Source organism: Nesoenas mayeri (assembly GCF_963082525.1).
Source record: "Nesoenas mayeri genome assembly, chromosome: 9".
NCBI classification, from domain to species: Eukaryota; Metazoa; Chordata; class Aves; order Columbiformes; family Columbidae; genus Nesoenas; species Nesoenas mayeri.
This window is the reverse complement of record NC_137557.1, coordinates 614,180-664,661: the sequence shown is the minus strand read 5'-3', so window position 1 is coordinate 664,661 and position 50,482 is coordinate 614,180. Positions and strand designations below refer to the sequence as shown.

Here is a 50,482-nt window from a genome sequence, read left to right as displayed (position 1 = left end):
GGACGATAATTAACCCAGCTGAGTAAAACACTCAGAATGTTGACACGACGGAAAACGCTGCTGTGATCTGACCAGGGACTGGCCAAGAACTACAGAGAAATAGTCTCAGAATGTGAATGGTGTCAAAGACTAATGACCCACAACCCTTACTTTTCAAATAATCGCAGTGGTTAGAAACCAGCTCGTGGCAGGCTGGCGTCCTTGGCCAAGCTCCTCGTGACACCGGCATTAAGCCGTGACACGTTGTGACCACCAAACGCTGCATCCTGGCGCTCCCGGGGTGCGCAGGGGCTGCACCCGCACAGCCGGGGCTGCTCCAGAGGGGCACGAGCACAAGAGCCCCCCCCCCGAAAGGTGCTGGGTGGCCTGGGGCTCCATCCGGCTTCCACGGGACGTGTCCCCGGGGTGACCCACGGGCCTGTGACACCGCTCACACATTGCAAGCAACACACAACTGCCGGGGATTTAATATAGAGTGATTCTGAACGGCACAGATAATACACCTAATTTAGAAATAAAAATATTTGTCTGCTGTTCTGCTGACTCTAATAAAATGCAATTTTACAAAAAAAGGTATTTTTTAGAATTCTAAACTGCATTATGGAAGACTTGGCTGCTACAAAAGCAAACAGAAAGATCAGCTCCAGAAGGAGCCTTCCTCCAAGCCACAAAGAGGTAAACATGAAATTACCAGTCTGTATTTCAGTGGAAACTCTGAATTTCTGCGAAACTCCATCCCTTCTGTAACCCCGGCACGAACAGGAACCCTCACTGCCATCCCTGCTGCAACCCTGCCACGAACAGGAACCCTCACTGCCATCCCTGCTGTAACCCTGCCACGAACAGGAACCCTCACTGCCATCCCTGCTGTAACCCCGGCACGAACAGGAACCCTCACTGCCATCCCTGCTGCAACCCCGGCACGAACAGGAACCCTCACTGCCATCCCTGCTGTAACCCCGGCACGAACAGGAACCCTCACTGCCATCCCTGCTGCAACCCTGCCATGAACAGGAACCCTCACTGCCATCCCTGCTGTAACCCTGCCACGAACAGGAACCCTCACTGCCATCCCTGCTGTAACCCCGACATGAACAGGAACCCTCACTGCCATCCCTGCTGTAACCCCGACACGAACAGGAACCCTCACTGCCATCCCTGCTGTAACCCCGGCACGAACAGGAACCCTCACTGCCATCCCTGCTGTAACCCTGCCACGAACAGGAACCCTCACTGCCATCCCTGCTGTAACCCCGACACGAACAGGAACCCTCACTGCCATCCCTGCTGTAACCCTGCCATGAACAGGAACCCTCACTGCCATCCCTGCTGTAACCCTGCCACGAACAGGAACCCTCACTGCCATCCCTGCTGCAACCCTGCCATGAACAGGAACCCTCACTGCCATCCCTGCTGTAACCCTGCCACGAACAGGAACCCTCACTGCCATCCCTGCTGCAACCCTGCCACGAACAGGAACCCTCACTGCCATCCCTGCTGTAACCCTGCCACGAACAGGAACCCTCACTGCCATCCCTGCTGCAACCCTGCCATGAACAGGAACCCTCACTGCCATCCCTGCTGTAACCCCGGCACGAACAGGAACCCTCACTGCCATCCCTGCTGTAACCCCGGCACGAACAGGAACCCTCACTGCCATCCCTGCTGCAACCCCGGCACGAACAGGAACCCTCACTGCCATCCCTGCTGTAACCCTGCCACGAACAGGAACCCTCACTGCCATCCCTGCTGTAACCCTGCCACGAACAGGAACCCTCACTGCCATCCCTGCTGTAACCCCGACACGAACAGGAACCCTCACTGCCATCCCTGCTGTAACCCCGACACGAACAGGAACCCTCACTGCCATCCCTGCTGCAACCCCGGCACGAACAGGAACCCTCACTGCCATCCCTGCTGTAACCCTGCCACAACCAGAACCTTCTGCTGGTTCTCCATAGACTGGATTCTTTCTGGCTGGAAACCAATCCTGGCTTCAGCTCCCTGAGCACGTTCATCCTAGAGGCGATCGCGAGCCCAGCGAGCAGCACCGAGCTGGCTGGTGACAGAACACGGCTCCGTGGCCACCAGGCTGGGGACCGACCTGCCACAGCCCTTTGCGGGCCCGCGGGACACAGCGCTTCAGCAAGATCAGCGCTCGCTTTTGCTGCATTTTCAGAAGAAATGAGAACGAGACCCCAGTCAACCATCAATGCCAATAAAACAACCGTTCTGGGAACAAGCTGGTATGTTAGGCGTGACACTCAGACTGCCTGCCTTGCTCTTCTAATAGAAGTTTTTTAAATAACTATATGCTGCTATTGTAAGGAAATATCAACAATTTTCTGAGTTTTAACCCCTATTTTTAGCTACTGGAAAGTTGCTGATGATCAAAGGACCAGTAATACTTTTCACATGAAATCACTCCCAGGCTTATCTGTCAATGACTTCAAACACTTGTGGCAATTCTCCGTCACCGGGACCCCCGTGCTGGCTGCTGGTTCCTGGCCCTGAGGCTCGTGCGGACCCATTGCCGGTGGATTGGTCCCCTGGAGCTCCTGCTGGGGCAGCGCTGCCCGGGGTAGGCCCTTCGAGGGCAGCAGCTGTTGCAGATGTTTGCTCTTTAGCCCTTATAAACTTTCTGTCCTTCAGGGATCCCCGGCAGCTCCTTCAGGGGCTCCATAGGAAGAGCACTAAGCCAGAGCTTGGTAAAATGCCAACGCTCCCCCCACCCTTGATTAACGTTAAGAGAAAACGCCAGCCATGTTTACGGCCAAAGTAAACATTTCTGTGTGCTGTTGCGACATCTAGCATCTGAAGAGCCCCTGCATGAACACAAACATGCAATGCTGAAAAACAGGAGGCCAGACAGATGCTTCGTAAGCCATGCTGCTAACCAGCTTTTAAAATGTTGATAGAACTCCATGACCCAACTTTAAAGGATTCCTTCTACCCCTTCCCAATAATCCAAAGCACCTCCCCAGAAGCGAGCAGTGCGGACTGGGAAGGGCTCACAGACAAATACAAGCTAAAGGACCCCCCCAGCCCACCCACCTTGTGCTGCTGCACACCACGGTGCTGCACCAAGGGGCACACCAGCTTCTGAACACAAAAATATAGAGATACATATACATCCTACCTGCTAAAATTGAGCCAAAGTGCCGGGAACTTTGAACTCTGGTTCAGGCAGGACACAATTCCCATGAACGCTCAGGCTTCTCACTATCTTCAAGTGATTAGTTCCTCAAAATCATCCATGGCAATTACTTCAGACATGGCAGATGTCCTTAAATACCAAGGCGATGGGATTCTCTGCGTGGGCAACGGCAGATGCTGCAAAACACCTGGAATGGTTTAAAACAGCCATTAAAAAGGCTTGAAAAGGCTTTCAAGTGCTACAAAGGTCTGTGCTGGCTGTGGGGCAATCACGGGGAAAGGCTGGGAAGGGGGCACGGACCCCGCGGAGCTGTGGGGAACCGGGCAAGTCCTCCCGCTGCCTCAGCGCCCCGCTCTGCCCTCGTGCCAGCACCATCCGGCACACCCAGAGACAAACGGCTTTTCAAGCATGTAACATTTGTCACATTAAACCATTTTCCAATGAAAACAAGTACTTTTTAGCAATGCTACAACTCAGAGGTCCGAGTGCTGCATTGCTGATAGTAACCTCGAGCACAAGAAACACAACACAGCTGTTTCCAACCGAGTGCCAACCAAGCAGGCAAAGGGTTCCTTAAGCCTAGACACACAGAGCAAGAAGCACGATAAGAAATACAGTTGATAACTATCTATTTTGCTTTGCCTGAGCCCGCTGGCCACGGCTGCTGCATCCGAGGCAGTGACCACAGAACTACAGTAAAACACATGAAACTACAGGAAAACCAGCACAGAATTGTGTTCAGTGCCCAGGAAAGCAGAGGGAGGAAGAGAGGAGTCTTAAGCTTCTCAGTGCAACGGCTTAACAAGTAAGTTACACTCAGCATTCCCGAATTCCCTGCTGACTCGCTTCTGTGCAGTGTTTCGGTTTTAACACAGAACTACAGCTCATGGCACTGGTGAATACTGAGGAACAGTGTGTACATCCAGAGACAGTGGAAATTTCCACATCCCCTTGTCAAGCCAGTTCGGAAAGGAAATGAAGCTAAAACGTTCCCTCCGCACAGGCATCCCACAGGCCTCCCAGCGCCACCGAACACACACGATTTGAAGGAACGTATGTACAAAATCTTCATCCTTACACATCCCATTCAGGACACTGTTCTCGCGGTTGCACACGAAATCGGACATTTGCACAAACAGTTCCTTGCCAACTGTTCTCAGACTCCTCAGCTCCACATGTCACCCGTGTGGCTCCTACTCGAGCAACACGAAGTGTAAGGGAACGAGGTTTTGAAAGAAAGCTGAATCCCATTCTCCCCGATGAACTGATTTGTTGAGCAGGGCTGGAGGAAGCCAGCAGCTCTGCTGAGCGGGTTGAACGTGTCCCCACCTCTCTGCACCGCACAGAACACTGAGAACTCAAGCTGCAGGAAGGCTGAGCTTAACTGGAACTCAGCCCATGACATTTGCATGGCAAATCTGCATCCATCCTGCAGAGCAGGGATTCTTAAGCAGAAAAAACACGTAATCCTCAAAGGAAGCTCAAAACAGTCCTGAAGCCAGATCCTTTTTAAATGCTGAATTCCTAACTCTAATAAAACTTATTTCACCTATTTATAACTCTGTTGATAATAACAGCAATGTGATTTTAAATCGTGACCCGGTGGGTTGTTCACAACCCCACGTGTGCTCCAATGGCAGTTCCTCGCGTGTCGCCCCACGCACACCCGGTGCCGGGTCCTTCCCAGCGCCGCTCGCTCTGGACTCAGCCACAGACCCGCACACTCAGTGCCGGGTCCTTCCCAGTGCCGCTCACTCTGGACTCAGCCACAGACCCGCACACCCAGTGCCGGGTCCTTCCCAGCGCCGCTCACTCTGGACTCAGCCACAGACCCGCACACCCAGTGCCGGGTCCTTCCCAGTGCCGCTCACTCTGGACTCAGCCACAGACCCGCACACCCGGTGCCGGGTCCGTCCCAGCGCCGCTCGCTCTGGACTCAGCCACAGACCCGCACACCCGGTGCCGGATCCGTCCCAGCGCCGCTCGCTCTGGACTCAGCCACAGACCCGCACACCCGGTGCCGGATCCGTCCCAGCGCCGCTCGCTCTGGACTCAGCCACAGATCCGCACAGCCGGTGCCGGGTCCGTCCCAGCACCGCTCGCTCTGGACTCAGCCACAGACCCGCACACCCGGTGCCGGGTCCGTCCCAGCGCCGCTCACTCTGGGCTACCCAGCCAGAGACCTGGCCCATGTGGGCTTGTTCAGCTGAGCAGATAAATCCCCCCCGCGCCAGCCCCCGCCGCGCTCCTGTCTGCACTGATTTATTACAGTGAAGCCGCTTTACGTGTGTTTTTCAGGAAGGTCTCTCTCTTTTTTGATTAGTCTGAAGGTTTTGAAGCAAACACTTGAAAGAGTCATTGTCTTGCTCATATTTTCCTTTGTCTAATTTCTAGGGCCACTAAATTGACAGGTTTTGTGACATGCCCTGCGAAATCAACGCCAGCATTCTGCAAGCACACAATTTACATCTGGCATGGCAATGACACACACTGAGCCACAGCAGCTCCCCGGGACCAAACACCACAGGCTTCTCGGCACCTAATAAGCAAAACCATCATGTGTTTATGTTTTTCCGCCCCGTGTCACCCCGTACTCAGGCTGTTGAGAGCAAGTTTTCCTGAAGCTGCTGTTCCTCTTAGAACCGTGAGGATGTATTTTACCGGCTTTTGAATCCATGGACTAGAACTGTAAAGGTTGTTGCACACACACTGCTTATCTCAATATGCGGCCAAATAACACTAGAAATGGGGGTACGGGAGCTTTATGAGGCTCCTCCAGCCGACTGGAGTCGATGGTGTTTGCTAGATACATTTAATTTCACTTAGACCCTCAAATACATCCAGATACTTCCAGTGTCTCAAGGCAGAGAAAACCCACATAAACATCTAAACCAGAAAAAGAAACGGAGTGCTGGCCAAAAATGAGCCAAACGTGTTCATCAGAGACACCTGGATTTGCAAAATCAAGTCCTCTACGGCCAATTCTGAATCCTCGGAAACCAGTGGGAGTTCACCTATGTCATCACTGGATCAGAATTTGGTCCTTCATCCTTACTATGACCTAGAAATTAAATCCAGCTCCTACACAGCCAAGCAGCTATTTTCAATGCACACTCACAGGAGAAAAGTCTCCGGGAAGAGCAGGGGAAGCAGCATGGCACACTGGTTTAGAATACTTCACCCACAACTGTGAGGGGAAAGGGAAAATCCAGCAACAGACCATCCATAAAGGTGCCCGGTGGCGCAGTCTCAGTGCAAGGGGAAGTGTCCTGTGTGTCAGCAAAGAAAACATAAGCTCCATGTTTTTACACCACTTTCCAAAGCATCTGCATTTAAAAGATTTGATCTGCTTGGCCTCTCTGCCAGATGGTTCTTATTGTCCTCACAGCAGAGATGGTGAGAACGAGCAGAGCGCGTCCCTCGGGTCAGGCGGCCGGCGGAGCAGCGACCGGGTCCCCCCTGCTCCCCTCGGAGCAGCGACCGGGTCTCCCTGCTCCCCTCGGAGCAGCGACCGGGTCCCTCCTGCTCCCCTCGGAGCAGCGACCGGGTCCCTCCTGCTCCCCTCGGAGGAGTGACCGGGTCCCCCTGCTCCCCTCGGAGCAGCGACCGGGTTCCCCCTGCTCCCCTCGGAGGAGTGACCGGGTCCCCCTGCGCCCCTCGGAGGAGTGACCGGGTCCCCCTGCTCCCCTCGGAGGAGTGACCGGGTCCCCCTGCTCCCCTCAGAGGAGTGACCGGGTCCCCCTTACCCCCCAGGGGAGCGAACGGGTCCCCCCCTGCCCCTCGGAGGAGCAACCAGGTCCCCCTGCGCCCCTCGGAGGCCACCGCAGCCCCACAGGGCTCGGCACAAACGCTGTCAGCCGTGGATTATTGCACTTCTCCTCGAGTGTCAATACGTGAGAGTACAAGAAGTTTTGGGTTGGGCTGAGCAAACAATTGCGTTCAACTCCGAGTGCTTTGTTTTAAACCAAGTAAATTTCTAACCGTTTTTCAGTGAAGCCATTAAAAGCTTATATGAATTTGAGAACAGTTTCTGTCAAATAATCCAACTAATCCACAAAAGAAAAGTTTTGATAAAAATGGTGCCACTCTGATGCGTTGGCAGCAGAGTCTTCGTGCCAAAACCAGGTGAGCACTCTGCCTGCTGCGGAGTCAGATCCCATGAGAGGTGTCACCAAACCAGCCCGCGGCGACCAGGACGCGCACCTGGGCAGGCGAGTGTCCCCCACCGGGAACCACAGCAGCCCTGCTCTTGGCATTTTGGGAACACGCTCCTGCCCATGAAAGCCTTGCTCCCTCCAGAACTGTTCATTAACTTGGGGTTCATGCATCTGGAAGGTAACTAGCAACATTTTGCTTGTGAGCGAGATGTTGCGGTGCAGCAATGAAACCCTTTAGAAGTCAACGCAGCTTCAGGAACACCAAAGCAAGCCGAGCTCAGAGCTGTGACAGCCGGGAAGCACTGATGTGCACAGAGACACCGTAACACTTTCCGCCTCCTCCTCCACAAGCATTTAACCCCCTCTCCCAGCTGACACTTCCACGCGTTGAACTTGCTTTTCAAGCTGTCTGAATGTTCTCTTCAGTTTCCGTTTAAAAAGAAAGGCGGCTGCTGCCTTTCCGGGCTTAGAACTTCCCTCTCCTCACCCCACCTAAACAAAAACCCACTGGAAAAAGGAAAAAAGGGGAGAAGAAGGGAGGAGGAGGAAGAGAGGGAGGAGGAGGAGGAAGAGAGGGAGGAGGAGGAGGAAGAGAGGGAGGAGGAGGAGGAAGAGAGGGAGGAGGAGGAGGAAGAGAGTGAAAACCCCACCAACTGTCCTCCCAGAGCGGGCCCAGGGAACGGCTGAGCGGTGGCGCAGGGACAGCCCACGGCTCCTTCCTCCTGGGACCCAGTGTGACGCGCGATAGCGCAGCCCCAGCAGATCACCCCACACAGGCTCAGTTCCGCTCTGGGATCAGCGCAACAACCAGATCACAATGAAATGTTCTTTTCATTACGCTCCATGCCATCACGGGATGAATGGGCACAGAAGGCTCTGGTGCTGCCCAACGTGCACCATTTGGCTCTCACAACTGCCTAATATCCCTCTAGTGAAGTCACCTCGGACTTCACGCTCTAAACAAAACCACAAGAAAGCCAGAGGTTATCTGCTGGACACCGGCACACGAAACCCGCTGGAAGCCAAGAGCATGCGAACTCACAGCTAAGTACTTCCAGACAGTGACTCTGCTCTTGGCTAACCTCAAGTCACAAAACGCTTTTCCAGGATGGGGTACATATATAATTTCTTTTGGAAGGATTCAGAAATGAACTGTCTTTTTTTTTTTCTCCTCTTTTTCATTCTTTCCTTTCAATGAAAAGAAGATTTCTGAAAGCACTTTCAACACTGGTCCAAACAGTGCAGATGGATGTCAATGGCCAGGGGCAGCCCTGGGCTGCTCCACCGACCCCGAGCTCAGCGCTGCAGGGGTAACTCACCTCCCCGCCGCTCCTCTCCCACAAAACAAAGGAAAAACACGTGCAAAACATTCACAAATTAAGAGGAAAATCTCCCGTGACTAAGTGTAATATTTACTCTTAGTAAGTCTGGTATTGACAGGTGTGTATTTTAAAGTCCTTTGATCCCAAACAAGGCTTTACAAATGTGCAGGGAGACGTTTAAGCTCCGGCCAGAGACGGGTGCTGTGTGTCCGGCCAGAGACGGGTGCTGTGTGTGTCCGGCCAGAGACGGGTGCTGTGTGTGGGGAGCCAGCGCTGGCTTCGGGCGGGCACAGGAGAGCTCAGCGTGACATCCGGGCCTTCGGATGAACAGCAGCTCATTGCAACAGGTTTCCAGCTCATAACTGCAATACAAGCCCGTGTGATATCACGTTACAGAGAGCTAAGCTTGCTTTGCAAATCATTTGTTCATGTATATTACATTATCCGAGTACCAACGGCACTAAGACAGCACTGAGAAAAAAAAACATCTTCAAACCAAGAAAAATACTGGAAAGCAGGAAAATGAGAGAAATGAGAGGCGAATGTTGTTGCAGAAGTAAGGAAAACAGTGCTCGGGTTTCCAGACAGAGCTGTTGAGCATGTGGATTTGGAACTGCTGAAAAAATTAAGGGCACATTCCTTTCAGCTTGATTCAACAATTTTCTCCGTGCAAAAGTGACAGTGTTAAGCTCGCTGTTGTGGAAACAGAACACACCGGCACCCCGGTGCCTTCGGAGCAGACCCCGCACGTACGACCCACACCGCGTGTGCACGGCAACTGATCTTACCGCCTTTGCTGCTCATGGCTGAGAATCATGCACCGCTACCCAGGGCAGAGGGGAACAGAATCCTTAGAAAGTGAGTAGGTTTTTAAACCTGGATCCTTGCAAACGGCATTTTAAAGCCTTCGCAAGCGGCTGCAATGCGAAAGCGGACGTCTGCTGGAGTTAAACCCGCATCACAAAGGCACAACAGGGTGTGTTTGCTGGTGGCAGAACCAAAAACGGTGAGCGGCCCTGGTCCTGTCCACCCTCCCCGGGACACGGGACCTGGGACACCGGCTCCCCAGGACACACAGAATAGACATGGAACAGGGAAACAAACTACCCAGTATCTGCTCAGCAACCCTATAGGCTGCACTCAAATTAACACAAGCCTTTTAAAACCGCCAAACACATCATCTGGAATTTGTCTGTGTCAGGTTAGTAAATACAATTTAGCTACTGGCTGAATGACAGGCTTTTAAATTCTTTTCAGTAAAAAAAAAGTAAACGCACATAGACTTAGGCTGTTCTGATCCATATACAGTGTTAAATATACCCAGCCTCTCTAATCATTCTTTTTTCTAGTGCAACAAAGAAAAGGAAGTTGTGTTTTTGTTTTTGAACTCTATTCAATTAAAGACTTAGTAAGACAAAGTTTTGGATTCTTAATGCATCACAATTTAATTTCTGAATGCAAGCCAAGGAATAAACAGAAAAGAACATTTCTTTAGTGGCTGTCCAGTTGCTTCCAAACGCTCTCTCTGTTCCACAGCCCTAACGGACAACGAGTAAATAAAGGCAGATCATGCTGGGCCCAACACGAGGGATCCCAGAGCCTGACTCCTCACCACAGGACCCCGCGGCACCTCCTGCCCTGGAAACGCCCCACGCTGCGGTGTCCCCAGGCTGGGCAGGGGCACAGCACAGCTGCGCTGCCACCGCTGCCCCTGCAGCCACGGGGATGGGGGCTCGAAACCAGGAGACAAGAAATGGGGGTGAGCATAGGGTGAATAAATTCAGGTTTAGTGCATTTTCCTCTCTATGAAAGCATCAGATTTCTTGTCTTTTAGCACAGCGGTCTGATGTTCTATACGGTTTTTGTGGAAGAAATCTGCGCTTTGGGATAGTTTGCAACATCCATCCTTGGAGAGCATCACATTCAGCCGAGGAAAGGTCACTCAAGCCACCGGCGGCGCTGACACCAGCACTCCCGGCACCCTCACCGTCACTTTGCTGTTAGAGCTGTAGCAGAAAACCCTTCTAACGCAGGTTAAACGGACACAGGACAGCACACTCTGTGCCGCCCACCATGGCGAGCTCAGCAAGTGGAAGAACGTGTATTAGCTAAAAGCGTGATTGCTGCCCACACCGTGAACAAGCACGTTCCAGCTGAGCGCTGGGGCTTTCTTACCTGCAGGAACCTTCTCTTCCCTCCTCCCCATAGCGCAGCTCAGAAAACCTCTAACTCTCCAGGATCAGCCTTGACTTTGGAGGAGCCCCCAGCCCTGTAAGAGCTCTCCCATCCCGCTGCACTTCAATCATGAGCCCCAAAACTGCTCTCCTGCCCAGCACAGCACCAGGACCTGCCAAACAGGAGCTTAGTACCTGCACCTGCCTTAAATAGTCCCTGCAGGATCGGGTGCACAGCAGCACAGCACCTCACCCTTCCGACAGCTGAAGCTCATGCAGTTCTCTGGGTAATTAACCACGCTGACGAACTGGCAGCAGAGCCTGGGCTGTGCGGGGGATGGGCGCAGCTGTGGCCTGGAAGCCGGCGTACATGGCTTTAAAGCGTTCCGCTTCTAAAATGTTCATCGAATTCTAACTGGGAAATAAATCATAATCTAATTCAGAAGCAGATTCTCATCTGCAGCTTGGAAATAAGCAACCAGGCCTTGTTTCCCTTACCCACACTGCCCTTCGGGCTCATTTGGGTTTATGTAAGACGCTGGCTAATTTGAACTAGCCATTGTCGAATGGTTGAAGACGGTATCAGCTGTTAAACAAACACGCTACTCCAATTCTCGCTGATACGTCACCTCATTAAAGATCATCTATGTAGTCATATATATTTTTTCACGCTATTTTTGCATCAGCAGAACTGTGACCACCTGATCTTACAAGGTGATGGAGTGCAGCTTTACCCAGAGCTTTATGACAGATAAAACAAAGACAGACTCGTGTTTTCAGAGCCGGTTTGAAGGCTCCCGGCTGCGCTGGCTGGGCCCGCGCTGAGCCTGGGACTAACAGCGCCAGCCCAAGTACGCAAGTGCACCCCAAAGTGCGCAGAGGACGACACAGACACCCCAGCAAACTGTTTGCAAACACGTGTTTTAAACCAGAGGTCCCACTCGGCAGGAAACAAACCAAAACTAAGTCCGTGTGTTGGGGAAAACAGGCGGAGCTCCCCAAATTAAACTCAAAGCTCAGCTGTGCTTTCTGCAAACTACACAAACCGTTCTGCACCTCGCACGCTAATCAAAGCTATCGGCTCGTGCAAAGGCGCACGCTGGGTACGGGGAGATACAATTAGGGTTGTTGTTTAATATATGAACTGCTCATATCAAAGCAAGGGCAGTTAACTCCCTTATTTAAAGGCACCTGATTGTAATTTCATGGAGATGCACGAACAGAAAAGTTTTGCATATTCTTAGCGTAACTTTTAAAAAACAAAACAAAAAACAAACCAACCAGCCAACACTCCAAACCCTGCACATGCAGGGCTCCTCTGATACATTTCTCTGCCGCAGATTAAATAATACCATGGGAGAAATCACGAGCCACTTTGATCAATCAAAGCTGGTTCTAAGAGTTTCTGACCCATGTGGTTATTTTATAAGCACAGTAGTAAGAGTGGCATTTGGGATTAATCAGGTTGGCTCAGATCCCGAGGACTTAGCACATCTTCAGTTTCAAGGTCAGTTTTTACAGCTAAGGGGGGAGGAAACGGAATATTTACAAGGCCTCAGGACTTCAAAAACGCCAGAGAACCAGAGCTGGTAGTTCAGCCTGTGGTACATTCCCTGAATCTGGGTAAAACCTTCCCACGTCACCACTGCGTCCTCCCCGTGCACAGCGAGGGCCCGGGCTTCAATCTTGCGTTCATCCTGGTAGCTCGTCACACTGCAAGCTGCTAAAATATCCTTTCCAGAGCAAGTAAACAAGATATTACAGCTGCTTCTTCAAGTTTAAATTAAATTAAAACAGTTCAATCATCCTCATGCCTTTAATAACACAAGTAACCAGAAAACTTGCTGCTATGTGTGTAAATTCATAATGCACAATGGCCATCGAGAACAACATGCTGGATGAAGTATCCTCACAATGTACCTAGAGAGCCACACAGAGACCCTCCAAATGTGATTTCAGGACTGCTTCTGAAAGGAAGCCGTCAAACGCAGCTCTGGTCGGTGCGCGGGGTGAGCGCTGGGCACGGGCTGCGGGGGCTGCGGGGGCTGCGGGGGCTGCACCGCGGGGCGGCCGAGCAGAGATCACAGCTCCCAGCGCACCGCAGAGCGACCCCGGGACCCGCCACATCAAACCTGCAGCCACCGCTCTGGGGAGATGCTCCGGTAACGAGCAGAGCAGATTCTGCCCCGGCACACAGGCGTTTAAACGAGCTTTTCCTCTAAACCCCCGAGCCAGATGATCCCCCTCACATGCCCACCTCTAATCAGAGAAAGGTGCTGCGGCTTCCCGCCAGGCGAGACGAGACCCTTCCGCAGCTCCGCGGGTCATCACCCGCCCGCCCGCGCCAGGCGCGCCCAGCGGGAGCTTTTGATGTGGCTGCCAATGCTGCGGGTGATTGATCGGCCCCGTGTCACGGAGATCCGGGGCGGCAGAGCCCCCGGCTGCCCCCAGCCCGGCTGCCCCCAGCCCCCTGCCCTGTGTCACCTCCAGCCGCACTGCGGGGACGTGGGACAAACGGCCCTGCCGAGCATCGGCTGGAGAAAGGAACCGCCAGGGCAACGCTTTACAGTCATTGTAGTTTCATGTTAATTTTCTAGCCATGACCTTTGGAGCAGCACTGTGAGGTAAAGCACCTGAGTCCGGTAGCATCAGCTACACAATTTGAATTTCACTGCTATATTAAAAGCACCATCCCGCCGCCCTTCCCCAGGGCACAAAGCTCTTCTCCCGCAGCCGGGGGAGCGGTTCTCTGGGGCCCAGGAGCCGGTGTCGGCGCACGGGGGCTGGACAGGCTTTTGGGGAACACTGTACTTCATTCCCAGCCGGGCGGCTCACGTGTCTGTCTGCTCCCGCGCCCGTCTGTCCTGCTGCCAACCAGAACAGCAGCCGTGCCCCATCGACGGGGCGGCCGCTGGAGCTGCACACACGCTGCTTGAAAAAGAAGACTATTCTCGTTTTCCATGAAAAAGAGGTGAGGAATCATTCCTTCCATACCTCGTTTGCTCTCCGTGACTTCGTTCCCTAAAGTCTGAGTCACTGTGCGCTGACTTACTCATGTTGAGGAAGAGGAAAACAAAAATGCTCGTTAAAAAAGTAGGTAAAAAACTTGAAAAGCAAAATAAGAGCAGCAAACGCTGAGCTGTAATACGGGGAGGATTAGAGCGTGTACTTGAAAAGCCTGTGCGTATTTGGCTTCACAGGCCTGGCTTTCTTCACGGATGCAGAGCTGTAAGTGATGTTGAAATACGTTATAAACGAAGCGGAGCTCAGTCCCAGAGCGCAGACCTCTGCTTGGTTTGAGTGGCGTTTTCCCCGAATGAAGATCTCGATAGCAGAGGCTGGAATGATGAGTTTTACACCAACACGCTGAACTAAGGCTCAGCTTGGCGGTTTTGATCCCTCGCGCTACCGCAGATACTTCTGCACTTTGTGCCGTCACCCGCTGCTCACCCAGCACGTGTCCTTGTCCCCCTTGACCCTCTGCTCCCTGGTGTGACAGCCATCCCCACGCCATGAGACGTGGCCCTGGGACACACCCTGCTCTGGTACCCCATTCCCATACCCCATTCCCATTCCCACTCCAGTACCCCATTCCTGTCCCCCATTCCTGTCCCTGCTCCCATACCCCATTCCCATATCCTGCTCCCATTCCCGCTCCAGTACCCCATTCCTGTACCCCATTCCCGGCCCTGCTCCCATACCCCATTCCCATACCCTGCTCCCAGCCCCACTCCAGTATCCCACTCCTGTACCCCATTCCCATCCCTGCTCCCATACCCCATTCCTGTACCCACTCTGGTACCCCATTCCCATACCCCACTCCTGTCCCTGCTCCAGCACCCCACTCCAGTACTCCATTCCCATACCCCACTCCCGTACCTGGTGCCAGCAGACGCAAGCCCGGCGCTGAGCGCGTGACCTGCCTGCAGGAGCTGCGCTCCACAACGCGCAGAGGATGGGGCGGCTGCAAAGCAACGGCACCACTACTCGCTGCCTGCCCAGGTCACAGCACACAATGTACACTGGGAACTGAATGGCTAAAGGAAACCAAAACCCTGCTCCATTCCTGGTGTGTATAAATCGCTGTGAAGACCCAGTTTGAAAGTGCTTTCTTCATTCAGCTTTCCTCGGAAAAACCACCGAGCTTACCCTCAACCGCATGTTCTTTCCCAAATACAGTTTCACTCAGCAGAAAGCTCCCTCCATTGCCCCCATGGCGACTTCCATCCAAAGCAACGTCTTTTCATATCAGACACGGACCAGAATCTGCCAGCGCCCCAGAGAGACCAGCACGGATTGGTGCGGCCATTGTATTTTCCATGAGCCGGCCCCATTAAGCCACAACCGCATTAGAATGTAAAATATTCCACATGTTCTTCAGGAACCTTCTGGATGGGGAACTTTGTATTTTCTGTAATTTAATACTCTGTTTCTCAGAAGCGCAGTAAGAGCCGGGTTTTAATGACAACACACAGTGTGTCCCTGGATGAATATCCTTTTCTTAAATCTTTGACAAGGCACATTGTACATTTAAACTATTTCTTTATTTTCCTGCAGATTTTCAAGTATGTGTTTTTGGGAAACGCTGCCAGCAGAAACTTCAGCCCCTTTTCCACCACAAGCTGTGGACACTGGTACAAATCATTAAAAATGCCTTTTACCTATGTTTACAGGCACCAAGAACCCAACGACACACCGGAATGTGTCGCTCCACAAGCCCCGACCTCAGTAATCTGTGGAAAAACATCGTTACTTATGAAAGCAATTAATCCTTTGCCCTTCAGACTGCAATTAGGCTTTGGAAAGCAGCTCTGCTGGGTTGAGATCACCTCCCTGTTTGATTTCAAATTCATCTGAACAATTTTAGAGCCATTACGGCTCCAATTCTATGTTCACTATTTACAAAAGCACTGCATTATTTGTGTCATCAAATCAGTCCAAGAAATAATACACAGATTTACTCATCAGTCACCTATTGCAGTAATATACCCGTGTCTGAAAAGAAAAACATCAAGTAATTTTGAGTTCATCTAAGAGAATTCACTACATTTGTCACGTTTTGCTTCTCATCACGTCTTTCCTTTTTAATCCTAAGAAAAGCTGCCAGTGACCCCAACCAGCCCAAAGAACCCCGCGGTGCCCGCCCCACCTGCCATGCCCGGCTCCCACAGCCACCTCTGCTCCACTGTGCCGAGGTTCAGTCAACGCTGACAAATATTGGAAAGTGCAAAATCTCGGGAAAAAAACCCATTTGCAATGGTCACTTCCTCCTGGACGACCTTACGCACTCAAAGCAGGAGCCAGCGTCCCTTATGGAACGTGGGCGCAGCGGCGTCCCCTCCTTCGCTCGGTGCCTGCACGCCGCGCTGCTGCTCCTCTCCAACACGGACAGCAGACAACGCGCAAAACAGCACCAAGAAACTACCAGCAGTTCCCTAGGGAGATTTATTTATGACTGACGCAGTGGCTTGAACATTTACCCATAAATAAGCAGCAACAGGTTACCATCTGTCCAAACCCACCGGCTTCTCTCTGTATTTGGCACAGCTGGTTTTTATATACGTTTTTGGTGGAAAACGTTTAGCAACTATATCGGATCTGATCATCAATGATTCCTGAGGCATCATGTCTGAGATAAATAGGAGTATTTCTGCAAAAGAACGTGGGGTTTATGTGACACTGCTAAGGAGCTTGTTTCCTGAAACAATACTAACTGGGAGCACAGAGGTGGAGTCACAAACAGGTAAGACAAGCAGAACCACCCTAAACCAAGTGACAGCAGAATAATCCGCGTGTCCCACCCGACGTGTCTCAACTCAGCGGCTCTTTGCTGTGCACAGATAGAAAGAACTTTGTGGCTGGACCACAAACAGCCACATGAACACAACTATTACTGTGCTGCGTGTTCAACCACCTCATCGCCAAGGAACATAAACCTGAAGAGAATCAGAGACGAGGACTGCCAAACGTGCTTGGGCCTCAGTGGGGAAAACTCAGCTGCTGCACAAAAACCTGCAATGTTGCTACACGTGGTGCTTTTGGTGGATAATAATATCGAAGAAGGGGCAGAAAGGGGAGTAAGAAGCTACGGGGCTTCTTTGGGAGATGGATTTAGAACCACAGAATCACAGCTGGTTTGGGCTGAAGGTACCTCCCCAGTGCCCCCCCTGCCATGACAGGGACATCTTCACCAGCTCAGGGTGCTCGGAGCCCCGTCCAGCCTGGCCTGGGATGTCTCCAGGGTTTCCTCAAAGTTCCTGAAGTTTAACTTTGTGCAAGCACCAATGTACTAGAAATTTCCTGTGGCTTCGAGGGTTCATGTTTAACTTCTAATCCTCAGTGCATAAAGACATAACAATTTGGCATTAATTAAAGCATCTATTAAAATACAACTGTAAAGTTCAGCAGCTCAAGAGCTATCAGAAAGCTGCATTGAAGTATTTACTAACCTTTTCTAACGGACTTTCAGCAGAAACATCCCATCAGCCAAGTTCATCAATGTTACAAACACCATTTAGCAAAACATGAGGAGCTGAAGTATTGGTGGACTTGATCTAAAAAGATAAAACGCTCCCCACAAACCAAACCTGGCAGTAAAGTGCCATCAGCCGATTTTGGGGAGGGATCAGCAGAACTGCCCCCGGTGGGAGCTGCTCGCTGCTCGCTTCCTCCCCGCCAAGGACCGGCTGCTCTGCAATTCGCTCTCGCTGCGGCACCGCAGACCCCGGGGGGGTCGGGGCCGGGGGGCCGGGGGGGGCGGGCGGCGGGGCCGGGGCCGCAGCCGCAGCCGCAGTTTCTCCGAGTGCGGCTCCGTCTGCCCCGGGGGCTCCGCCGCGCCCCCGAGCCCAGCCGAGCCGAGCCGAGCCGAGCCGAGCCGTGCCCAACCGAGCCCAGCCCCACCGAGCCGAGCCGAGCCCCGGCGGCTGCAGGGCTCACGGCCGGGCAGCACATCGGGCGGTCCCTCCCGCGCCCCCACCAGCGCGGCGCAGCTCCCGGGAGGAGGAGCCGGCGGCAGCGGGACCCTCCGGGCCGGCCGGCGTTCCCCGAGGGAGCGGCCCCGCCGGGGACAGCGGCCGCCAGCGCGGCCCGGCGGGAGCTGCCCGGGGTGCGCAGGTACCGCAGGTACCGCAGGTACCGCAGGTACCGCAGGTTGGGGCGGGCGGGCGAGGCCGCTGCCCCGGGCACCCCCGGCCAGGTGCCGGCGCGGCCGCGGCCCCGCTCCGGGTGCGGGTGGGGACGGGCGGGCGGCAGCCGGTGCCGCCCGGGGCCGGGGAAGCGCTGCGGGGGGTCCGGGGAGCGCACGGGGGTGCAGCGGGACCCGGGGAGCGCTGCGGGGAGCCCGGGGAAGCGCTCGGGGGCCCGGGGAAGCGCTGCGGGTCCCGGCGCCGCTCCCGCCGCACGGCGGCTCAGCGCGGCCTTTGAAATTAGTTAATTTTGCTTGGAATAATTACTGGCAAGAAAGGAGCTGACGTGTTCCTTCCCGAGGATAAATTACAAGCAGATTTATACACGCTCTGCATAACTGGAGTCGTGATGTAACGATAGCTAAATGCTGCATTTTTCCCCTTCGCGTCCTGCAAAATTAAAACTTTACCTGTAAGCAAGAATTCACGGGGCACATTGCACTAAGAGGAAGAAATTGTGAAGCTGTTTCTTTAAAACGAGAAACATTTTAGATCATTGCACAGCTCTAAAAACTGGGAAGAAAAACAAGAGGTTTGGGTCTGTTTTCTGGGTCGTTTTTTTTTCCCAAGTTAAAAATTCTTCTTGTGCTTGTAGCCTAAAACTGAGCAACTTGACAGGGATGCCACTCTCAACGCCTGTGTTGTGTTCTACCCGCAGGACCTGCTGCCCGTTGCCGCGCGGATGGCAGCGTAGCCGTCCCTGCAGGATGACGGGGACACGCTGGGGCCCAGCGTGCTGCCTGGGGACCCTGCTGGCCCTCTGCCTGGCTGCCCCCCCCGCTGCCACCGCCTGTCCCCGGCTCTGCGCCTGCTACGTCCCCACCGAGGTGCACTGCACGTTCCGGTACTTCACCGCCGTCCCGCCGCACATCCCTCCAGACGTGGAGCGCATCAATCTGGGGTATGTTCAGCAGCGAGATTTTAAACCTTCTGACCAGTTACCTTTCAACACTTTACAAAGCCATAATTAAGAGTTTCCAGATTTAGGGCTAAAAATTAACCCAAGCAATAAATAAATCTTAAGAGCTTAATGTTCTGCAGTATTCAGAAGTGGATGCAATCACAGCTAGCAAAGCCTTAGGCTGCCAGCACCAAGGGGAGATTTTGGGGATGTATCACAGGGCATGTAAGAAGTTCAAGAAGTTCTGAACTTCAATGAATTCTTGTATATTACCCAAACATTTTGCATCTGTAACATGAAACTCAGCAGGAGTCTGAAATAGAATTCTTTTTGGGAAAAGATAGTTCAGAGTTCAGACAGTGTGCTGGAAAACTAGTGTGTGTATTAGAATCCTCAGAGACTTGGCTGTGACTTTAAAAGGTCACACAATGCCAGTATCTGTGCTTTTATCTGTCGCGTTTATGGGAGTGCACGTAAAATTCAAGATGCACAGCTGGACAGGGCAGACATGGAGCAGAGCAAGACACTGCAGAACCCACCTGCACCGCAGCCACGGGCAGCCATCGTCCCCAGGTCCTGCGGAGATGTCACAGCCAGTGCCGGTCACCAGCTCCTGGAGGGATGTCACAGCCAGTGCGGGTCACCAGGTCCTGGGGGAAGGTCACAACTGGTGCCAGTCATCAGGTCCTGGGGGAACGTCAGAGCCAGTGCCGGTCACCAGGTCCTAGCGGAACGCCACAGCCAGTGCTGGTCACCAGCTCCTGGGGGGATGTCACAGCCAGTGCTGGTCACCAGGTCCTGGGGGAAGGTCACAACTGGTGCCAGTCACCAGGTCCTGGGGGAACGTCAGAGCCAGTGCCAGTCACCAGGTCCTGGCGGAACGCCACAGCCAGTGCTGGTCACCAGGTCCTGGGGGAAGGTCACAACTGGTGCCAGTCACCAGGTCCTGGGGGAAGGTCACCGCCGGTGCCCATGGGTCTCAGCAGAGCAGGGCAGCTCTGGTGTGGGCCGTGCCGGGAGCCCTCGCTGCGGGGAGCCACTCGTACCGCCGGCTGCTGCCGTCGCAAGCTCCTGCTCTTTGCGCTGAGCCCCAAACCAGCATTCCTGTCCGCACGTTTGCCGTTATTTTCCATGTCCACCCGGAACAGTCTTCAGAAAACTGCCCTGCAAAAGTAACCAGATGCGCTGACATGAAGGAGTGACTTAAAATGTCACGGTAGCAGCCAGCAGTGCTGCCTCCCTTTCCGCACCCCCGAGCTGCTCTTTCGCTGTGGTGTACCGGCAGTTTCGGGCGCGGTGCAGCCTGACCAGCGCGGCGGGTGTGCGTGTCTGCTCCAGGTACAACCGACTGCTGCAGCTCACGGAAACCGATTTTTCTGGCCTGGAGAAACTGGAGCTACTGATGCTGCACAGCAACGAGATAAATGCAATCCCCGATAGAGTGTTCAGTGGTTTATATTCCTTACAGGTAAGAATTAAATGACTTAATTTTTGTTATGACTTTAAACAATCTGCAGTAATACTGAAAGTGGAAGCAGACCAGTGGTCTGCAGCACTTTGTTTTCCTGTTCCTTATTGTATCCATATGAAAGACCAGGGTTACCACTGTTTATGGTCAGGTTCTGCTTACCGTTTCCTGAGTGTGGTTTATTTGGGATTTGTTGAATGAGATCTAAGCATTGCTTTATTTTTTTGACCGCTGCATCACGTAAATGCGACTGCAGAAGTGTCACCCCGAGGACTGCTGGAACCAGAAAGCATCCTGGTGGTCCTGCGGCTAACGTTACACTTAGAGAAAATTCCTCCCACTAAGGATTTTCCCCATCAGTCACAGTACTGGTCTGTTGAAGCACCTTCACGTCACAGGGTAACCATCAGTCAAAATCTGTGAGGAGCCTTAGAAAAATGTAACACAGGTTAATATTATGCACTTCTTACTTTCTCATCAACAGGTGTTAAAAATGAGTTATAACAAGGTCAGAGTACTTCAGCAGGATGTTTTTTATGGTCTGAAGAACTTGGTACGGTTGCATATGGACCACAATAAAATAGAATTTGTAAATCCCAACGTTTTCTATGGACTCACATCACTGAGGCTGGTCCACCTGGAAGGAAATCTACTCAAGCAGCTTCATCCAGATACTTTTGTCACCTTGCGCTACAGCCAGATATTTAAAATATCCCTCATGAAGCACATCTATTTGTCTGACAACGTGCTGACCTCCCTGCCACACGAGATGTTTTCCTACCTGCCGGAGCTGGAGAGCATTTACCTGCACGGGAACCCCTGGTCCTGCGACTGCCGCCTCCAGCGCTTCGCGCAATGGGCCCAACAGAGAGCAGGTCAGCTGAAGGTTTGCATTGTGCTTTTCAGTCCCGTTACAGCACCTTGTTCTTTCTGGTAAAGGTAATTGCCCATTCTTTCTTCTCCCAGGAACGACTGGAAGACAGGATTTTTGTAGGTGCATGCAATCAGGATAAACAGATCAGTATCATTCAGTTTCCCAGATTAAACGAGTCTCCTGGTCTTAACCCATTCCCAAGCGCAGCTTTCCTTAACGGAGCTTTTTCCTTGGCCAGCACAAAGCTCCTGTGCACCAGGAGAACCCAGAGGGGATATGACACTGATTCTTATGTAACTGGCAAGAGCAAAGGCCACGTTGTCCTCAGTTCTTCCAAAAATAAATTAGCAGGACCCACGGAGTTTCCGTGTCGCGCCCTGGGCAGAGGTCGCAGACCGTGGGCGGTGGCGCCGCGGCTGTGACAGCGTGTCCCCGGGTGGGAGAGCCCTGCGAGTCCCCGGGACAGCAGGACACGGCGCCGCAGAGGCGGCTTCAGCGGGGAAATCTCACAGCTTGTCTTAGGTTAATTCAGGATAAACTTTGTTAATGTTCAAGAGAGTAACTTGCTGGTAGCTGTATATCTTTATTAACACTAAAAACTCTATCACAAAAGTTTACTGCATTTTTCTTCCCTTCAGATGTTATAAAGTGCAAAAAAGACAGAAGTTCTGGTGCTCAGCAGTGCCCAGTTTGTGCCAGTCCCAAAAATCAGAAGGGGAGGAGCTTGGCGGCCGTTCCTGCGGCGAGCCTGGCCTGCGGGAAGCCAGCCATACACGGCTCCCTCAAATCCGGGAACCTCACCCTGCCTGCCGACGGGGACGCCAGTTCCGTATCCCCCGAGGACTTTGTGGCCCCACTGGGATCCGTGGTTTTGAACGTGACCGACCAAGCAGGAAGCCGAGGCAACTTGGTTTGCGACATCCGAAGACCTAAAGAACTGTCTCCCATCTCACTGGACAGAGATGGCAACAGCACCGTGCTCAGAACATCGTTCTCAGCGTCTCTTGTGTGCGGCATCGATTACGAACAGATCCAGCAGCTCTGGGGCATCCTGGCGCTGTACAGTAGTTCTCCCTTAAAGCTGGAAAGGAATGTCCTGGCACAAAACATGCCTTCTTACAAATACAAACAAATCCACTCCGAAAAAGACGAACTTTTTACCAATATAGAGGCTGAACTGAGAGCCGAACCATCTTGGTTAATGCAGAGCCAAGTGGCATTACAGCTGGACAGGACAGCAACCACGCTCAGCGCTTTGCACATCCAGTACTTCACGGACGCTCAGATTATTTTGCCCAGTGCCGACAAAAAACAGGCAAGAAATAACTGGACCATCATCTCCAGGGACAACCAAACACAAACGGAGCACACGGTTTTAGTCGGGGGGACTGTCCAGCTGGAGTGCCGAGCGACTGGAGACCCAGCTCCTGCCGTCGAGTGGATATTGGCTGATGGAAGCAAAGTCAGAGCTCCTCACATCAGCGAGGATGGAAGAATCATGGTAGTTGAGACTGGAACGCTCACGTTACGGATGGCTGACACTTTTGACACGGGGCTTTATCACTGCATAGGCACAAACGGCAATGACGCAGATGCTCTCACCTTCAGAATTACTGTGGTTGATCCTGACGTGGAACACAACCGCGTCAATGGAGCCCACGTTTCTGTGTCTGTTGGCAGCACGCTCGACCTTCCCTGCACATCCACCGCTGTTCCTGACGCGGCCGTTAGCTGGGTTTTACCTGAGCATGAGATTCTCCATCATTCTGTAAGAAACAAACATGTTTTTGACAACGGTACCCTGAGAATTGAAGGGGTGACAGAGCGAGATAGCGGCTACTACACATGTGTGGCAGCCAACCAGTACGGTGTCGATCTCCTGGTTCTGCAGGTGATGGTTCGAGAGGATGAAACCGCTCTGCAGACAAAGCACGTGGCTGCGGGAGAACGGGACGAGGGCGACGGCTCCGGTGACACGGTGCCGGCCCCTGCTGTGACACAGAACCACCCTGCGGCTGCTCCGGAGGCCTCGGCAGCTCGCGAATCTGCTGCCGCATCCAGGGGCCGGGTGGCACCGAGCGCGCAGCAAAGGAACGGCTACGGGAGAGCGGCTTACCGGCTCTACCGAGACAGAAGCGGCCGGCGGTTCAGAGGCCACAGAAGACAGTTTGGTTCCTCAGCCAGGAGAGTCGATCCGCAGCGCTGGGCAGCCTTTCTGGAAAAAACAAAGAGGAACTCGACTTTGGTAGAAAAACGAGGAGAAGTTGCAACAAAGTCACCTGTTGAAGTCCATAAGCTCTCAAAAGCACCTGGGGATGAGGAGGAAGCATCTGGTGATGTCCTGTCTCCAGAAGAAGAATTCATGATCCCGGTATCAGCGAGAGCCACCACACCTGCCGCGGGGGGGGCGACGGGACGCGTGGCAGCGGGGCTGAGCACGGGCAGCGCCCCTGCCACGAAAACCTCCCCGCTGGGGACAGGGACGGCGACTCCCCTGCCCTCGCCTTCCCCACCGCCCGAGGCAGCTGACAGCAGAGGGCCCCAAACACACCTCCACCCCACGCTTACAAACCCATGGGAAAGGTCTGATTTAAGTCCAATATCAGCAAATGGTATAGAACAATCCACTGTACCAAATGGAGCAAGCACAACGTCTACACTCCTCCCTGCTGCACAAAGCTTGGTGTATTCTGAGGAAAGTAACAACCGGCACTTAAAATCTGTATCTACGGCACCTGAGACAGACATCACGGACACCAGCAAGTCTGCGTTTTCCCAGAGCACAGTGGACGAGCTCCGTGGTTTTACTGAGTCTGTTGGTAAGATTTCCACTAAACCAGATCAGAAATCTGGAGTGAGTGTCAGTGACCCAAGTCTGGGATTTGGTCGCAGTTACGTCCACAGTGCTCAGAAAGGAGTAACTCCTGAGCCACCCTTGGCCTCAACTGTCATTACTCATCAGCAACGTCAGAATACGCAGGATGTCACAACTCGTACACCCCAGACCCACCAGCAACACGGAAAACGAAGGAAAATGTCTGGTAGGAGACGACTTGTTAGACCAGGACGTATCCCAGGTATGAAAGAGCACAAATACAGTTTTGGGAGGCCAGGACCTGTGAGAGGAAATACAGCTGTGGCAGTGGATGTTCAACTGAATATGAGATATGTATCAAGTTTCCCAACCTTAGATAATGTAAGCAGCTCCGTCCACCAGTTTGGCCCAGAGGCACCTCTGCCCTCCCCCTCTGCCCTGGACGTGCCCTTGGAGCAGCCGCCAGGTGCTCGTCACCACACGGCATCGCCCGGGGGAGAGGAACAGGAACCCGGGGCGAGGCGAACAGCCCCCGCGCCCGTCGTGCCTCTGGTGACAGGGGACACCCAAGGACACCCTCAGTGGAAGTCAGAGCCTAGCGCTCCATTTCAGACAAATACTGGTAGAGTCCCACCTTTCAGCATCAGCCTGCCAACGACGGCAATCCACACAGCTCGTGTTGCTACCGAAATGCCCCAGACCATAGGTACTACAGCATCTTCTGCCCCTCAATCAGTCTCACCCAGCATTAAACCTAGAACCACACAAAAAAATTCCCCAAGAGGAAAAATGACTTGGGAGCATCGCTTTGGAAATGGTGCACAAGAAAAGGTTACGAAGAAGCTACCAAAACCATGGACAGATGTGTTTCCATCAACAGAGGTTCCGACCGTGCTTCCCGAAACTATGGCAGTGTCTTCTATGTCCAAAACATCTCCTTTGCACTTGGTGCCTGTTTCGACAGGTGTGAACCACAGCAGTGCGCATTATGGCAATGGTAAGTCAGATCTTCCCACTGCAAAGCCACAGTCTTACTCTAGTCCTGCAGCTACTGCAGCCAAAGACATGGCTGTAATGAATGTGAAGCCAGCAGTTGCACCTATAATTGCTCCTCAAACTGACACCAAAATCACCAAAAGTAAAGTGTTCCGAGTGGGAAGAAAAAGAGGTCAGAGGAGGAAGAGGCCCCCAAAAACACCTGCTCTGCCAAGCGTGCCCGGCGGCCAGAGCGCTGACGTGGTACCCGCTGTGCCCGCAGCCACGGCTGTCACCCCAGCAACTGCACCACGGACTGTGCCCATAGCCACAGTCACCACAGCAACTGCACCACGGACTGTGCCTACAGCCATGGCTGTCACCACAGCAACTGCACCACAGACTGTGCCTACAGCCATGGCTGTCACCACAGCAACTGCACCACGGACTGTGCCCATAGCCACAGTCACCACAGCAACTGCACCACGGACTGTGCCTACAGCCATGGCTGTCACCACAGCAACTGCACCACGGACTGTGCCCGCAGCCACGGCTGTCACCACAGCAACTGCACCACGGACTGTGCCTACAGCCATGGCTGTCACCACAGCAACTGCACCACGGACTGTGCCTACAGCCATGGCTGTCACCACAGCAACTGCACCACGGACTGTGCCTACAGCCATGGCTGTCACCACAGCAACTGCACCACGGACTGTGCCTACAGCCATGGCTGTCACCACAGCAACTGCACCACAGACTGTGCCTACAGCCATGGCTGTCACCACAGCAACTGCACCATGGACTGTGCCCGCAGCCACGGCTGTCACCACAGCAACTGCACCACGGACTGTGCCCGCAGCCACGGTCACCACAGCAGCTGCACCACGGACTGTGGCCACAGCCACGGTCACCACAGCAGCCGTACCACGGACTGTCGCTACAGCCATGGTCACCACAGCAGCTGTACCACGGACTGTGGCTACAGCCACAGTCACCACAGTAGCTGTACCATGGACTGTGGCCACCAGCCCCGTGGCTGCACAACCTCCCCCCGGGAGCATAACCACCACCTCGGGGACAGCAACACCAGCACCAAGGGTCCCCAACACCCCTGCGTCTCCTGAGCCCCTGCCCACAGCAGCCATGAGGACATCGGCCACCCTGGTCACACGGAGGGACACCCACGTTACCACCCAACGCTCAGCCGCGTCACCGCCTGACAGCCATGTCACTCAGAGCCGCCCCGGCACAACCCAAACCCCCCTGCTGCGCTCAGAGCCTCCGGGGACCATGAGCACAGCGCCCACCCTGCTCTGGGCGGTGTCTGGGTCAGACCCTGCTTGGCTCAGCACAGCCACCGCAGCCACAGGTGACACGTCACACCGGAAAACGGCACAGAGGGTTTTCCAAGACCACCACACCAGAGAGCCCACGTTCCCAGCAGGAGCCCAGTCGGGTACCAGAGCTCCTGTGGCATCCAGGGACATCCTCCCTCCCCACGGCCAGCGCCTCCCCCCGCTGCCAGCCCTGGTGGCACCGGGGCCACCTGCACCTGCTGCCACAGCCACCTTGCCCCTGGGGGGCGAAACCCCATTCTGGCAGGAGCCCTCCGCCAAAGTCACAGGGAGGGGTGACACGCCAGCTGTCACACCAACCGCGCTGAAGCCACCACAGATCACAACCCCGCATGCTGCGTGGGGAAGGGACAGGGACAGCGACGGTTCTGTCAAGGGCTGGGCTGGAAAGAGACGAGATCAAGGAGCGACCACCAGCAACCCCGCGGGCTGGGACTCCTCCAGCAGGAGTCGTTCTGCAAAGCCCAGGATCGCTGGAGGACGCTTAGCCGCTTTCACCGTGCTCGCTGATTCCGACGCTTTTCTTCCCTGTGAAGCTACCGGTAACCCCCGGCCAACAATCCAGTGGACCAAGATACCGTCAGGTAAGCTCAATCAACCTCTCTGGAATTTACCTTCTGTTCTAGTCTGGGAATTTGGCAGATGGTTTTTGTGCCAAGCTCAAGTGTTGCTCCATTTAAGAGTGCCAAGAAGTATGAGAATTAATCAGAAAATATGAACTTTGAAACAGTGAAAAAGGAAGATATCCCAGCACATCTGCTGGAGTGTCTTACTACTAATTATGAAACAATTCTTTAGGGAAAAAATAAAAAATAAATACATCTATACATGTGTATTTAACTATCATTCTGTGCTTTCCGTGAGAAGATTTCAATGTTTATTGTATGTTACCTGCTACTTCAGAACAGTAAAGCACAAAGAAAATCGTCTGTGTTTACAGACCATCAAATCTAGTTAAAGCTACACCAAAATATTTTTGAATATGCAAAGCTCCATCTGCTTTACCCAAACTTGGTCGCTACTGAGGACCAAGTTTTGGTTTTATTTTAAAACTTTGTCACTGTATATGCAAACACTGTTCTGTTTGTAATCGCTGGTGTCCTGGTAAGCGGGGGAGGTAGCGCGGGACAGGGCGGGAGCTTCGGGGCGAGCGGAGGCCGGTTCTGACGTGCTGCGCTGTGCCCGCAGGGACGGACGCTGCGGGGAGCCGCGGCGGGGGCCGCTGGACCGTGTTTGCCAACGGCACGCTGGCCATCGCCCGGGCCGGCCTGGGCGACCGCGGGCAGTACCTGTGCACGGCGGGCAGCCCGCTGGGCACGGCGCGGCTGCTGGCCACGCTGGCCGTGCTGGCCTACCCGCCACGCATCGCCGGCGCTCCGCGGCTCCTCACTGCGCGGCCCGGCCAGCGCCTGGCCCTGCGCTGCCCGGCGGAGGGCAGGCCCCCCCCCAGCATCTCCTGGCTGCTGGCAAATCAAACCCAGCTCTCCGGCTCCTCCCCGGGAGACAGCAAAGTGCACATGGAACCAGACGGCACGTTGGTTATCGAGGAGGTCACTGTTTACGACAGGGGCCTCTACACGTGCACGGCGAAGAACCCGGCGGGCACCGACACGCTGGCTGTGAAGCTGCAGGTCGTTGCGGCACCTCCCGCTATTCTGGAAGAGAAGAGACAGCGAGTTGAAGGGGCAATGGGGGAAAACCTGAAACTCCCCTGCAGCGTGCAAGGGACCCCACAGCCCACGGTGCACTGGGCGCTCTCTGACGGCACGGTGGTGAAGCCCCTGCAGTTAGTGAAGGCCAGGCTGTTCCTGTTCGCCAACGGGACCCTCCACATCAGCAACGTGGGCCCGGCCGACAGCGGGAATTACGAGTGCATCGCCACCAGCTCCACCGGCTCGGAGAGGAGGGTGGTGAACCTCGTGGTGGAACACAGGGACACGCTGCCGAAAATAGCCAGTGCCTCGCGGCAAGTGACCCAGCTGAACTTTGGGGATAAGCTGCTCCTGAACTGCACGGCAACCGGGGAGCCCAGGCCCAGGATCATCTGGCGGCTGCCCTCCAGGGCCCTGGTGGACCAGTTCCACAGGTACCGGTCTTTTTGTATCCCCACCTCCTTGAAACTTCAGACGCTGTTTTCTCTGGGGCTCATATACGCCTGTTACATCACTGAAACAATACGTTGTGAACTACATTCACTTTTAAATGTTTAACAGTGGTGAAACATCTGTGGTGACAGCTCGTTATTATACGTCTAATGACAGACCACATCAGTTGCCATAAGCGGGTGAGGTCTTTCCAAAATAGATAAGTCTTATCTGAATTAGGGAAATTGATGTTGATCATACCTTGGCTTAATTTTGGTCATTTTATAGGAGGAAAAGCTATTTACAAGAGATTTGTGAAGCAAGACATGGGAGGAAGAGGCTTCTGTGGCCTCCGCCGAGCTGCAGTAACAGGTCACCTTCGCGCGGGGAGCGTCAGCCCCGCTCGGCTGCTCCCCGCAGGCTGGTGACAGCACCCGGCGGGGCTGGGGGACACGCAGGGCCCTGCCTGGTGCCGCCTGGTGCCGGTGGCCTTGGGGATGGCCTGGGCAGCCACCTGCCGGGGCAACGGCACGGGTGCCTGCCAGAGAAGCACGGGCAGAGCAGCGGAGGGACGAGGGACGCGAGGTTCGACAGGCTCGGGTGTTCACAGACCAGCTTTCGGGTGGCAGAGGCGGCACCGTGCAGCTTCGGCACCCCCATGCAGCCAGGGAGCACCTGCGCACCCGCGCAGCAGCAAAACCAGCCACCGCGCTGGGTTATAACCCGCTGGGCTGGCGGGTGATGCGGACACGGCGCCTTTGGGGAGAAAAAGACGCTTTCTGTGTCGTGCCGTGAATCCTGTCAGTCACCTGCAGTGCTCAGCACTCACCTCCAGCATTTTCTTCCCTAATTCTCTTCCTCTTTCTCCCACAACAGAATGGGAAGTCGAATCCGTGTCTACCCCAATGGGTCTTTGGTTATCGAGGCGGTCACTGAAAAGGATGCAGGGGACTATTTGTGTGTCGCAAGAAACAAAATTGGAGATGATCTGATACTGATGAAGGTCAGCATCACCATGAAGCCAGCCAAGATTGACCAGAAACAGTATTTCAGGAAACTGGTGCCATACGGAAAAGATTTCCAAGTGGACTGCAAGGCCTCCGGGTCGCCCGCACCAGAGATATCCTGGAGCCTGCCGGACGGGACGGTGATCAACAACGCGATGCTGGCAGACGACAGCGGACACAGGTCTCGCAGATACATCCTCTTTGACAATGGAACTCTGTATCTCAACAAAGCTGGAGTAGCGGAAGGAGGAGATTACACCTGCTACGCTCAAAACACTCTGGGAAGAGATGAAATGAAGGTACACATCACCGTCATCATGGCAGCCCCCCGGATAAAGCACAATTACAAGACGTACGTTAAAGCGAAAGCTGGAGATACGGCACTGCTGGACTGTGAGGCTGTTGGAGAACCCAAGCCAAAAATATTCTGGTTGCTGCCTTCCAGTGACATGATCTCCTCGTCAACAGCCAGACACATCCTGCACGGCAACGGTTCTCTGTCAGTCGGCCGCGTCACGCCGCTGGATGCCGGGGAGTACATGTGCGTCGCTCGAAATCCTGGAGGGGATGATACAAAATTGTATAAACTGGACGTTGTTGCTAAACCACCTGTCATAAACGGTTTACACATGAACAAAACGATCATGAAGGTGACGGCAGTGAGACATGCAAAGAAACACATTGACTGCAGGGCAGAAGGGACACCCCCCCCTCAGATTACGTGGATCATGCCCGATAATATTTTCCTGACAGCTCCATATTACGGGAGCAGGATTGCAGTGCACAAAAACGGGACGCTGGAGATTCGGAACATCAGGCCCTCCGACACAGCAGAGTTTATCTGCGTGGCACGTAATGATGCGGGAGAGAGTGTGCTGGTGGTGCAGCTGGAGGTATTAGAAATGCTAAGGCGACCGATGTTTAAAAATCCATTCAACGAAAAAATAATAGCAACACCCGGGAAACCCACCACATTGAATTGTTCTGTGGATGGAAACCCCCCGCCCGACATCAGCTGGATGTTGCCTAATGGGACGTGGTTTGCCAGGGGCATCAGGACCCCCCAGTTCCTGACTGGCAGCACTGGTACCCTCACCATCTCCAGCCCCGACCGAGACATGGCTGGGAGGTATCGCTGCGCTGCCAGGAACAAGGTTGGTTACATCGAGAAGCTGATCGTCCTGGAGCTTGGCCAGAAGCCCACTATTGCCGCTGGCCCAGAGGGGCCGGTGACGGGCGTTAGCGGGCAGACGCTGTCCCTTCACTGCCTGTCCGACGGGCGTCCCAAGCCCAGCACCGCGTGGACTCTGCCGGGGGGACGCGTGCTGGATCGGCCGCAGATCAGCGGCAGGTACACGCTGCTGGAGAACGGCACCTTGCTCGTACGAGAAGCCACCGTGCACGACAGAGGGAATTACGTGTGCGAGGCCCACAACAGCGCCGGGGTGGACTCCGTGACCGTTCCCGTGGTGGTCGCGGCCTCTCCCCCGCGCATCACGCGCCGGCCCCCGCGCACGGTGCGCACGCTGCCGGGGGCCGCGGTTCAGCTCCGCTGCGCGGCGCTGGGCACCCCCACCCCACACATCTCCTGGGAGCTGCCCGACCACTCCGTGCTCTCCACAGGGCACCCGGGCACGGCCCCGGGGCACACTCTGCTGCCCCCGGGGACACTGCTCATCCCCAGCCCCCAGCCCCACGATTCTGGCGCCTACATGTGCACAGCAAAGAACCAGCTCGGCAGCGATTTCGCAGTAACGTACCTTCACGTCGTCTGAAATTAGTACAGCACGAATGATCAGTAACGAAGGCCACAGCTGCATTGAGTTCATTCTGGGAACCAGTTTAGTCAAAGGCAGCCACAGGCATGTAAGTGCCTAAAACACGCACAGCGTTCAGTCTGCAGCGATCCTGCAAAAAAAGAGAGCAAGGACTTGGGTCCAGTAGATGAAGCAGTATTCAGCCACCTAGCAGAGGTTCTGTCAGTGATGAAGGAGGTTTAAATTAGAACAAACTTAGGGCACTTCTGCTCTGCCAGCAAACACTGAATATCAAATAGAATTACTTTTCGGAAATGTACCTAGAGATCTTCAGTGAAGGATAGACCTTTGCATATTAGTTTAACATTGTCCACTTTGTACGAGTATCATGAGCATGGATCACATAGGCAAGAGTATCTGAGAACCAAAGAGCAGATTTTTGTGATGCAGATTACCTTCTCAATGTTTGAATATTTAGTATTTTTTTAATAAATATTGAATGGCGAAACAAGTAGTGAAGCATTTTCAATAATGCAGCTGTTTCATAGCCTGGTTTGCAGAACTTTTGGATGAAACACACAGAACAAGAACGCTCTGTGTCAATAAGCTCAGGCGGCCCGTGCTCCAGCAGCGCTGGGTGCCGTTCACAAATAGCGCACAGACCACACGCAGGAACACTCCGGCTTGGTATCATGTTCCTACTGTCACAAAAGCTGTTTGTAAAGATTTCTCACTAGAAAACAATTGCATCGGTTGGCATATACATTTAGAATTCTGCTTTCTCAATTCAGTAGTTGGGTCTAAGAAGCAACCGTCTGTACCTGGGGGACAAACATCTTCACAACGGTAGGAAATGGTTACCTACACATTTTACACTAATCAATCACGGACTGGACTGGTCAAATAAATCCTTAGAAGATTAAGACATTAACTAAAGCTCAGAGCTCCTTATTTTCTTCCTAAGAGAGAGGTTAATATCAGACACCCAGCAGTGAGAGGTATTCGAGCACCAAGAGCTTTTTCTAGTTATCCTCAGCTACCTTAAATATGTCTGAATAAACCGGCCAAATACAGGAAACAAGCGTAATGACACCAGGAATTCAGTGGCCGTGTCCATAAAACTTACTTGGTAGTGACAGTGATTTGGTAAGCACCGAGCCACAAAAGGCATACAGGAATGTCTTAAAACCAATTCTGTCGGTACGGTTGTCCTCATGCAGCTCTGTTTTATGACTAACCATTTGATTTTGAAGGATTATCAAAGACAAAGCCCATTTTCCCCAGCGTGTTAGCAGCATGCCCTGCCCGTCAAAGGGCTGAGGTGACCAGCGGTGGCTGGTGACGCGGTGGGGACGGGGGCTGGCGGAGCTGGCAGCACCGCAGCCGACAGCACGGCAGCCGTGAGGGGTGAAATACCACGGATACCATAGAACACTGCAGGGGGCTCCGCATGCACGTGGAAACTGAAAGAGGTATGAGAAGGACAGTGATGGAGCTGTAACAAGACAGAGACAGCGTGGAAGAAATTATGGGGGTATTTGCTGAAAATTCTGACCATTTTATGCAAAGACGACACATCATAGAGTTTGGAGGCAAGACAGCCTAAGAGCAATATCGTATATACTGCAGTGAGGGTAATGATGGGTATGGAAGGACTTTAAAATAAAGGTGAAAAGTTACTGGTTTTACCACCGGCTACTGTACAGAGACTGCTGGTTATTGGTTTTACCACCGGCTACTGTACAGAGACTGCTGGTTATTGGTTTTACCACCGGCTACTGTACAGAGACTGCTGGTTATTGGTTTTACCACCAGCTACTGTACAGAGACTGCTGGTTATTGGTTTTACCACCAGCTACTGTACAGAGACTGCTGGTTATTGATTTTACCACCAGCTACTGTACAGACACTGCTGGTTACTGGTTTTACCACCAGCTACTGTACAGAGACTGCTGGTTATTGGTTTTACCACCGGCTACTGTACAGACACTGCTGGTTATTGGTTTTACCACCAGCTACTGTACAGACACTGCTGGTTATTGGTTTTACCACCGGCTACTGTACAGACACTGCTGGTTATTGGTTTTACCACCGGCTACTGTACAGAGACTGCTGGTTATTGGTTTTACCACCGGCTACTGTACAGACACTGCTGGTTATTGGTTTTACCACCGGCTACTGTACAGACACTGCTGGTTATTGGTTTTACCACCAGCTACTGTACAGAGACTGCTGGTTATTGGTTTTACCACCGGCTACTGTACAGACACTGCTGGTTATTGGTTTTACCACCAGCTACTGTACAGAGACTGCTGGTTATTGGTTTTACCACCAGCTACTGTACAGACACTGCTGGTTATTGGTTTTACCACCGGCTACTGTACAGACACTGCTGGTTATTGGTTTTACCACCGGCTACTGTACAGACACTGCTGGTTATTGGTTTTACCACCAGCTACTGTACAGAGACTGCTGGTTATTGGTTTTACCACCAGCTACTGTACAGACACTGCTGGTTATCTGCGATCCCAAGCTCGTTTTCTGTTCTCACGCCATGGACTCCGGAGCAGCCCGTCTGGAGCCAGGTGCTGGAAATGCACTGGCACAAGAGCCGTGCGCGGTTTGGCACAGCAGCCGTGCTCTGCAGAGATGTCACTAGAAGAAGCAGCAGCTGTTTCTAGAGAACACGGGTGTATGTGTGTGCACACGAGTGGAAACGCTCCTGCCAGTCCTCCTGGGGTTTGAGTTGTGAACGGCACTGCTGGGCCTCTGCTGCTCACTGGGATCTCGGTGGTGCTCAGCTCCATCAGCTCCCCTGGCTCAGCGCTGCAGGAATGGTGATGAACTGATCTCTGGGAAGGCACGCGGTGAATGGGATGAAGCCAGACTACTGGCCTGGAAAATTAAAGGGGCAAAATAACTTTGAAGACGATCACGTGTAAATGAGAACAAGAAGTAAAACCACTATGGGCTGCTGCATGTTCTGTGTCCCATAAAACGTCTGACTACTACTGCTGAAGAAAAGTTGCACATCACATCAAAAGCATGATATGAACAGCTTATTATGTGAAGCCAATTTTATAACAAGATGGCAATAATTCATGCACTCTATGCTATTTGGTAAAAATAATGTATCTATTATTATATGCCAGACTTACAAAGGTAATCTTAACCACTTATTTTTAAAAACCAGCATTTCCTTAAACTTTGTAGCCTCTGTGCAGCACATTGTGAAGACTTTTACACACTTAAAATACAGATCTAGTTGTACTTAGAGCTTCAGAAAAACTTATTTAACATTTATAACTGGAACCAAACTTCTAAACTTCTGCACAATATCCGAGAAGGACAACAGAGTGTTTCTCAAAACATCATGAACTGCTGCCCCCTAGAGCAAGTAAAGACCTGTGCCAGACTGTGGCACCTTACCTGAGAAACAGAACAAACCTACAGAACATTGAGCACATACGAAAAGCAGGATGTGACCGCGCCGCACACGGCACCAGAACCTGCGCCAGGCGCCTTTCCAAGTCAAATGTAACGTCCTTTCTGGCAACCTTTGTGGAGTTGTCTGATACCAGCGAAGACCCCGTATCGCCAAAGTGAGCAAGCGTGTCGCCGCTCATCACATCAGCGGTTTCAAACCGACTGTGTGCTCTGGGCATTCGACAAGGGCGCAGCAAACGACGGCTGAATTCGGAACAACTCAGAAAGGGAACGGCTCCCCACACGCTCCCGTTTGTACACGTGGCACGAAACTGTTCCCACTACAGAAGCACATGGAGCTAAAGCTCAGAGGCTCTGTGGGCACCGGAGACACCAGGGAGGGGGGCTGGAACCGGGGGCTGCTGGTGCCAGGGCCCAGCACAGAGGGTGACAGAGCCCTGGTTTGGGGACAACAGTCCCAGCACAGAGGGTGACAGAGCCCTGGTTTGGGGACAACAGTCCCAGGCACAGTGGTTGACAGAGCCCTGGTTTGGGGACAACAGTCCCAGGCACAGCGGGTGACAGAGCCCTGGTCTGGGGACACGTCCCAGCACACCAGCTGGGCTCTGGCAGCTCCCGGTTTCACACCCTGCCTGAGAATTTTCACACAGAAAAAGACTGTGCAAGAATACGTGGAACGGAAACACGTTCCGAACCAAGCAGCCGTCTGCCATTCGCAACCGCTTGTACAGGGGCCGTGGAACCAGCCCTGTGCTCCGCACCCAGCACCGCTGCTCACCGGAGCCTGGGACCGTGGGGCTGAGCCGCGGCGAGCGCTGAGCACACACCACAGCACCGTGCGGCAGCGCGAGAGCGGGGCTTTGTGGCACTGGATACCAGTGCATGTGCTGTACAAGCTGCACCTGTTTGCTTGAACTTCCCACACTTCAAAAATCCCGGAAACCTGAGATGAACACAAATGTTTCCTCTTGCCTGTTTCTGATCAATGAGGCCAAACCCTGCAGTTTGTTCCCCTGGTGTGGATCGAGCCCCCGCTCACAGGTGACCATCACCCATCACCTGACGGGCCGGCTGTGGCGCGGGGAGCGCTGGCCAAGCCCGCGGGCGCTTCCCGAGCGCTGGTCCGCCAGCGCCTCTGCGTCCAGAGGGAGGAACAAGAGGAAGATTGCGCTGCTTTCACTATTAGAAACTGTCCCGTTCCTGGGTGAATCATTTCCTTGTGCTTTTACTAAATTTAAACAAATGCCTTTGCAAGGGTTTTTTTTTCTCTCGTTTTTCCTTTTTTTTTTAAGAATGTAAGTTATCTGTTAATCTCTTGTTTAAACAGAACGTAGAAATTACATAATACAAACCTAGTGTCTCACACACGAATAAAAGTAATGGTCTTGCAGGATCCTTAATTTTAACTTACTCTGAAGAACATATTAGAAATCTGTTTTCCCAGACCCGGGTCCTGCGGCGCGTTCTGTGCACGCACCTCAGCTCGCACGCGTGACCCCCTGGTCGCCCTCTGAAGTATTTCTGATCATTATCGATAAGGAATCATAAAAGATTATTAAGCTACTTATCCTCAAGCCTGTTTAAGGTTTAGAGCAGATTAAGCAAACTAGCAGGGGAAAAAATAACTTGTAAAGAGCTGATAATCTACTATCGATTATGTGACTAGATCTTCCTGATGTAGCAAAAAGAAAGTAAGCAGCTCCATTATGTATTTATTAAAAATGCTGTTTCAAACACCCTACTTACCAGTTCGCCACATGTAAGTATCATAAACGGATCTCTTGCACTGGATGCAAGTTCCCAGCAGGACCTGGCACGATCTCTGGAGGAGAAACAACGAGAGCATTAGGGAACCCCGAGCAGCTGCATTTCGGGGGAGAAGCCACACGGCAAAAGCAAAGCCCAGGTAGCAGGAACAACAGGGGTAACATTATCAAAGGGATGAGTCTGACTGGGATGTGAACCTGCACCACAGCCGGGGCCGAGCTGAGGGGAACACGAGGAAATAACGGCCCCGCAGGTACCAGCTGTCGCTGTCACAGTAACCGAGAGAAAGCGGAGACAGAAGGAAAAGGGAAAAGGGAAAAGGGAAAAGGGAAAAGGGAAAAGGGAAAAGGGAAAAGGGAAAAGGGAAAAGGAAAGGCGCCTCCGCAGCCCCGGCGCTCGTGCACCCACGTCCAAGGAGTCCCAGCAGCAGCGACGGCTCCAGCAGGAGCCAGGGAGCTCTGCAGCAGGACCCGCAGAGACCCAAAGGAGGAGCTGCAGCCAAGGGCCGCTTTGGGACCAGCAATATTGGGGCTTAAAATAGGAAAAACTCCTAATCTCTACCAGCTAGAGAAGATGAGGGGTTTTCCTAAAGCAGGAAAGAATTAAACTTATGAAAACTTCCCATGATCAAACTAGAGACTGAGAAGATTGTCTCTCTCAGGATAAACGCCTTTTACTGGTTTTCCTGGAAGGAACTGAAATCAGACTCAAGCTCATTATCTTTCTTGGTAGCAAGTTTAGAAAAAAGGATGCATTCGCTCTCAGAAAAGCACAAACACCTCCCGCTCTCCCCTCCGTGGCCTGTTCCTTCTGGCACAGCACCGCACTGCAGTTTTCCTAGTGTTACAGCATCGCACACACACAAAACTGATGACACACAAAGCACCTAACGAAGGGCGCTCATGGTCCTGTGCTTGTTTTACCTGATTGACTTGATTCTGCGGGGATGTCAGACGCCCTTTGTGTTGCTCATCCTGCCCCTTGAGGCAGGTGAGCACCAAGGACAGGAAAGGTTGCTGACTCAGCAGGGACATGCTTTGAGAGGCAAACACAGGCAGGTGGTGAAGTCATTTTGATCCCTCCCATCCTCGCTCCCTTCCTTGCTTGGTGCGCCTGCTTTCCTGGAAGTGGCACTGCCCCCATCTGTGTCTGGTCCTGGTTTTGTTAATTAAAGCCTTGCCAGAGCAATTGGAAGCACACGCGTCCCCGCAGGCGGAGCAGCCAGGGCCAGCGCACCCGGCTCACCCCTGGGTGACCAGGAACCGCAGGACGCGCGGCAGCCTGGCCCACAAACACAACGTGCTGCTTCAGGACGACCCGAGTTAACCAGGGACATAACTGCAGTGCAGACGAGGCAGCTGAAGTGCCCAATCCACGTTAGTGCACCCTCGGTGGTTCCCCATGTGCACCGGTGACAGTCACCACCGCCCAAGCCCCTCACTCGCAGCGCGGTGCAGCCGGCGCTGGCTGCGGGACACGTGCCATAACAACGGCGGCGCTTTCACAGTTCTTGACTTTTTTAGATTAATATGTATTCATTATAAACATGAAATTAAGACAGACTGAGATACACAAAGATAAATTTGGAGGTACAACGTGATGTGGAAATTAGAAATGTCAGCAAAGGGATCTGAGTTACAGCTCATGCAATGGCTTTTGCAGTTATAGGTATAGAAACTCCTAGAATATTACAGGCATCCATAAACACAACAGAAATACACATCCATACATACATGTGTGTATCTGTTACAAGTATTCATTTCCATAGGGGTTTTTAACTTGGCATTTAACATGACTTCAGCAATTTAGCTGACAATCAGTATAAAGGGATGGCAAAATCCCAAGGTCCCATGACAGGAGCAAAATAGAAAGCCTGCATTTTCAAAAGTCACATTAAAGGCCGATTTCTCAGATTTTAGGAACAACGTGGCAGGAACCTCTCAATTTTCTCGTTCATTTCAAGCCAGTTGCTGTAGCAGTTGCGAGCCCTGCTACACAGAGCACAGTCTGAAAGAAGAAAGACTTCTCCTAGATAAGATTTCCTGCTTTCCCGGAGCTCTCGTTACTCACAGAGCAGTAAAGTTCATTTTCTATCATGAAGAGATGGAAAAGCTTCAAAAAGCGCACAAGGAAGTAATTTACTGTGATAACCAGGATAATTTTGTAGATGCTTTTAGTTCTGTGCGTGGGAACCACAGCGGGGGAAGGCTGGGCAGCTTCCACGGGCAAACGGGACGACACCTGGACCTTGTCTGGGGTTCAGAACTTGCAACTACACATAATTAAACATCACATTGGCTAAATTAATTTAAAAGGTGCTACAAAAAATACCTTAGGAATGTCTTTTTACCGTTCTGTCTTGTATTCCTGATGTCAGCATTTCCAACAGAGTTCAGATGGCGAGCCCTATACCGGAGTCAGAAGAGCTATTGTTCCGATCAGCGGATTGCAGGAACCCCTCTAGTGTCGCCTTTGCAATATCGCCCAACAAGCTGTTCATTTCAGGCACAGACCCAGAGCCCTACAGTGAAACATCAGTAAACCAGCACATTCGTGGTGTGTTTGCTCATGGACTACGTTAAAATTCAACATACTTTTTGCATTAAATATTTAGATTAGCAAGGCTGCAAACAATCACTCACAGGCTCCTTGATGCGCTGTTCGATCATGAGCTGCAGCTCCCGCCGAGATGCCCGAGAGCCCAGTTTCGTTTTCCCACAGAAATAGTCTTGTCATCAGATTTGCTGAAATACTCATAAGTCAAAACACAGGTTTGTTTCCTTTTCACTGCTAGGTGCCCATTCCTTGCCCTTTTCCTTCCTCTTTTGGTCCGCGGCAAACACACACAGGTCAGACCACAGAATATTCTAATTGAAAAGGAAACAGAACTGCATTAATATATTCTGAGAATGGGTTTCGTCATGGTTCTTCTGTTGGGCTAGATGCTCTGTTATACCCTATCTTAAATCACATTTCATTTCAATCTGCCTGCAGGGCTGCCAGCCTGCATGATATGTATCCCCTTAGCTTCTCCATCCCTGTGCAACGACACGAAAGTTGAAGCCATCCGAACCCATCTGGGTTCACTTTGTGACCTGAGAGGAGCACACGGCAGCACTTACCGCTCCCTGGGGACACAGGCAGCCCCGGGGTCTGGAGTTGGCGCAGGAGCAGCCGGCAGGTCACCCTGGCCCCGGGCTCGGCGTCCGGACCTCCACAGCCTGGCAGAGCAGCCCGGGGACACGAGGCCTCTGCACAGGACCACACAGGTCCCGGGGGCAGGGCTGGGACGTGCCACCTCACAGACCCGTTTTAAACGGGAATACAATAGTTCAGTCAACAGGACCAGCAGGGGACGGCGCCGTCAGACCCCGCAGCTCCTGCCACGCGTGGGGACGGCGCCGTCAGACCCCGCAGCTCCTGCCACGCGTGGGGACGGCGCCGTCAGACCCCGCAGCTCCTGCCACGCGTGGGGACGGCGCCGTCAGACCCCGCAGCTCCTGCCGCGTGTGGGGACGGCACCGTCAGACCCCGCAGCTCCTGCCGCGTGTGGGGACGGCGCCGTCAGACCCCACAGGTATTGAATCAGACATTGGATAACATCGGTCACCACAATCCTGCTGACTTTAACAGGACTGGAGTAACTCACACCGGGTGGGTAAGGAACAGCGGGGTGTACCGCGCCTTGTACAGCCTGAGCCAACACCGAAACAGGGGCCTTAAAACAGAGTTACTGGCACACCTGTCAGTGTTTTAGAGATGCACACAGCCATGGCTGCTCCTTCCCGAGAGCACCGCCCATCCTCCCCATCACCCCGTAACAAAGAACAAACACTGTCCAAATTCTACATTAAACCTGAAGATGTAGGAAAGAATAAAAATCAATCACAAATCTCATTAAAAGCTTTGAAAACTCAAGCGGATACAAGACAACACTTGTGCTCAGCATTTTGTACAGAATTGAAACCTTCCTGTGCCGCTAAGTAAATAGGTTTAGCAGGTACTTCAGAGAGACTGAACTCACATCCAGGCTGCAGAGCAGGTCACTGAAAGCCCAGACGTGATCCGAAGAGCAGCAGAGCGCTGTGAGACGGCCACGCGGAGCTCAGCACCGCTCAGCACGCTGCCGGCTCCGCGCACCCGCGGCCACGGCACTGAGCCTGGCAAAGGGGAAAACTCCGACAGGAGCCAGGGAACTTGTAAACAATAAATATGTAGGTGAAGAACTGCTGTTTCCTTCCTTAAGGCGAGGGTTATGTCCAGGTGTCATTGTGCCACTGCACATGTAACCCAGTGCTATTTAGCTGCGGACAACCGCAGCATCTCAGAAAAAACAGGGTACATGCCCTGTACCCCATAACCCCATCCATCCGAGCCACACCGGCACGGGGCCTTTTCTTGGTGTACACCCGACTCGGCACACCCGTGTGAGCGGCGCAGAGCAGAGACCAGCACCCAGACCGCTGCCCCGCGAGCAGGACGTGTCCCCTCCGCGGGGACACCCGCAGTGCCGCACGCACGGCCGCTCGCGCACCCCCCGCAGGCCAGCACCGCTGCCCGGGGAGCATCCATGCATTTCACACCGTGTAACGTGTGATCCGGTGTGTGATTCACAGGTTATGCAATATTCTACAAAACAGAGCAGGGTTGACTCATCCCAGGGCAAGTTATTTTTTCTCTGTTGCACAGCGAAACCCGTTTGGCCACATTTAGCTGTTCCCCTTTGCTGCTCTTACAAAACCGCTTCCCCTCGGCCGCCCTGCTCTGCCAAGGATGCCCACGCTTCCTAGAATCCCAGAGCTGCTCCAGCCCCTGCAGCATCCCGTGGCTCCTCTGGACCCACTCTGGACATTCCAGAGGTGGCTTCATACTGGGCACAGGGAGAAGGACACGGGAACTGCAAACACGGGGACAGGAGTCAATCGGAAAATTAAAAAATCCTGTTTCCTTGAGTTTTGTGATCTGTCAGCAACGGAGAAAAGACTGTCAGCTACTGCTGCACCCAGCCCTAACTGCCAAACCACGAATTTCTTAATAAAAATCTGAACAAAATCAAGTTCTGGTGGTTTTGGTTGTGTAGGAGGAATGAAGGTGCTGGGGGCAGAGGCTGGATCCAAAAATGTGTCCGTGTCCACTGCAGCACAGGCTCCGCAGAACGGAACGCCGGGGTACAGCAGCTCCGACACCGCACGCTGGGTTTGCACGAGGGTGAGTTTATATGTTTACACACGGGAAGGAGGAAGCGACTGAGAGAAGCACATGTGAGTTACAGCAGAAAGCAGTGCCAGTGTAAAACCCTGACCCTGGTGGTGTTTACTGCAAGGGTTCCTCTCTGCACTTCTTGTCAGTCACCTAAACGATGTGAACAGGCGTGAGGCCCAGCAGCATCGTGCTGGTCGGACCAAAGCTCCGGGTGAGCGTGACGAGCGCCGGACACGGGGTGCAGAGCTCATCCTGAGCCCCGTCACCGCAGACGGGCCCGGGCCGTGCAGCGGGGGCGCAGCTGCTCACACAACACCGGCAGCTGCCAAAGCTCCACCAGCTCCCATCCCATAAAACTCTTAACAGGAAAAAAATACATTTTGGGAAAATCTGCTTATTACCTATGAAGATGAATTCCATAATGAATAAATGACACATTTAATAAATTAAACACTGATTGCATCAGGAGAAGGAAATGAGCTAATAGAGAACCCTCCCTCCGTTACTGGCTTCTGATGAGCAAAGGTGGTGCTGAGCTGTCCTGCCCGAAACAGCACAGCGGCCGATACACACTGGTTGTCTCGCACCTTCTGCTCGATACTCCCCTCCATTAAATCGTGCAGACTGATTTAATGCAATAACTCAGAGGAAACTTCTTCAGCTTTCAGCAAGCAGAAAGAGTAACGAATGAAAACAATTGCAAAGAAAGACACGAAGCGAGAAGGTGGCAGGACAGCACACTGTCCCAGCGCCGGGTGGCTGGTGCTGTGAGCAGGGGGATTCTCCAGGAAATCCAGCATGAGCGCGGGGTCCCGCAGCAAACGGGGGTTCGGAGGCTGAACGTTGCTGTGTATCGCCTGTTTCACCCTAGAACAGGCACTACCGAGGATGAGAAAGTTGCCAAAAATGGGTTTTGCAGAAATACTGTTGGACACACTATGTGGGATCAGAGATCCCTTGTTTGATTACCATTCTGTACACATTTTCAAACTCATTTTTAATAAGAAGCACCTACTTGAAAATGAGGCCGATACCTCGGTTTCATTCAAGTTTTCCTGCAAATAAAGGCTCGACTTTCCAAATTGCTTTAAGGCATTTCTGGGAGCGGAACGGTGAGCGGCCGGGTGAGCACGCACAGCCCGCCCCCCGAGCAATGACCTCCGGCAGCGCCAGCACCCCTGCGGTGACCCACGGCGCCTCCGAGCTCTGCCCCGCCAGCACGGCCGCGCAGGGGGGAGCCACAAACAAACAAACAACCTAAACTAAAAACTCTCCATTCGGTAACAACGTGACGTAACAGACAACTTTCTGAATTATTAAATCAGTAAGTGCAGAAAGACACTTAAAAGGTCATATTTTGACATTAACAGTTCTAACGAAAGGTCTAGAAAGGTTCCAGGCTGGGAACAGGAGGAGAAGGTGTCAGCAGGACTGTGGGTGTCACACGCAGCGTTCTGAGAGGCGTTTGTCCCCGGCGGGGACTTGAGCAGCTCCCACGCCGCCTTGCACCAGCGGCAACGCCGGGGAGTGGCCACAAGGTTTGAAAAAAGTAGAAAAAGTGAAGGAATGACTCAAAAAAAGGAAGTTTAGCCAACACAACTAAACATACCAGGCGTTCTGCAGCAGACCATGCGGCTCGCTGAACAGAGCCCGCCATGAGGCACGCGGCAGACGGGCCGGGAGCCACCGCCAGCACCGCGGGACACGGGAGGTGAGTCTCTAACACCGGTCACTGCACCACGGGACACGGGAGGTGAGGCTCTAGCTCCGGTCACCGCACCGCGGGACACGGGAGGTGAGGCTCTAGCTCCGGTCACTGCATCGCGGGACACGGGAGGTGAGGCTCTAGCTCCGGTCACCGCACCGCGGGACACGGGAGGTGAGTCTCTAGCTCCGGTCACCGCACCGCGGGACACGGGAGGTGAGGCTCTAGCTCCGGTCACTGCACCGCGGGACACGGGAGGTGAGGCTCTAGCTCCGGTCACCGCACCGCGGGACACGGGAGGTGAGTCTCTAGCTCCGGTCACCGCACCGCGGGACACGGGAGGTGAGGCTCTAGCTCCGGTCACCGCACCGCGGGACACGGGAGGTGAGGCTCTAGCTCCGGTCACTGCACCGCGGGACACGGGAGGTGAGGCTCTAGCTCCGGTCACTGCACCGCGGGACACGGGAGGTGAGGCTCTAGCTCCGGTCACTGCACCGCGGGACACGGGAGGTGAGGCTCTAGCTCCGGTCACTGCTCCTCAGTGCCACTTCCAGCCGACTCGGGACCAGGAACAGCCGCACTCACACCTGCTAAAAACAGCTGGAAAAGCTGCTGCACACAGACAACAGCTTTAGGGTTGTTTTCAGTTGTAGGAAGGAAACCAAGAAGAAAATGAGTGTATTGCTATTACCTTACATGCAGCCATCTAAAAAAACTTATATATGCATTTTATTACCAGTTCTCAGACAACTTCTAACTCCACTTCTCTGAAAAAGGGGCTTCAAATCAAGTGATGTATATCACATATTTAATATATTACTTACCACCTTAAATATCTCTAAATTACTAGATAATATTTTGATTTGCTAATGGAGATTAGTATTAATTGTTATATTTTATTGTGCTACTGAAGTTCAGGTTTGAAGCAGAACACACAGCTAAGACACTTCTCTAGTTCTTCTATATTTCAGATTTCTTTTTCCTGGAGTTTCTCATATTAAATGCTACTGTTCCCACGTGTTTGTAAACCTACTAACATATTAAGATTATAACTGAGAACTCCTTTCCTGCTCCCTATGAAGTGAAAACCACAAATCTGAAATATACAAACCAAAGCCGGGTATATAAACCAGGATGGAAACAGTAACTGAAGTGGTTTGTAAGTCTCACAAGATGGGTGTTTGCATATGAAAGGTTCCCACTCTCCTTTTAAAAGGTAAAAGCCCAAAACACAGCACACGGGCAGCTAAAATATTTTTTTTAATTTAAAAATCAAGGAACTGAAGATTCGAGCATAAAACTTCACAAACCCCAACATGTTTGCGCCTCTCCCACATCAAGGGGAATGCTTAATAGAATATTGCGGCTGCGCCAGCTGAGACCGGGTGATCTTTCTGTCCCACACCATGTGCCGCAGCCAAGCAGCACACGGCGGTGCCGCAGTGCAGGACCTGGCCACCAGCACCGCGCGCGGTGAACAGCACCAGGAGGCACAACAGCACGCGGTGCCCACGAGCACAGCCACGGGCACCGCAGGCACCGCGGGCCGGCAGCGGGGAACGCCGCGTCACCCGCCTCCACAGCTCCCAGACTCGCTTCCCAGGTGACTGCAGGACACGTGGTAGAGATAAGCCAGGATACACCATTCCAGGGAGGAGCACACGGAGGGATTCACCACGTGCTTCACCACCCCGCACAGCCTGCAAAGCAAAACCACTCTGAGCTCGTCCCAACACACCTTAGAAAAGCATCTCACGCTGTTACACATGGTACAAACCTCACCGTTAGCTGGCAACGTGACGGCAGACCTCGCGGCTACAGGCTAGCGGGCGCACGTGGGGTTTGGTGTCACCTGTGCCCTCGCCCGGGCCCAGGGAGCACAGGACAGAGGGACAAAACGTAACCCTGCATGATGAATCCCATATGTGTCTCTGAGGACAGAGGCAGGAGACGCACAGGGACAACCCTCCCGACTGTCCCTGCGGGGATATCCCACGGCGGATGAGCCAACAGAGGATGAGATGTCTAGAAACTGTGTGCCACCTCTTACTATTTATAAGCCCATCAAAAGAAGATGCAGCACAACTCCTAAAATTCTGTTTTGCACATCCAAAAGAAAATGAAATATGTACAGTTTATTTAAATTGTAACTGGTTATATTTAGCCTTCTAATAGAATGCATCATATAATGTTGCACTGTATAAGACTTAAAAGCTTGCAGAATTGCTCTGCAAGTCATATAAGGCATAAATACTTTGTTCTGTAACATACTTAAGTTCTGCAAACTAACGGGCTGCTACCTCTGCTGCCTCCTTCAACTGAAACTGCTTTAGAAGTTTACAAAAAATGAAGCTGCATACGAAATACAGAATCACAAGGCCAAAAGCCAGCAGCAGGGAGCACAAAAGCTGCTCAGTCTTACAAAATGCACGCTCCCTTTCAAAAATAGCCGCTCTGTCAGCAGGTCAAAAGCGGGAAGTAAACCGCTAATTCTTTTTAAAGATTCTGTTTCTCTGTCTCTTCTAGAGGAAACAGAAGCAGAAGCGCTGAGCATCACCTGGAGCCTGCAGCTGCCCGCGCTGAGACAGCCGCTCCGAGCCGAGGACGGGCTGAGCGCGACCCGTGCATGAGGAGCCACTGCGGCCCCTGCACACCGAACTGAGCCCGCAGAGCCGCTGCGGCCCCTGCACACCGAGCTGAGCCCGCGGAGCCGCTGCGGCCCCTGCACACCGAACTGAGCCCGTGGAGCCGCTGCGGCCCCTGCACACCGAGCTGAGCCCGCGGAGCTGCGGCCGCCCCTGCTCACAGCACGGGACCCGCACACCGAGCTGAGCCCGCGGAGCCGCTGCGGCCCCAGCTCACAGCGTGGGACCCGCACACCAAGCTGAGCCCGCGGAGCTGCGGCCGCCCCGGCAGCACCGGTGCCAGCCAGCGTCCCACCGCACAGCACCCGCGGTGAGCTCCTCCTTCAGCCGGGGGGGCTGATTCTGCATGGCTAGGAAACGCTTGCTCCATGGGGATTAGACCTGGCAGCTGAACGTGTTATGTGCTTCAAAGCACAACCCAATTCATTTCTGTCTTAGAGATAGAGATGAAAGGTTGCAGCTCTGTGAGGAAGATGTCAGGGAGGTCTGAACGCTGCAGACAGTGTCAGTCCCCGGAGGGCCGTATTCTGCAGAGGCGGGGATCCCACAGAATTTGGCTATTTGCACAAAGGCATCGCTGCACACCGAGGGTACCCCTGGACAGCAGCACGGGCTGACCCCACAGCCCTGGCTGACCCCACAGCCCTGCCCAGCTGCCCCAGGCAACCGGCTGGGACAGACCCGACCTGGCCAGGGGGTGCGGACTAAGAGGAACAGTTTTCAGCCCAGGGTGCATGACGGTTCTGTGGATGGCAGCCAGTGTGCTGGACGGCCGGCTCTCGGTGTCACAGTGCAGGGCTCTCCGTGCCAGTGGTGACTGGCTCTCGGTGCCAATGGTGACTGTCTCTCGGTGCCGGTGGTGACCAGCTCTCGGTGCTGCAGCACGGGGCTCTCAGTGCTGGTGGTGACCAGCTCTCGGTGTCAGTGGTGACCAGCTCTTGGTGCTGGTGGTGACCAGCTCTCGGCAGCAGAGCTCAGGGGTGCAGCTCCTGCACGCTGGCTCAGGTAGTGAAGTTCTAAACTGATTTGCAGCACAGCACCAGTAAAGCAACTGATTTAGGAAAATGACAGGAGAAACCGCCCAACTAGAAAGAAAGGTGTACGGAAACACCTACACCAATAAAGCTGCAAACAGCTTCAGACTTTTCTGGTGAACGTGTGACGGCTGAAGCAGCAGCTGCCGCCGGCCGCCCAAGTGCCAGCGCACGGGGTGGAACGGCAAGTGCTCCCCTCTCTTCCCTGGAAGCACCAAACAGGGGCCCTGTGGGTGTCACTTCAGCCCGAGCAGCCGGGTGACACGGTGCTGGCCTGCGAGTGGCATCAGGCTCGGGGACAACCGAAATAACACAGCTTACGGCAGACAAACCCCCAAAGAAACGTTCCCAACACAGAAACTAAAAGCACACTAAAAAGGCTGAGGTCTTACGACAGTTCTAATTCACAGTATCTTTTTTCTTACAGGAAAGGGGTAAAGACAAAGCGCAAATGAAAGCTACAACCAACTTCAGCTACTCCAGAAATGACAGCAACTGCACCAGCACCAACAATCTCGGCCAAGTCATTTTCCCTCTGCTTTACACAATTCTGTTCCTGGTGGGTATCACCATGAACGGCCTGGCAATGTGGGTCTTCTTTAAAATACCCAGTAAATCTAATTTCATCATCTTCCTCAAGAACACCGTCATTTCTGACCTCCTCATGATCTTGACTTTTCCCTTTAAAATCCTTAGCGACGCGAAGCTGGTGTCATGGGTGCTGAGAGGGTTCGTGTGCCAGGTCACCCAGGTCGTGTTCTACTTCACCATGTACATCAGCATTTTGTTCCTCGGTCTCATCACTATCGATCGCTACCAGAAAGCCACTTCACCCTTCAGAACATCCACATCGAGGAGCCTTTTGGGTGCCAAGATCCTGTCCGCAGCAATCTGGGTATCAATGATTGCTCTCTCGTTACCCAACATGATTCTAACAAACAAGAAGAGAACACCTAAGAATGTGAAGAAGTGTGCTCTCTTGAAATCTGAGTTTGGCTTGGTCTGGCACGAAATTGTAAACTACATCTGTCAGCTTATCTTCTGGGTTAATTTAGCAGTCATAGTTGTATGCTACATACTCATAAGTAAAGAACTGTACAAATCCTATAAAAGGACAAGATGCACAGGCAAAGCATCCAAAAAGACTGTAAACCTCAAGGTTTTCATCATTATCGCAGTGTTCTTTATTTGCTTTGTGCCGTTCCACTTCACCAGAATCCCCTACACGCTGAGCCAAACCCGCGCAGTCTTCGAGTGCGCGGCGCAGACCGCGCTGTTCCACGTGAAGGAGAGCACGCTGTGGCTGACGTCGCTCAACGCCTGCCTGGACCCCTTCATCTACTTCTTCCTCTGCAAGTCATTCCGCAGGTCCCTGCTGGCCACGCTGTGCGAGCGCGCGGCGTCCGCAGAGCTGCGGGCGCGCATGCGGGAGCAGAACGACGCGGACGACACGGACGAGACGCCGCTCTAGAGCCAACCGCCACCCAGAGCCCTCCGCAGCCGCGGCCGCCCGCTGGCGGCGGGAAAGTGGCACACATCCTGCAAAGAACACCGAGAGTTCCACCAGGTTCTTTAGAAACCGTCCTACAGATGAAGCACAAGCGCCCCGCGATCAACACCCCCAGCTGCACAAACGGTGCAACCAGAAAGCTGGAGTAGAACGAGAGCCCCGGCTGACCAGCCCCCCCGCCGGCAGAGCTGCTGGGAGGGTCCGAACCAGAGCTGTAAGGAAAAGCTCAGTCATTAAACGCTACAGATGAGACAACGACCTGGGAAGCTTTTGCAGAAATAGCTTAACTTGGGCCGGAGTGAAGTCCATGGCAGCACGAGACCTGGGAAACACAAAATCCACACTAAGCGAGATTCTTGAATACAGGGACTTGTCACCTTAAACACAACCGGTAGATGAACAGAAATATAGGATATATATAGAAAAGCTATTTATCTGTGTAGATTTTTGGTAACAGAATAACACTTTGTTTATCTCATCATACGCTTGCAATTCTTAATCCATTGACCAATAATTAATTGTTGTGTGTCAGAGGAAATAATTTCATAACCAGGTTTATCTTGATGTCAGTTAAATCTTCAAATGCTTGACCTTACTATACGAATAAACAAAAATGTATACTTTTCTAGAGAACAATACGTTGTATTAGAAAACATACAAAGACTCTATTTACAGAATACTTAGGGGAAGACTCATGGTAAAATCTTCACTGGTTATTAAGGGCAGCTATTTTGCACTATGCCAAAAATTTAACTGCTTCTCCTTTTTCATTTGGCAAAGTTGAAAGGCCAAACAGGGAAGTATTTTCAGGTACACAGCACGCTCAGGTATCATAACAACCACACGTGGAAAAGATCCACGGCTACTGCAGTAAGTGACAGTTCATTTATGGTCACTGCACACCAGTTCAGAGCCGTCTCGCCATCGTGCCAGAGCCGCGTCCCGGCAGAGCCGCTGCCTGTGTGCCCGTCTCTGGAACCGCTCTGTGCCCGGCCAGCACCGCGCGACTTCACAACCCATACCCACGGTCCTAAAAAGCCGAACGACAGCTCACTTACTGTAGCGCCCAGCCTTGTTTATGGATTCTTATCACCTGCCTTGGTGAATTAAATATTTCACAAAGCCTTTTGTGCACTGCTTATGCTGGTACACGCACCAGGACTGACCGCAATCGGTAGCTGGTTACACCACAGAGAACAGGGCCCTGGCCTTTCCTGGCACAGCGCGGCCGGTGCTCCCCGCCAGCCTCAGGACCCCCTGCTGCTGCGGTGCCTGGTGGGGACATGCGGGGTCCCGCTCCCCGGCCAGCCCCAGGACCCCCCGCTGCCATGGTGCCCAGTGGGGACATGCGGGGTCCTGCTCCCCCACCAGCCCCGGGACCCCCCGCTGCCACGGTGCCCGGTGGGGACACGTGGGGTCCCGCTCCCCCAGCACCCGTCCCCACCAGCACCGTCCCCACCCGTGCAGCCGCTCTCCTGAGGGCACACGCGGTGGCCTGTGGGGCAGCCGTGGCAGCACACACAGGGACACGTCCTACTGGCCTCTAGGGCTGGAACAGCGCCAGGGCCAGCACCGCAGCAAACGTGGCAGATGGACCGTGGCCATCGGTCCTGAGCACTGCACGGGCTGTCCCCGTCGTACAGCCCGCCGTGAATGAGCGGGAGTTGGGTCAGGCAGCTGGGATGCTGCTGCTGATGGCGAGTTGGGTCAGGCAGCTGGGATGCTGCTGCTGCTGGCGAGGGTGACACTCATCCTGGTCATCCTCAAGGCTCTCTGCTCTCTGACAGCCATTCAACACCAGCATCAGCACGTACCGACACTAAGGCACGCGTGTGCTGCGAGCGCAGCTGCAGCCTGTGTCCCTGCGCACAGTGAGCCGGGCACAGCTGGCAGGGGTCAGCAGACAAGCCACACGGCTCAGGTAAACGCACACAAGAAG

The 50,482-nt window shown here is 53.2% G+C and overlaps 2 protein-coding genes across 2 annotated transcripts; both read left to right on the top strand.

The window, feature by feature from the left end:
* Positions 1–18,701: 18,701 nt before the first annotated feature.
* On the top strand, positions 18,702–31,251 carry IGSF10 (immunoglobulin superfamily member 10; the record flags this gene model as incomplete). The annotated part of the gene is made up of 7 exons (XM_080349675.1): positions 18,702–18,895; positions 20,234–20,363; positions 20,848–21,238; positions 21,876–24,314; positions 25,017–26,969; positions 27,574–28,471; positions 29,346–31,251. The coding sequence occupies 7 exons, from the start codon at positions 18,702–18,704 to the stop codon at positions 31,249–31,251; spliced, it is 7,911 nt and encodes a 2,636-aa protein (XP_080205801.1).
* A 16,233-nt stretch (positions 31,252–47,484) lies between these two features.
* Positions 47,485–48,504, top strand: P2RY12 (purinergic receptor P2Y12; the record flags this gene model as incomplete). Its single annotated transcript, XM_080349355.1, has 1 exon — positions 47,485–48,504. One exon carries the CDS (start codon positions 47,485–47,487, stop codon positions 48,502–48,504), a length of 1,020 nt encoding a protein of 339 aa, XP_080205481.1.
* Positions 48,505–50,482: the final 1,978 nt, after the last annotated feature.